Source organism: Acyrthosiphon pisum, chromosome A1, assembly GCF_005508785.2.
Source record: "Acyrthosiphon pisum isolate AL4f chromosome A1, pea_aphid_22Mar2018_4r6ur, whole genome shotgun sequence".
Taxonomy (NCBI): domain Eukaryota; kingdom Metazoa; phylum Arthropoda; class Insecta; order Hemiptera; family Aphididae; genus Acyrthosiphon; species Acyrthosiphon pisum.
In genome coordinates this window covers 80,264,675-80,332,542 of record NC_042494.1, presented here as the reverse complement: position 1 = coordinate 80,332,542, position 67,868 = coordinate 80,264,675, and the positions used below count along the sequence as shown (strand labels likewise).

At 30.3% G+C, this 67,868-nt stretch overlaps 3 protein-coding genes across 7 annotated transcripts; 1 reads left to right on the top strand and 2 right to left on the bottom strand.

The window, feature by feature from the left end:
• The first annotated feature begins 7,477 nt into the window (after positions 1-7,477).
• LOC100167277 lies at positions 7,478-20,357 on the top strand. 2 transcript variants are annotated; one of them, XM_008189976.3, is made up of 5 exons: positions 7,478-7,859; positions 10,064-10,294; positions 10,361-10,437; positions 11,713-13,332; positions 16,543-16,954. In XM_008189976.3, the coding sequence occupies exons 2-5, from the start codon at positions 10,092-10,094 to the stop codon at positions 16,611-16,613; spliced, it is 1,971 nt and encodes a 656-aa protein (XP_008188198.1). In that variant the 5' UTR covers positions 7,478-7,859; positions 10,064-10,091; the 3' UTR covers positions 16,614-16,954. The 2 variants fall into 2 exon arrangements, with proteins under 2 accessions (XP_008188198.1, XP_001943841.2); XM_001943806.5 differs by lacking the exon at positions 16,543-16,954 and adding an exon at positions 19,406-20,357 and having other exon boundaries at positions 7,480-7,859.
• Positions 20,358-21,854: 1,497 nt separating this feature from the next.
• LOC100573725 lies at positions 21,855-24,599 on the bottom strand. The gene is made up of 7 exons (XM_029486269.1): positions 24,372-24,599; positions 24,205-24,294; positions 24,047-24,154; positions 23,718-23,807; positions 23,245-23,508; positions 22,938-23,043; positions 21,855-22,049 (listed from the first exon to the last, which is right to left on the bottom strand). Exons 1-7 carry the CDS (start codon positions 24,409-24,411, stop codon positions 22,040-22,042), a joined length of 708 nt encoding a protein of 235 aa, XP_029342129.1. The 5' UTR covers positions 24,412-24,599; the 3' UTR covers positions 21,855-22,039.
• Positions 24,600-28,863: 4,264 nt separating this feature from the next.
• Positions 28,864-54,070, bottom strand: LOC100163176 (insulin-like growth factor 2 mRNA-binding protein 1). Of its 4 annotated transcripts, none has more exons than XM_003247949.4 (11): positions 53,501-54,070; positions 51,934-52,083; positions 34,308-34,475; positions 33,701-33,946; positions 33,435-33,572; positions 33,214-33,330; positions 33,008-33,143; positions 32,746-32,922; positions 32,437-32,658; positions 31,756-32,004; positions 28,864-31,676 (listed from the first exon to the last, which is right to left on the bottom strand). In XM_003247949.4, the coding sequence occupies exons 2-11, from the start codon at positions 52,056-52,058 to the stop codon at positions 31,575-31,577; spliced, it is 1,680 nt and encodes a 559-aa protein (XP_003247997.1). In that variant the 5' UTR covers positions 52,059-52,083; positions 53,501-54,070; the 3' UTR covers positions 28,864-31,574. The 4 variants fall into 4 exon arrangements, with proteins under 4 accessions (XP_003247997.1, XP_003247998.1, XP_008188195.1 ...); XM_003247950.4 differs by having other exon boundaries at positions 33,008-33,125; positions 53,616-54,070; XM_008189973.3 differs by having other exon boundaries at positions 53,616-54,069.
• Positions 54,071-67,868: the final 13,798 nt, after the last annotated feature.

Here is a 67,868-nt window from a genome sequence, read left to right as displayed (position 1 = left end):
AAAATTGTTATGAATTTCCAACTCGAAATAATTTGCAAATTTTCGTGATTTTTCCCATATTTTGTTATTTTTGACCTTTAAATGCTTATAAAAAAAAACTGTGACTAACGATTTTTAATATTTTTCATCTGCCTTGAAACAATATACTAGACGCCTTCTATTAAATTTTCAAGCTTTTTTATCAAACAAAAAAAATTTTTATTGATATTTTTAGAAAAAAAACTAAAAAAAATGGAAAATGAAAATGTCCGTAAAGAGCTAAAAATAAATCAAAATATTTTGAAAATTTTATGGTGTATAGAAAATGTTAAGATAAACATTCAGTCAAAATTTCATGTATCTACGGTCATTTTTTTTAAAGTTCCACCAAAAACCAAATTCAATTTTGTGAAAAATCGATTTTGCGTAAAAATTCCCGTTTTTCCTTAATTTTTCTTTTGTTTTTCCCGGCGCTTTTGAAAACTACTGGGAAATTTTGCCCTCCCCAATGCCCCAACGATATTCACTTTCTGATCGACCAAGATACTGAAGTTGAAAATGGTAGCATTATTTGGACTACTTTTCGTGTCCCCAGCCCCAAAAAAAAAAAAAAAAAAAAAAAACACACATCATTGTAAAATCAATACATTCATCGTTCCACTCAGAATCTAAAAAAATACAATATATTAATATAGGTAGAAATTGTTAAACTTGAATTAAATTATATAAAACCATCGAAAAACGATTCTGAGCTAAGTACCTACTATACTATACTATACTATACTATACTTTATATAGATACTAAGTACATTTGAAGATGAAGTTGAAAATCGAAGCATTATTTCGACTACTTATCGTGTACACAGACACAAAAAAAAAAAAGAAAAAAAATAAAAGAAAAAACACACATCATTGTAAAATCAATACATTCATCGTTCCACTCAGAATCTAAAATAATAATAATAATCTTTATTAACAGAAATTAATTTCAATTTTCATTCTAAATGTATAACAACAGTGCTTTTGTACAAAAACTAGCGCCTTAATTAAATTAGAATATATATAACAATATAGAGGTAACTTAGCAATAGGTAATATAAAATAAGGTAAATTACATATAATAGTACAAGTAACAATCTTTGAGAGATGATACATTAAACGGGGAATTCTATAATATTGTAAATAAATCGTAGACAATTATTTTGAACTGTAATTAAATTATGTCATACTAGATAAATACCTATAAATATAATTCCGAATTCGTAACTAAACGTGCAATAAAAACCCACACGTGTTTTTGCGATGCCTTTGATTATTCCGTGTAATTTTTCAGGTGACTGACGAGGTATACGAAATATTGAAGCTAAAAGGATACCCGTTAACTTGTCGTGGTGTCATCGAAGTGAAAGGCAAAGGAAATATGGTTACCTATTTTTTGGACAATTATGCTCAGCAAAATTAACCGATGTTGACATATGTATTGTTATTGTTGTTATTACGAATCATATAATTATATATATATTATTATTATTATTGTCATTGTAAATAAAAATTCGATGTATCGATGTGTTAATAATTAATATTTAGTTTACTGTTTGTGTGTTTATTACTGGATTAATACAGTACGCAGCTGCAAGATATCCGCTGAATGATGTCACGCTCACGACTGACATCCTATATACCTAATATTATTATCATTATTATGTGGGTACTAGGCACAATGAAAAAGTTTCTGACTTCGTTAATTGTTTCATTCATGAACTCTTGTCGAACTTTTCTATTACTTTGTTAACGAACTTTCGTATGACCATTGGAAAGGATTCAATATCTTTTCGTTTCATACGAACATGTCATAAACTCAAAAATAGTGTTTCTGTATGAGTGTATGACTGTATATTAAAATTACTTGCAAAATGATTTTATGTTGTATAATACACGATTATTATAACATTATAATATATATATTATTATGTTTGATTGTTACAACGGACATTTATAAATTATTTTTATACATTTTCGTGATAAATCTTTGTTAGAAATCCTAAAAATAAATTACTATAGGTAATCGGTTCACGTTTTTAAAATTGCAATTAATTGGTGGGTACTAGGTCAATATAATATTCAATTATCCAAAATATTATTTCATATGATGCACACAGAAAGAATTGGTAAATTAGTACCTATAATTGGAAAGTGATCTGGTATAATATTTACTATAGGAAAAAATAAAATAGTTTAAATAATAAAAATATAGGTAATTATACTTCTATGGCTGAACTTATTACATGACTTTTTATTATTATCATTAGAATAATAAGTATCGGTATCCCAAATACCGATACTTGGGCCCTTGACTGAAAATGCGAATATTATATATTTATTTAGTCGTGCCAAGTGGCTGGAAATTGGGGCAAGTGCCCTAGGGTGACAAAATTTGTAACATTTTAAATGGTTGCAAATGTTTACATATGTATGTTTAGGCATACTACCAAAAAGTCCTAGGAAAAAAGTCTGAGTAAAAAAGTCCGAAACATAAAAAGACCGGTACATATAATTAGATAAAAGGAAAAATACCATGTGATGCACAATCAAACTTCCAATTAGTATTGAAATAAATTTTATTGTAACTTAACTATTTACCTAACTAACAAAATTATTTTTTTTTTTTGACGACAGTTAGTTAATTAAACCGATGTCATAATACTATATAAATATTATAATTATTGAATTTTTTTTTGTAAATACATTATATTTTGTATGGCGATAGTTAATACTCAATTTAATATATTATTTCAATTTTTTTATATAAGTAATGATACTGAGTACCTACATAATATTACTATAATCATTGATTTTTTTTTTAAAATATATTATATTTTATATGAAGATAGTTAATACTCAATTTAATCAAGAAATCATTGTAATATATTATGTATATTTTATTTGTTTGTAATAATTATTTCAATTTTTTTATACAGGTTATGTTACTAAGTACATCATTATAATAATTAATGGATTTTAAATATGTATATAATATAATATACCGGACTTTTTTGGCTTAGGACTTGTCTACGGCGGACTTTTTATGGCTCGGACTTTTTTACCCGGACTTTTTTACCATGATTCGTATGTTTAATAGTGGTGCCAAATATTATTGCCCTGGTGCGCCAATGAAAGTTAGGCTAACTGTCTAAAAATAATCAATATTACCTATACATTAATTATCTATACATATTATGTTTATAATAGTGACATATTATGTGATATATGACTTGTTTATGTAATATAATGCATACATATATAATAGTATAATACAATTGCTATTCTAGCTCAATAATAAACTTATATTATGTACAAAATATGTACAAATACATATAAGTACAAATGTACAATAGATACTGGGTAAAATAGATGATTTAAAAATTATAATTTATGAATATTGTAATTTCATTATTATATTATTTATTAAATTTTTTATAGACAACTTTTCTTATAGAGAACGAGTTAAGTAATATTAAAATTTTTAAGTGGAAATGATACGAGGATAAAATATTATCGTAATACTACTATACATCGTCGAGAAAATACAATATTTCAATATTTTTGTGAATAAGACTGGTGACCGCAAGCCAATTATAAAATATTACAAAGTATTAGAGTAAAGTTCCAGTAAGAGAATTTAACATTGTACCTACCTACTCAAAAATTAACACGTAATGATAGTTCAACTCACAACGGTCGTTCCTTAGACAAATCATCGGAAAATAATTAACTATAATTAATTTAAGATCGCATTACAAATGTTATAAAGATTTGATATCAGTGACTCAAGTCTCGAAAAATACTGCAAAGACAAAAAATAATTTTATTGTTAAAAATAGAACTATATCCTTATCTCCAACACAAGCTGTAGCTTACAGGATGTTGGTGAATCAAAAACACGTAATCAAGAATAATATCAAATCTGTAATTTATAATTTGTTTGATTTTCTAAGAAAAAAAAGGAAAAATCTAACGAGGTGCTATTTTTGTTTCCAACATTAACACAGTACACCGAAAATACTCGGTGGGGGGGGGGGGAATCGCGATTGTGAGTACGTGGTGTCTGTCTCCCTACTGATACAATCACCGGACGAGTTAAAGATAAACCCAGGTCCCACGGCATCAAAAACTTTTTGTGAGAAGAATCATTTTAGGGATTTAACTTAAATAAAGTCAAAGGGTTTGAGCAAAATATTTTAAAGAATGTGACATTATTAGTACTCGGGAGTCACACTAGCACACTAGTACAGAATAAAATATATAGTTTTTAAAGTTTATTAACATTTTATATTCTGAACGAAGCGATGAGTGTATTAATATTACAATAAATTATGATGGGTATTTAATTTTAATTTTTTATGTATGCTTCGATATTCGACATTCATTTTTCTGGTAAGAAAGTGAATCTAGTTGGTGCATTTGAGAGGTCAACATTTAAAATCCCCAGTACCTAGCTACAAGCAACTTACCTAGTATTTAAAAGCGTTGTGTAAAACAAAAATAAAAACAGTAATTTTTACGCAAAACTAGTATTATATAGGTACTTGCATTGGCGCAAATAGGTGGGGGCTTGGGCGGACTTAGTCCCCCCCATATTTCTGCCAAGTCCCCCCAGTTTGAAAGTAGATATAATTAGTACTGAGCATATATAATTTTTACAAAATATTATAGGGGGCTTTAGTCTCCCCAAAATAATTTGTCTATTTGCGCCTATGGGTACCTGCTAATTTGACAAAATCGATTTTGTTTTTTTTTCGATGTACCCAACTAAAAAACGAATAAGTAGATACTTGAAAATGTCACAAAATATTTATATTAACATTTTTTGTACATGATATAATTTTCAAAATATTTTTAATATTAAGCTAATTTTAGGCACCATTTTTATTAGTTCCTTTAAAATTATTACCGTCGAAAAAATATTGATCACTCGGTCAAAAACTTGAATATTTAATAAAAGGTGCCTCATATTATTATATAAGTCATAAGTTGTTATTAGTGTAATATTTATAAAAAAGAAGATCATAAATTCACAGTCATTTTTTATGAGCGTTTGAAGTTAGAATTATGACAAGATTACAAAAATTTTCGTAATCTTGAATTTTTTTTTGTAAATATATTATTATTTGTATGGCGATAGTTAATACTCAATTTAATATAAATTATTTGTTAGAAAAATTCATAAAAATGTTTATTTTTATATCTAATATTTTGAAATTTAATTCGAGATTTCTTATAAGTTTGTTTACCTTTAACAAAAAAAAAAAAATAATTATAATTTATTATACAATGTAATTTGTCACAATATATTATTAATTATTTGTATTGTATTATATACCTATTATGTTTTGTAATAATGACTAATAGATTTTACAAAGTCTACTCTGTCTAGGTACATTTTTTATTTCGTGTACACTATAATATACTTACAGCAATGTATGTAGGTACTAGGTACCTACTTGTTTGATAGCAAAATTCATCAAAATCCCGAAAATTGGCAAATTATTTTCGGTTAGAAATTCATAAAAGTTTTTCTTTTCATAGCTAACATAAGTAATGTTATAATGGAAGATTTTCAACAAGTTTTTCTGCCTTTATCAAAGAAGTTCACAGGAAAATTACACTATTTATAGCCATGAGATATTTTCGATTTGTATATTTTTTTTTTAAATTTTTAAAATTAATTATTTATACAAAAATTATTTATAAGAAGAAAAACGTCTCCCTTATTTTACGGGTTGGTATTATAATCGTGTACGTAATAACACGTGAGGGCAACTGGTACATTTTTAAAATGCCAAAAACAGCGGTTGAGGGAAACTTAACCTATTACCCATTATTAATAATATGATACGAATAGGGAAATATATTAGTAATAGCTTAAAATTATAATCTAAATATTTTGAAAACTATGTTATTGCGTTCATTTGCGTACAGTAAACTAAAGTTAAATACCTACAAAGAAATTTAAATCGATGATTTAAAACAAAACAACCAAAATCAATATTCTTTGTCGAATATACAATATCATAAAAAAAAAATTATACGTGGTAGGTATTTATTGGTGGTGGTTTATTGGTGGTTTATTCGGTTTATTTATGGTTTATTCGTGGTGGTATGTATTTCTAATATTTAAAAATTAATTACTCTAATAGCAACTTATATTGGTTCTTGTACTAAATGTTCAAGATTTATGATCATTGCATGAACATTTTTAACAAAACTTATAAAACTTAATTGGTCGCAATGGACAGTGCTTAAGCCTTAAGGGTGTCGGTGCCGGTGCGTTTTTTGGTACAAAAACATGTCTTACAGGAAAAACTCTTACGACCTGTAGAATTGTCAGATTTCGTTAATTTTATTTTTTATCTTAAAGTAGAGAACATTTTGTAGGTCGGATCAAAGTCCGATTTTGAAAACTATAATTATAGAAACTGAAATATTATGCATTTTTCAAATGCATAATATTTGTCCTTTTTCAAACGTATTTTTCTACTACTGTTCAAAGTAAAATAAAAAATCGAGCTTTGATCTGACCTGTAGAAACTTCTTATCTTTCAGATAGAAAAAAAATTAACGAAATCCGACAATTCTACAGGGCGTGAGAGTTTTTCCCGTGAAGTCATTTTCGTTGATATAATACACCGTATCGACCCCGTCTAAATAAGTATCGAGCTGTAGATTAGTGGAAAAGTATTATAAATAAGGCAATAACTAAAATATAAAACATAATATTCAAATAGCATAGAAATGTCGAAAATTGGAAATACTGGCACCGACACCCTTAAAGCGAGAAACCAGCGGATGAGAGAGAAGGAACTTTGCGTTTGGGCATAGAAGTATAGAACCATGTGTTCGCCGTTTGGAACATACCACACGGCACACACAACTACAGCCGCGGCGGAGGTAATATTTAATTTCTAATGTCATGGCGGCGTACCGCGTAAATGTTGTTGTTAGAAATATTTGTTGCCAACTCTAACACTGCAGTGGGCCAGACGTGTGGGGGGACCACCTTACAGAGTTTTTCTCTCGCAGTCTATCTCGTCCCTATGTAGTACGTACTGTAGACTACAGTGTAAGCTACACTTACACTTTAAGCACGATTTTTAAAAGAATCGTTCTTTTTAATCGTGACTGTAAGCGAGCCGGTGTTGTTGTCACAGAATAAATTAATGGTGTTTGTCACGTCTGATCATAGATATTGTAATAATAATTAATAATATGTACACATATTTTATAATAATATAATTATAATATAATTTGTATACAATGTTGTATTTTTCTATGGGTGTGGTAAGGGCACACTGTCCAGAATAGATATACATAGTAGACTATAATTTTATAGTTGACGCGGTAACCGAACGCGTTGATTGGTTAGACATGGCGTCGCGTCCCATTATGTTTCCTACACTGTGCGTTTCCCCTTAGTGCGCAGGAACTTGTTAATCCTCTCTCGCCGACAGCCAAAGCAGCCTGCCGTCCCCACTACACACTCCTGTCCTGTAACAGCCATGTTGTTGCGTCTTGCGATTTTGCCGCTTGAAAAGCTCTCATGAGCCTATGCGCTTGTATCGACGACGCTAACCAAAAAGAATATAATATAATCCACACGATGTCGCATGCCCTCCGCGTCATTCGATTGCGGTGATTTGGCGTTCAGCACGCGGATCGACGACGAAACGAGCGAAACTTATCGATTTCCGGTGGAGGATCAGACGACGGATGCGTACACGTTTGATCACCGGCGGTAACGCGTTCGTCGGCCAGACGCCATACTGCACATCCGGACCTAGTCTGTTTTCACCCGTTTCCTCGAAATCGACTCCACGTCCTTGGTAAGTACTGCGACAAGGTCGCCGAGTAGATACATATTATTTTAATTTATCGTTCTCCTTTGACACCGCTGACGTATTTTCTTGGTGGGTAGATGCGCGCCGTCGCCGCACCCTCCGACCGTTTCTGTCGACCGCCGACACATGTCAACAATTGGTGTGTGTGCCAGGGCCAACTAGTGCCCTTGAATGATACGATTAAATACATACTTCTTAGTTCGTATCGCGCACTAACAATTATTGTTGCTCGAAGACGACGCTGGTTCTCATCAACGGACCTGCGTCGTAACACTGACCAATGCTTAAAAGTCAATTTGTCATTTTTTGCTCATAACAATACTTCATTTGGTATTTTGCATTGCTGGGTACCGCAACTAAACTGGGTTTCTAATTTAATTGAAAATGCAGTGGTAATTTAAACTAGAGTACCTGGAGTACTTTCCCTTATATTGAAGCTATTATAATATATTACAGGTGATCGGTAATAATTGACACTGACCATAACGACAAGGTAAAAAACGTCTACCTAATGTGTTTTACTTACAAAATCAAAAATATCGCAAGCTGTTACCCCTGATCAAATAACTGCTATCGTTATATATTCGGCTCGCCTATGATTTTTTTGTGGGGAGGGGGATTAAATAAAATTATTCATAATTACCTTTATGATTATATATTATCTTTATTTTGCCACCAGTTGGATGCATTAGCATTTTCACCAGTGTGTAATTTAGCTGAAGGATGATAGTTTTGAAAAGCATAATGCCTGAAAATGCTTCATACACTTTGGTATATTTCGATAATACTTATGTATCCAACTCACTTTTGGAATGTTCATAATATTACGTTAAATGGGTGGAATCATCGGTTCTTAAAGTTAGCAGGCCTGGGCAATTGCCATCCCTCTATATGGGTATTTATTTAGGTATTACTAATAAAAATCCAATTGGAAGTGGCAAATAACAAATCAAAATTCACTGGGTACATTATAAAAAAAAAATTATAAAAATATATTCAGAATTACAGAATAAACTCAATACATTATGTAAAGAATATTTATGTGAGGAAAGAGATACATCAAATTTTTTAATTGAATATTGTTAATAGCATATACCTAGGTACTATATACCTACATATACGATAGCTGTGATTTATTTTTTATATTATTTACTTACTATCTATAATATATAACTTTTTTTTACAGTTTGATAATTTACTTAATATTAATGTTTGTGATTTTTAAGTTATTTAAATGGGAAAGAAACAAAACAATTTTTTTAACAGCTCTAGCATAACATAAGTAAGTACTATACCTAAAATATTTGTGATTCATTTTTATTATTATTTACCTACCTATTTATAATTTTGGTATTTTAATTTGATAACTTGATAATTGACTTAAAACTAATATTTTTGGTTTTTTTTTAAGTAAAATGCATTTGACGTTTTTTACCTAACGTGGTGTACTGGATCTAGAGCTCATGAACCGAGATTAATTGTCTCATGTGATGCAGATGGCAGACTGAGCTAGCCTATTTTTTATATTCTATTAGGTATAATGGGTACCTACTAGGTATTCAAACATATTTTGCCTAATTTCTATGTGATTCAATAATTTGATTACCTATATCTATTGAATAAATCTGTATTGAATGATGTATATTATATTAGGTACCTAGTTTTATACATTTAGTGGTATTTATTTGATTATGCTTTATCCGTGACTGTACCAGGTACCCGTAGAAGGGAGGAGGAGAAAGGGAAATTCTCCCCTGCTTGGAATTTGGGACTAAACTTTTTTAAATTTAAGAAACAATTAGGTAAAACTAAGAAATTGACAAGTATTTTACTCCTAACGTCTAACTGTTAGGTGGTCAAAATTAGTAGGGCCCCTAAAGTATGTTTTAACCCCGAGCCCAAGTTTCTCTCGCCACAGCCCTGCCTATATACAACCACACTCGCGCTAATCATAATTTACGACCAACACAAATTCCATGGGCGGTGGTGACGAAATTGTATGTTGTCTAAATATTGACTTCATCAAGCGGGGTTTGATCAAGCTTAAATTGGGCTCTTTTTTATTTAAGTTTTCCTATTCCTTTATAATTTTGAATTTGTTTAGCTTTATGGTTTGTTCAACTCAATGATGTCAACCACTAAATATTATTTTACTAGTGAAATAAATTGTTATTTTATACTTTTTATAGGTGATTATTAAATACCAACGTTGCAAAAATGAGTGAACCGAAGTCTAAAATAAATACTAAAAAAAACCCCACTTACCCACTGGGTACTTTACTTTGGGTAAAACTGCTCAACCGTGTTTGGTGGCCCGGTACAGTTGTAGATCCCATTACAATACCCAAAGAATTATTAGAATATGTGAAAAAAGTTGAACCTATTGCTTGTGTGGCTCAATTTAAAGAAGATAAAAAATAGTAAGTCAACATTTTGTTATACATTTTGTAAATTTTTATGACATTAATTTAAAATTCTTTTAATAGTCATATTGTTGGATTATACGAAGAAGTATTTCTATACTCGTGTGATCGCAAAATTGAATTTATTGAAAAAGGGTTTTGTAAGTATTAATTTTTGAATTATTATAATATGTACCTACCAGGGTTGATAATATACGCATAAAAACTATTATACATGTTACATATATAATACACTACGTATAAAACTGTATAATTAAAACATATGTGTACATTTTTATTCTTTGAAATTTATAGTGATTCGATGTTTATTAGGTATTATATTGATTTTAATTTTTAACTCATTGAATGCGTACTGACGCCATTTGGTGACATTAGGATCATTCAGCAACGCGTTTGGCGTCTAATATACATTTAAAATAAATGGTTTAAAATTCCCTATGCATGGCCGAATGTTATTTTATTATTATTTAGCGTGGATTAAACGTGTGTTTTTAAATATGTATACATACGTTGTTATGGGCAGTTTCTTTATTTTATTTTTACTTTTATCATACGCACTGGGTGAAAACTTCAAAAAGGCATACGCAGTCAATGTGTTAACTAATATCTTATTGTAGCTTTTTTATGTAATATGTATCTCTAATATATTATATTTTTAATTCTGTATTAAACTACTATAAGTCTTTACTCTTTGCATATTATATTTCAACATATTACATATATTGTTCAACAATACGCAGTATATACAGTTCAACAAGAAAATACCTAAAAAAAAAAATATAAAACAAATCACTTCACTGTTCAGACAATAACTTTCTCATTTATTTCACTATTGCTATAGTGTATACTATATGCCTATGCTTCTATATTATAATATACTAATATACTATACCTACGTGATGCATATTGCATTTTTAAAATAAATAAATAATTGGGTAATTTTGTATTAAGTACTTCTGTCTACTACCAATTTAAATAAAACTATAATAATAATATAGAAATTCGAGTAGAAATTGGACTGTTAAATAATTATCAATAGAACAAAAATAAATTTGAATTATTATTTAACATAATTAATATAATAAGCTGTTATTACTACAAAAATAATTTAAATAATAACATGTGGTAGGTACCTTTTTTTTTAAGTTTTAAAAGAATTCATAAAAAACATTTTTAAACATTTAACATAAAAAAACATCTTTTAAACACACAATGTTTAATTTCAATTGTTTAAAACTACGAACCCTGAAAAATATAAATACTTTTATACAGTATAAAACAATTCAGTTGTTTTATAGTGTATAAGTAATACGTGTTTTATGCTGAACTGTATTATAATAATTACGTTCCAACTCTGGTACCTACCTACTTATAACAATATTTATTTTCTTATGTTGTTTCCATATATTTTACAGCATTATATAAGAATCAGATGAAAGGTTTACCAGTGATTGGTAAATTTGACATGAACAATTTCAAAAAAGATGTTATCGCGATGGAAGAACTCATTGGAGGGGATAAATGTATCTTTGAACACTTAAAAGAAGAAAAAGAAAAATTTAAGTCCATCGTCAAAGAATTATTCACTCCTACTAACACTAAAAAATCAAAAAAAAAAGAAATTGAAAGAAAATCATTACCAGCACCTAAATTTACAAAGACTCCTAATCAACCAAAACCTAAACCTGTTTCCAAACCAAGAACAACAACTCAATCACGGGTTGATAAGACTGCTTATACTTGTCATGCACAAGTTGGCTGTAACTACACAACTAATCGCTATGATAACTTAAAATGGCATATGGCAACCCATAAAAATGATACAGACGTGGTTACGACTAAGAAATCATCAAATAGTTCTACCTCAAATAAACGTAAGAATTTAAAGACTAAATCGTTAGAGGTTAAAAAACAAAAACTGCAAGAAGAGTTATTGAAAGATTGGGACAATGATGGTGAGGATGAAGATGAAATCATTACAAGTGGAGTACAATCGTCTAGTAATGTTGCACAATCTTCAAATGAAGAAGTCTTAGAAACAATGATTGATGTACCATCATCAAATGAAGAAATCGTACAAATAAAGAGTGAAGTACTATCATCTAATAATGTTGCACAATCTTCAAATGCTGAAATTATACTAACAAAGACTGATGTAGTATCATCTAGTAATGTTGTACAATCTTCAAATGAAGAAGGTATATCAACAAGTAAAGTTTTATCGAGCGAAAATGATACTAAACCAATCATAAGTAAAGATATATCCAGAAATAGTGAAGCTCAAGAAACTAGTACTTGTTCTCCTAATAAAGTTTTTGATTTTAATGAAAATGACAATAATACTCCTGTTGTAGAACTAAGACAAAGTAAATCTGTTTATAGTTCTACTGTGGATGATGATATAAGTGAAACATTGCCAAATGAATTAGTTTTAGTTGAGAAATCTACAGAAAATGTTATCGATAAACCTCATGAAATCCAATCTAATGAGCCTGCAAATGAAATTGATAATCAAACAAAAAGTACTGAACTATTATTAGAAAAAACGGATACTACTTTAGACCATATAAACAATTTTGAAAATTCATTGAGTTGCATTTCGAGTAATATAAATAATTCTGATGCAAATATATTGACTGAAGATAACAACGTTGTTATTGGTGAATCTGAGTTAAGTGAATGTGGATCTCTTAACAAAACTGCTAATATATATAAAGATATTAAAATAGAGACTAATGACGTCGTAGGTATTCCATTAGTTGAAAATATGTCTACTGAAACGGAAGACAGTGCAATTGTTGAGGAGAATACTAATCACAAGGAGATAGTTTCAAATGATGAAGAAGTTAATCAGTTGAATGGCACCACAATTGATAAGAATATGCTTATCGAGAACTTATGTTCTGTAGGTAGTACATCCAATAAAATAAATTGTGAAGATAAAATCATTAAAAAAGAGGAATTCCCGGAAGATATCCCAAAAGATTGGTTAGAAGGTCCTGAATGGGAAAGTGCACGATCTGCAGTTCAAGAAGGTAATAACTAAAACTATATTTATATACATTGACAGCGATATGAACAATTGCAAGGCTGGGCATTAACAAGTTGAAAAGTTTATATCATTTTAACTTTTTAACTTAACTAGTTACTTTCTTTTAACTTACTAAAATTATTTTTTAATTAACGTAAAATTAACGAATTAATTTTTCATTTTAAGAAGTAGTTTACATTTTAAGTTAAGTTAATTTATTTTGTATTTAATTTAGTTATATTTCATTATTTCAGTCTATTTCGTTTTATAGTCAAAATAATTTCACCGTTTAAAGTTAAAAAATAATTTCATTCAAATCTAACTTATATGGAAATACTGTATAAAGTATAAACACTATAGTCAATAATTTAGTTTCGGGTTGGAAAAAAATTAGGTACGCTAGCGTTGTATAAACAAATTTTAATACAAATTTTTTAACTTAATAAAAAGTTAGCAAAAAGTGTGTATTTACTTTTATCTTAACTGAGTTGACCTATAGTTAAATTAACTTTTTACTTGTTATTGGTGCATATTAACTTAACTGATTTTAAAAAAATAATCATTAACTTGCCCAGCCTTGAATAATTGGTCTAATAATTGCTCATTAAAGAAATGAATATGGTCATAAATATATATAGTATTATTGTAGGTTATAGGTATAACTTCCCCTGCTAAATTTTAATTATAATAGATAATACAAACATATAATGTTTTAAAAATTATTCAATAACTTAGCTTTTTTCACACAATAATAGTCATGGTACTATATCTAGAATTCTATCTTTTAATATTGTGTTTAACGTAGTGTAGCTATTAGTCTGTACCTAAACTAAACTCTATTTACACCATTCTAAACTATACACTAGAAAATTTTCTAGAAAGCACCTGCAGTTTTGCAGCAAAATTAAATAATTAGCAATAATAATCAGCTGTTTTGTTAACATAAATTTGATTTATTAATGTCAAAAAACAAATATTTAAAACAGAATTGATAAATATTAATAACATTTCTGTATTCTGATTGGCTACAAATATTTCTATACTGGTAAACAGTGTGATAAATGAGACATGCTCTATTATCAAACATTATATATTTTCACCATGATTCCTTAGACCAGTTTACGTTTTTGTAATTAAAGTCAACCTAAACACCAGTTTACTAGCCAATAGCTATCACACTAGGAATAGCAGAATAACTACTATTATGTGAAATGGGCTTTATTTAAAGTTTAGATGATAGAAAAGTCCTCCCACCAATACACACATTATAAATGTATAGTTAACAAACCATTAATGATGGTTGAAATTAAGTCTTGCAGCAATTTTATTTATTATAGTTCTGTGAAATCACCATAAATAATAATTTAATCAATTTATTGTTAATGGTTAATTAATATTTACATTAGGTTTAATAGTTTTTTTTAAAATAAATTTACCAAATATTTATTACTGCTGTTTGGTAGTATGTTTAAAGTGAGTTATTTCTGCTATGTTTGTATTGTATCCATTATGTTGCATCATAAGTTTCAATATTTTTAAACAATTTGATGAATTGTAGTTAATATATTTATATACTGTAGCCTAAATTTATTTTTAGAATTATTTCAGTTATTAATTGGAAACAAGCCAATTAAAAATAGTATATGACAGTAAAATATTGATTTTTTAATTAAACTTGATTTAATCATAAATTTACTACCTGTAAATTATAATTTAATTCTAAAAAAAAATAATTGCAATGCGTATTATATCCTGTTTTTATTGGCCCTCTTTTATAATATTTGTATTTAGTAATGGAATTAATTTAGATTTTGAATACTGGAATGTACAAATTATCATCAACTCTGTTAGACGAACACTTAGTTAAATTGCAAAATAATGTTTTAACATAATATATTCCCTTGGTTAGAATTAAATACAATTTTAATAAAAGCGTTATAATAAATTAAGGCTTAAATATTGGTAAAGCTATAAATAATTTATCAGAGAAGTAAAAATTATTTTATGCACTGGTATAAAATATGAATTTGAATTTTAATAAAACATTGAAAAGAATAACAGTATTTCGATTTATAGAATTAAACATTGTTTATTTACCTAAGTATTGTTTTATTTTATCTAAAATGTTTATATTTTACCATTTACAATTAATTTATAAGTATGGAATGACACATTTTATTCAACTAAAGTAAATTGTCTCTGAATATTTTATAAAATAGTTTTATCATTTTATATTAAATCATGTTTATTGGTTGGTTTTCATTTTTATAATGTTTAGTCAGGGTGTTATTTTTTTTACTTTCCATGGCCCACCCACTGTAGAATACCGAATTTATGTCTGTATAATGTATAATAAATATTTATACATATTGTATGAAATGATGTGGTGTGTAATTATAAATAATTAATTTTATTGTATTTAAATTCATTGCAGAATATTGTTATATTATATGTCAGTAATTATTCTTACTTCTATTTCACAGTATGTTTATGTAATGATATTCAAATAATGTATGACAATTTTTTAATAATATGCTTTCTTATCTCACAAAACAATTCTAACAACTTGGCGAGGATTATCCTTTATTCCAACAAATTAACTTATAAGCTTTGAAAATAGTAATAGGTACTTGACTGTGTTTTCAAATCCACTCAAATATGTGGCAATAACACAGGGCATTGATATTATTATTCTAATATATCACATAATTTTTTATCGCTATAATCTTGGAAATCATATTTAATAGTAGATGTACAAACATGATAATATGACATTTTTATATTAGATTCATTTGTTATGGGGAGATATTATGTTTCCATTATTGTATTACAATTTGGTTTTTAACATTGTAATGCATAATTAATATTATAAACAAAAATATTTTTTTTTATTTTGTTTATTATTAACATAAGTGGAACGGATGTGTTTCACTGTATTGTTTTAAATAATTGTTCACAACATTTTTTATATAAATAAATTAACATAAATTAAAATGGTTAATTTTTATTAAAAAGAAAATTATTGGCACTTATATTTTTTCTAATTACTCCTAATATGTTTAAATAAAACGATTTCATAGATTTGCTTCCGTGCACAATTTATTTAAATTTTTATCTAGTTTTTACTAATACATTCTACATTTTTATCATTATTTCATTTATATTTAAAAAAAAAAAAAAAATTACTAAACCGATTTTTTTTTATAACACATAGCTAATTCATATTCTGCTGAACTCAAGCTGCCCACTAGCCACAAGTGTACACTGCCTGAGTTTTTGAAGTGAGCTCCTCAAACAATAGAACTGGACATGTGTTCAGGTGGTGGTTTGATTGGTAAAATACCGTCAAATAATACAATTACTGGGGGAATCTGGAGATTGTTCACTGCCAGGTTTATCAAGTTTTCGTGTGTGTTAGATTTTAAAGCTTAAACGTTGTGTGTACCATTTTTTAAAATCTAAATAAGGCCCTTAAGGAGAATATATTAATATATAAGTTGCACTTGATCGAGAAAATGAGTAGCTATGCATTTCTTCTTTATGTATCACTGCCAAACACCATTGTGATATATTAATTTAATTTTGGTACTTGTTTTTTATGCTACATAACAAATATTATTGTGTTATGTGAGCTATTTCTTAAATAATTACCAGTTAATTATAAATTATTGTCATATAAACTTTTTTTCCTTCCTTTCTTTTAAATACATTATAGTAATATTATATTTATTATTTACATTAGGAAAAAATAATGTAAAAAGACTGATAGTTTATTTTGATTTTTATAATTGTTTTAAAAAAAGTATCTGGCAACAGTTTTTAGTAACATTTTTACTTGTAGATATAGTTGTTTACATCGCCAAAATTATTCTGCATACAAGACAAGTACCTTAGGTTTATTTTGTATACTAAATATTTTTATTGTGTTGTTGACTGTTAGTTTATTTATCCATCATTTTTTTTTCATCAGAGGAACAAAATATTTTAACTTTATTGTTAAACAATAATTTGTTGTCATCTTACAAATTAATTTTAATAAACTTAATATTATATTTAGGATCATTGTGGAAATAAATTATATATTATAATAAAAGTGATAACTGTATAGACAACAGTTCAGTTATTAGAATTTTGAATTTTTAACCTTAAATCGAGAAAATATTTAATTATTAAGCCAGTAAAATGTATATTTAGTACTTAATATAATATATATTATAGTAAAACCTGCGTAATATGGGACCAGAATATTATGAAAACCTGACCTTTGTAGACAAATGTTAAGGTCCGGCGAGCCTAATGTATTATTTTACAACATATTGTATTAAATGGAAATCTGTCTAAAATCGAAAAAAAATTTATCGGTCGTAACAGTTTCCATATTACACAGGTTTTACTGTATTAAATTATAGCCACAAATATTGTATGTTCGTGAGCTTATATATTATTGGTAAATTATAAACACTTAACAATTTTTAAATGTATTATATTAGCACATCAAAATATTAATTGGTATAATATACTAAATAATTGTAACATAATATTAAATATAGTAAAGTTAATTATATTTCTAAAATAATCTATTAAAAATCTTAAGTGAAATGTTACCATTCAATGTCTATTTTTTGTATTACAAATGTAGAATGTATCAATGATTAGTTTAGTTTTAATAATTTAGTCAATTTACAAATTACTGATAGTGTTAATCATACGGTAAATAAACTAAAATATATTAAACATTATGTTTATTTGATACTATTAGTTAGTGTGTAATTTTGTACAGTAATTAAATCCTCTATTATAAAAATTGTTAGAGGGATTGACAATTTAAGAATGAACAGTATTTTATTCTATGCCCTTGTATAATATGAACCATTTTATTGCAATATGAATTATTTTAAATTTGTACACTACATATTTTATTATTAAGTATTGATTTCTATAAATTTATTTTTGACATTATTTCAATAAATATATAATAATTAATTCTTAAGAAATTACATTTATATTATATTAGAACATGGATCCAAAAGAAAGTTTAAAAATATTGATTATGATAAATCATTGTAAACATTTTATGCTCTATATAAATATAGATTATATATATATTATTTGTTTTTGTGCAAAAGGACAATTATATATTTACAATGATCAAGTCGATTAACTTTTAACATTGTAAAATTGTACTGTAATTTTTTGGACATAATTCTAATCATTAAAAAACTATTTTTTTCTGTTCAATACCTACGCTTGACAATAGTATAAAACAATTTTTTATACTAATTTGTTGTACCTACTACATAATTGAAAAATTATTGCAATATATATTTATTTTGATAAATTACTACCAATCATTTTTTAAATTCGATTGTGGACTTTTGCATGATATATCTCGCGTTAATTTTTTTACAAATAATAAAAAAAAATTCTGAAATAATTGCATTTCTTTATTTATATAAAGATAGAAAAGGTATCAATGCAAATAAAATCCATAGCCACCTGCTATATATTATCTCCCAGCCATACTATTTTGGTGGTTTCTGTTCACACCACCTTCTTTCTTCACCGGCCGGGCATACCGTATCATTATTAAGTATTATGTTTCTACTTTCTAGTATTTATGTGCATTAATAGATTTATATTCCAATGAATCATACTTAACTGAAGGTGTAGGAAGGATGTTCCGCGAGATGATTGCATCAATATCTTTTAACTATATACGCAGAACTACACCTATGATCTTCATATTATCTTGTATCAACTAGATAGTCGAGTCTGAGATATTATTATTTACAAAATTATTAATCATAATGAATAATGATTACGTATTTTGAAAAGCATATTAAACAAGTAGCATTTAGAATTTTGCCTTATTGAATTCTAATATTATAAGATTAAAAATAGGTAGGCACCTAAAGTTAAAGTAGGCCAAACAAATTGTTTGGGATGATTTAAACGCTTGTGTCCCAAGTACGCGTATAATATATAGTATGTATAATACGCTTGCTTTGGCATAAATGCGTGTTTTTCATTGTGATGTTTGTTTTTTTTCATTTTATTTCGTTTTTGTTTTTCCGCAGCTTACTTTGTCAACTCTGAAGGATCGAAGTATATGCCCCCCATAGATGATGATAAAGATGATGAACTGTTCAACGTTTTTGAACTATTTGAATCAAAGAAATTCGAATCGGAAATCAAAGATACGAAGTCGGAGTCGGGGTCAGAGTACGTCCTTGGCGACGAGTATGAAGTATTTTTACCCGTAGATGTTGAAGGACCCTTTCCCACAATGGAAGAATTGATGCCAGATGTTAACCCTGTTACGGCGGCTTGTCAGAGAGCCGCGATGGAAAATTTATTTTTACATTTAAACATTATTGATAAATGGACATAACATTCTTCCCTCAGTAATGTGTTTAACTATACAATAACTGTTTAAGAGCTATTTTTCCCTCTATCTTCTGTCTGATTCCGTGTGTATAATAATGTTATGATATTTTATTCTGCACCTATATAACGACAAGTATTGTTCACCTCCCATACAACTACGTCTATAATAATAAGAAGCCACCAGGCAGTCACGGGAAAAGCCGGTTTTGCTTCTTGACATGCCTATAAGGATTTTATATTCTTTATTAATTTTGGTCTGATCTACAAATTTGTTATTAATGTTTTTTGTCGATTTCACTAGTGTTTTTTTGTTTTAAAAATGTATGCCAAAATCACATTTTTTTATCATTTTAGCCGTATATTTTGTACCTACTTCAAATTATTGAAAGACTATTAAGATGTCAGAACTTCTCCGACTCTCAACACGAGTTGTTCTCGGTGTTTCCCATTTTGTATCATTGTAATTTTTTTACGCTAATTTAATTACTTTTTTTTATATCACGATTTCCATAATTTATTAAATAACTGCACAAGTATATAATATAATATAATATTTTTTTTATTTCCGTATTACGGCGTTGCTGGAAAATAGAACCAATTGTACCGTAGGTAATTGTTTAATTTTACAAAAAGCCATCGATTTACGCTGCGTATATAATGTTATAAAAAATAATATGTATAAGTACAAAACCTCAACCTGAAATAAATTAAGTTTATCTATAGAATGCGTTTTTCTAGTATATAATAACTATTATAAAAAATTAAACATAGGTATTCTGTATAATGTGTTTTATAGATTTTTAAGCAATTCACTTTAATTAAGTTAGCCCTTTCAAACAATACTTGTTAGTACTCGTAATTTATTATAATGTAATAACGTAGTGTCGGCACCTGAAACTTTGTCCATAAATACTATAATTTCTTTATAATTTATAAATATATTATATATTTTTTTTTTTTGATTCCTTATACATAAGTATTTTTATGTGTTATTACTTATAAGTATAGAAAATATAATAATTAGATGAAGGTTAATATATATTTTTATTTAATTTAAACCTGAGTATCCATGTGTAGACTTATGCACCCGTAGGTATGTGCCCACTTGAACATTTTATGACTGCGCAAAGGAAAGTGCCGCCCGTGACCGAGATTCAAACCAGCGGCGGTGCGCGTTGCAACCGACGCCTTAGTCCGCTCGTTTACTCCGTCCTTTTCTACCCACACAGCACTGTAATACTTATTTAAGTTTTAATCAATATTTAAATTTAAAAGTAAAAAAAATATTATATTTTATCAATGTTTAAACTACAGTTTGTGTAAGATTTTAAATGTTAATTAATCACTATAAAATATTTTTTGAACCAATTTCAATTATTTATTATAATTTTAAAAACAAAGGTTGCTTAAAATTTAATTAATGTTGTATTGATATTTTCTAATAATTAATTAAAATTAATTAAATATTGATTTTTTTTAAATTATATGTTAACCAATGATTAAAATGTAATATGTATTACATTTTAGATTCTGAGTGGAACGATGAATCAATACAGATTTTACAATAATGTGTTTTTTCTTTTTAAAATTTTTTTTTGTGCCTGTGTAACACGATAAGTAGTTAAAATAATGCTTCGATTTTCAACTTCAGTATCTTTTACTGATATAGTCAAAATTAATTCGTAATTTATATAATATTTAAATATAATATAGATCCATTATAGCAGATTTTATAACAATATATAAGTACTAGTATATAATATATAATTTGTAATAGACTTTAAAAATGTATGCTTTTATATATTTTAAGAATCTATGTTTTTAAGCTACTCAACTTGAACTGCAGATTTGATGATGCTTTTTTATAAGATTGTTATACATTAATGTTTTCACACAAAACCTTTTAATAGATAATATGTTAATTATACTCTATATAAATATATACCTACACCTACACTTGAATATAAATTCTAATGGAATAAACAATATTGGATTTGAGAAGATTTTATATGTAATAAATAACTTTTTTTAAGATATCATGAGTAAAAAACACAAACACATATTATATAATATAATCCATTCTCGGATCTCAAATTATTATTGCTTATTAATATTATATTAAATAAAATACATTTTTAATGATTTATGATTTATTCAAGTTATTATACGTGAGATATTATAATATATAGTAATTTTTTTAAATAGAATTAAGTACACTGTTTTTCAAAAGTTGCCTTTTTAAGCTAAACAAAGATTGAGCTAAAATATATTTTATTATGTCTTCAACTTCATTGAGTGGATTACTTTTGAATTTGATTTGCTATTTAATCGAATCTAAAAACATAAAAATACATATTAGTTTATTTTATAAGTGATATTAAAAAGTATATAAGCATGTTGTACTTAGATAATTATATTGTTAAATACAAAAAAGGAGAGAAAGTTACAAGTATCAAATTCACGCGGAAATTAAACAACATGTATATGTGTATACCATAGACATTTAAAATAACTGTAGATAGCCAACTACAGGATAATAATATTAGAGTCGGCAGCCATAATTATAGGCAACAGGGTGATGTTTACAAAATTATTAGTTTGATTAATAATGATAACAATATGATACTAGCGACACTAATATACCTCCATTCATGTTAAGAAAGAACCTATAGCGGCCAATTTGAGCGCATTGGCATTGACTTAGTGAGGGAGGAAAAACGGGTGTTTCCTCACTACTGCCCGATGAAAACCACTTTAGGCCTGTTTTACAATCATAGTTTAAACCTAGGTTAAGCCTAATTCACTGATTTTACCAGCCGAATTCGGTGGTTTAACCTTAGTTTAACGATTGTAATACAGGAACTTAGGGTTAGGTTCTTTCTTAGTGTGAATGGAGTGTAGATATAACATTTCATAAGAAACAATTTCATATTACAACAAATATTATTTATATTATAATAATCTAAGACCGTGTTATATAGTATCTTTACTAAAAAATACTAGCATTGATATTATAATATATATTTGAAAAAAAAATAATTTAATATAATTAAATAGACTATATTATGTCTTCCAATGCAATTATGCCGAAAGTTAGTTTCTAAAAAAAAAAAAATTATAATTTATATTATAATCAATGATCACAAATATTAATTATTGCATCCTTATCAAAAATAACAGAACATATAAATAAACTTGGAAAATTTTTTTTCCCTTTTTTACCTGTATAAGAGTACTCTGATAGTAAACTGTCGGGAAAAAGTTTTGACATAGGTCTTTTCACAACTGATTTCACATTTTTTCCTCCTATATGACAAAGTTCTGTGATCTGAAAATATTAAATAATATTGTGCTGATATTATAAACGTTATTTTAAATGCATAATGCCCATGATGTACTAATCTTTACTATAATCAGCTTAAAAAAATTCTCTTATCTGGCATATTATGTATAATGTAAGCAACTTTAAAAAATATAGTCCCCCTTTATCATTAACACATAGTTTAATGAACTAAGTTGATTAACTTACCAAATACCAATTGATTTTTATAACTTTGATCGCCCGATATTTTGTCTTCAAATGTTTGTAAGTCATAAATGTTATTAATTGGCAGAGGACAATCACTAAAGTCAACACCATTAACTTCCATCACAGGCTTATTAAATGAATTTTGTTCTAAACACTTTTCCATCTGGTCCAGTTTATCAAGCATTACTGTCTGATTGCTTAATACTTGTTTCAACTCATATTTTAAGAATGTTATATTTCTCAATAGTTGGTTTCTCAATAGATCTGAAAACAACAAAACTTAAATAATAATATTGAAAATATGTAACAATCATTTAGTTTAAATTATGTTCCCATTTATATTATGATCAAACTGTCAAGTTATTATAAATCGCCAAACTATTTTTCTTTGTGGTACCATTACTAACTGTAATAATATAGTTGTATATTATAATATTGAAAAACAATGAAAATTAAACGATAAAACTTCTTACTGTTTATATTTCTTGACTTATCGTCCGCAACAACTTGTTCATTGGAATCATTTTCAAAACTAATATTCCTGTATCCTGGACTATTAACAACTAAATATACATGATATTCAAAATTATATTTAATAATTTATCGTTAAGCTATATGTATGTTTGTGTTCTGCAAAATTACCAAAAATAAACTTAACAGTATTTTACTTACCATCATTTAACATGCTTATCATCTGATTTATTGCCAAATAACTTTTTTCTGGATACTGGATTTTTTATACCTATACATATATAAAAAATTACAAATTATGCCAATATTATTTTTCATAATGCGGTACTACATTTAAAATAAAAATTACCACTATTTTTTCGTTTCAGTTCACTGACTGATGCTTGTTCGTCCTCATCTTGGTTAAATTGAAGTCGTTTATTGCTTGAACCTTTAAAAGCTTTTAAAATTTAATATATTGAATGACTATATTATATTCAAAATTCTTACTATTGTGTCCTGCTGGTCTACTAAACAATTGTTCATCAAGATCATCTCTTTTTGCAATTGAAATATTATGTGTGTTTTGCCTTTTGCTGTCTGTAAACACAAATTATTTATTTATTTATTTATTTATTTTTATAAAATCAACGGACCAAAGCGGATCACGAAAACACCTGACAGTGCATTCTCTTGCTCATGGTTTCGTTTGCCCATGTGGCGTCCTCATAACAAAGAAAGAAAAACATTACATATGAATTGGCACAATATGAAAACTAATAGACAACTGATAATAATTCAAGTAATAATAGTAAGAAATACAGAGACAACATTTGAGTCTATAAAATAAAAAACTATAAAATAAATATTTAGGCACTATGATTTAAAAATAACAAAGTTTTAGCTTTAAATACTTTTTTTTTTTTTTTTTTCTATATTTGTTCATTGTAACGACCTCAAGGTCTTTGACAATGCTTATCACAAGTGGGTAGTAGGGAGATCATGTGATCTATTTATCTATGTATATATCACTATATGCATGATACTACCCCCCTTCTCCAAGAGGAGACATGTGCGGTCTTCACTCCCAGTGGAGTGGGACCTAGTTGGAAACCGGATGACGCAATCGGACGACAGCACGGGAAAATGGTCACTGCGTAGAATCACACACATTTTTTTCACTTTGCTATGAATCGAACCGATGACTGTGTGAGTCGTAAGTCAACTGTGTGACCACTGCGCCACTCCGGCCCCTAAATACTTGACGAGACAAAACGAAAAAATCCAAGAATATGGAGATTCTATTGGCGTTAAAAACAGCTCTTGAAAAAAATGACTATTTGTATTAAAATTTGGTGCATGGAACAAATCAGAGTTTCATAATTTGTTAAATTATGATTTATGAGACATTTAATAGGCATTACCATTATTTAATTTTTTCATAGAGGTTAGGTTAGGTACATCAAAAAATAATATTTTAAATTTTACTGCAATTAACCAAAAAGCTACATACACGCCTCATATAAAATGTTTACGAATTGCTCAAACTGGTAAGCCTCACACAATTGGTGTGTCTATAATTTTACATGCAATCAAAGACGCAGTCTCAATCAAAAATGTTTAAAAGAACTTAATAAGTTTCTGGTTATCAGTTCAAGAAATTTATCCAACTGTTTCCAACGAAGCTGTAAAGATGCTACTCCCATTCATTTCATAATATAATTGTGAGGTGGAATTTTCGGCAATGGTTCCTCAGGGGCGCCATTTGGGGGGGGGGGGTAATTTTGTTGTCCACAATTGGCCTAGGCCTAATTAATACTATGGCCAGATGGCCTTCAGTTTGCCAATCTTTAATTGTGCATGCACGCAGCTATTCACTGATAATCATAAATAATATTATAATATTGTGTTCTTTAATTTATAATGATAAATTGATATTGGTATCACTTTATCCACTGGCACACACAAATATGTGTGAATGGTAAGTGGCTACTGACAGAGGTGGACTGGCTATTTTTGGCCCGGGGTGCAAAATTAATTAGGGGCCCGTAATTTTTTTTCAAACCTACCTAAATTTGGAAAGAGCCCTTAGTTTTATAAGTAAATATAAAAAAAAAATTAAGAATAACATGTTGTTTATTTGTAGAGATGTTGAAATATGTTATTTTATTTTGTATAATACCGTATTATACCAGTATTATACCGTATACCGACTTTGGTAATCGGGGGCCCGGGGTGCTACTTGGTGTATAGCACCCTGGGCCAGTCCGCCCCTGGTTACTGATAGACAAAAGACATAATAATAATAATATGCATCTATTCTATCTATAAATATCTTTACTATACACTATACAGAATGTATGAACGGTAAAATGTAATGTGTTAACTATAAAAATATGTTTTTATTAAGTATGTTTTTGATACTGTAATGAAAAACTGAAAACACTAGAAACGTTTTTTTAACGATTGGCCTGGAGGTGGGAAAAAATTGGCCTTTTTAATTGTTTGCACACCTTAAAAAAAAACTGAAATGGCGCCCCTGAAAACTTCAAGTTATCAACGAAGGTATTTATTGTCATCGCCATAGTCAATTACGGAGTTAATAACAGTGATATTGTGACTCGCATTTAGTCTATCATGCTAGTATACCGAAATACTTATTTGTAGGGCTCGGAAGTTGTAGGAATTGCATATTGTTCTGTATGATCTCAATTTATAGCAGACCTAGCTAATTAGATAGAAATAGAAATTTGAAGTAGGTATACAATTGCGAGTTAAAAAAATTGAAAATTGAAAATGCATATTTCACCAATTTTAGCTAAAAAAGTGCATATTTCATTGATTTTATACGCATATTTTTCGCATATTTAACATTTTTAATGCATATATTGCAATTTTTTCGTGCATATTTTCCATTTTTTAGCACCTACAACTTCCGAGCCCTAGTTATTACCCACCTTTACTATTATAGTAATTATATGGGTATAATGTTATATATTATATAAAAAAAATAGATACATATATACCACATATATACATATATACATATATAGTATATATAATAATACATTTTTAAAGTAACAAAATATTAATATATACTAAAAGGAATTTTATTTTTATTTTATGAAAATTTAGAATTTGTAAGACTTATAAAAATGTTGATGTTTAAAGTTTAAATATCATCATCTCTGACGCTGAATAAAAAGTTTTTTTTTTTATAGGTACTAGTAATTATAAATTTATATCATAAATATACGTTACATGAAAGCAAAACATTCAAAATGAATATTGTCAAATTGGTTTCATACGATTTCCTTGAATGTTCGGTACATTTCAAATGCGTAGGTAGGTACCTACCAACAACCAGCTCTGAAACACACAGTACACGAAAACGATTTGAAATTATTTTCTAAACTGTAGTTTATCAATAGGTACCTACATAATTTCTATAAAATATATTTTTAGTTAAAAGTTTAAAACCTCTAGGGTCAAATAATATTATATAATATAACGTTTCTCAGAATAATTGTGCAATGCACTAGTATTATAATGTATGCTACCTACCTTAATTTTCCTCAATACAAAAATAAAATAATAGTTGTTTATAATTAGATACACCATCCAGTTTAACAAAAAAAAAAACTAACAAATTAATCTATACTAAACAAACTTATTATACTACCTAATTCAATTAGTTCTGAGCGTATTTAATCATTTTTAACGAATTATGTTGGCAGCGCTGGGGTATGACGAAACACCTATAATATCTAACTTCTTAGTTCATATTGAATTTCTTAATAAAAATGTATTTAAATGTATGTACTTATGGCATTAAAAAAATTAAAATATTTATGCCGGGTTGCAATGACAATCAATTTCAAACCAATAGTGAGCTAATGGTCCCGTAACTATGATTTAGTGGCCCATGATTCGTCCACTAAATAATATTAAGCCATTAAATTATTTTATTTTTCATGCAACCCGGCATTACTGCATTATGAAATTAACCTTGTGTTAAAATAATACACTATAAAATAACATAACATAGATATAGATGTTTTATACAATACAAACAGATTTAGAGCACGGTAATATATTTACAATAAGGTTGATTTTTTGTACAACATGATAATAATGGTGATGATATATAAGTATAATAATATAACCTTTTTTTTTATTTTTTTACATCTTTGCTCTTAAATTTTTATTAATATATTTGGTGGCTTGCGAGTCTCTTCTTGCTGGCCACCCCTGTATTATATCATTGAATTCAAATTTAACACCATCCATTACAGCGACCCACTTGTAACCTACTGTATAGCAGGGCGACACCCACTTGCCCATCTTTTTTTTCTTTACAAATGTGCCTACAGGGAGAGGTCATGTCACCCCTCTCCCTAGGCTTATTTTTATCATATAAAATATATAATATAACAAAAAAAGTATATTTATCTCTATATACCGTACTCTGTGAGACTGTGCCCTCTTTTTAAAAGCTAAGCACGCCAATGAACAATCAATACTATATAAGATAATGATAGGAATGACACAATGAGAGAAAGAGATATGGGTCTAGGAACTTTGGAGAGCAAAAAGGTATAATAATTAGACAAACAAATATATATAATATATATATTATACATATACATACATACATACATATATACGATTATTTTATTTTTAAAATTTTTTATAACTAGAATAATTTAATTTTTTTCCCATGGTAGAAAAAGGAGACTGTAACACAGCGTTCACAAACACTGGACACTTATACACATATTAATAAAATGCACGTTTGTATACAAAACTAATTAACAGCGCGCGGAACGTCGTCAAAATTAAACAAGAACAAGATAACCGAATACATAATAATATCTCCGACACATATATATATAATAATAATAATTCATACAAAATGCAACGTACGTAAATAATTATCTTAGTCCTGACTGCATGCATACACAGATATTATAATTCTATTACAAACGATACATTGGATTCATTGGAAAAAAATGCACTCAACGGCTGATGGACAGATTGTAGAAAAAAAAACTGCATATCTTAGCGCCTAACATCCCCCCCCAAAAATAAAAATATCAAAATAATATATACTCCTGTTGTGTCCGGGTGAGGCTGTCGTGGTTTTTTTCCCTGCGTTTTACTTAGCTCTTTCTCGGTCTTAATTTATTTTTTACTTTTAATTATATATATTTGTTATTTTTATTTAAATTTTTTTACAGTCGGCTTACCTACCAGTGGTGTTATGGAAATATAGTTTATAAATCATTATTTATATTTTAATTATTATTATTCGTTTATTTAATTTTTTTTACTAACCCTTTCACCAAACTATTCTATGATAAGTTTTGAAATAAAAAATTTACTTTTTTTTAAGAAAAAAAATATAAAGCGTACAATAATTCTATAAATATTATAATGCTAATTTTTGTGTTATTTTATTTACGGCTTATGGGTGATCTAAATACATTACATAAACATATTATATTTTTTATTTAAGTTTTGTTTTTATCTAATGTCTTGAACGCCTGAAAATGTGTTAGATATGAAGTTTATTCAGAACTTTATGCAACAACCAACATGTAATTTAAATTATACACTTTGTTGTTTTAAAAAGAAACAATTATGATATTATTCTGTGTAAAAAGTACTACTTCTTCTTTAAATTAAAAATAAAATCGACAAGTAAATGGGTAAATTATTATTAACCAATTGGGTATTCTTGTCATAAGCTTGTACTGTTTTTTTTTTAATATAATTTATAATTCTAATAAAACAACAATTACAAGCTTTAAAATATAAATAGTAGACATAAATAAAAAAAATTGTATATGCGTTCATGTCATAAATACAGTGATTATTTTGTCAAAGAAAAAAAATTAAAGCCCAAAAATGAGATTAACTATAAAAATGAAGCACTCAAAGATATAATAATAAGAATAAATAATAAGAATAAAAACTAAAGACGAGCACAATAAAGTTATTTCATTATTATCTTGTAATATTGATTTTTGGTTAAATGTAAAATAAATGACGTAATTTTCACAATTTCAAATTGAAAAAAAAAATTAAATAATAAATGGTTTATAATATAGTTCTAAAATACACATAAATATTGAATAATCCAATTTTTTTTTTGGTTTTTTCTTTTTTCTTTAAGTTGTAAAACATGTATAATTATTGTAAATAGGGATTGGTGGATATCCAGCAGAAGTAAATAAAAACCCCATTTACGTTTTTTTGTACAATTAATATAAAATGTGTTATCATATCAATCAGCCGTTTTAATTTCAACTATAACTAATATAAATTTGTTGATATCATAAAATATAACAACATCGGTAATGGTTCAAGATACAAACGGCCGTCTGTACAGATTTAACTACTATTTCAAGTACAAAATGAATGTATAATTATAAATTTAAAACGAAAAAAATAGATACGGGAGGAAATGTGCCCACGAATCTACTAATACCTATCCTATAATAGTAATAATAATAATTAATTAACTTTCAATTATTCTGTATATTTAATTTTTTTTTGTTACATATTCAAATGCCCATGAAGTTTCGTTAATAATAATAATAATTAGTGTTTCACGACATTTTTATAACCGAAAAAAATGTAAAGTCAATAATTGTTTATAATTTCCCCAGTAACCGAGCTATGTATAATGAATCTTTGGTTAAGCGCTTCGTAAAGCTTGGGGTTGCTTGGTCAGAGCGTTCTTGTTCTAAATATATATTATTAAATTTAAATATAACAATAAAACTGTATATAAACTATTGTGTAGTGTATAAATTACAAAAAAATATTCTATTGATGTGAATCACAATGTTTTAAGTCACAGACAGTTATTTTGAATTATAATTTTATAATTATATAATGCCCATAATAAATTGAGTATGTGTTGATTATTCAGTAAGTAAGTCTAGAACAAGATGCTGGAGACAAAATTGTTAAATGTCAACAATATATATTTTTATATTATTATTTATAATTAAATATAGTATAACAATTATTTTATGGACTAGACCTCCTACTAGTCCATTTAGAAATGCTACTGTGGCATTGTTTAATTTTTGTAAGTGGGGGATGGATGGATTATCGCTAAATTTGTAGCCAGGTCAATGTGTTAACCTAGTAAAAGAGCAAAAAAAAAAAGTAATAATAGATTGCGTTTTATTTAAGTTGTTTTTATGGGAGAAGATGTTGATTAGAAATATCAAAAAAAAAAATGTTTAACTTTAGTTTTTAATTTTGAGAGGTGTTGTAACTTAGTTTGAAATTTTGTATCTCCATTTTCTATGCAACCCTCCTGGGAAGGGAGAGCTACATCCTACCATAGTTATTTTTTTTTTTTTATAAAATTTTTATAAATATATAAATATATATATAATATATACTTTTTAAATATAAAAAAAAATTAACAAAAAAAAATTAATAAATTAAAAATTAAATAACTTTTAACAATTTATCAAAAATAAATTTAAGGAAAAAAAAGGTATTTTTTTCAAAATTTTGTCTCCCTCTTTTTTTTAATTAAAAAAAAAAAATCCCTAACTTAAATCATGTATAAAAAGAGCCGATTGTCAAAGGAAGATAGAGGCAAAAATCGTCTCCATCTATACCCCAACAATCGTTTGTACTCTTGGTCACGCAATCAGTCACATCCCCTCCTTTGACCTATTAGGTCAACAGTAGCTCTTAATTTGTTGTGAGGAAAGACAGCCATTAGTTCCTGTAGCAAATAAACCGACAACAATAATGTATCATGCACATATCATTATTTGTAATGTAGAAATCTTAAACGTCGGTGGAGGAGATATATTTGCCAGGAACTAATGGTAACTGTCATCGACTCACTGTTGTGGTGTTTCTGTGGGTCTGCTGTTGCGTTGTTGTGGACGTGGCACTGGATTTGCTCCAGATGCAACCATCGAACGGATTCTTCTTTGAGCCGACTAAGAATTCAAACATAAGCATATTAATTTTATTATCATTTTTATTAAAAAGCATTCAAGATAATTATAAGTGACTTACTTGCGTAGCCAAAAAGTGACCAATAATGTGTACTGTGGTAGTATCTTCAGTGCCATCAGTTGATCCTTGTGTTGGCAGTTTAATTATGGATCCAGTTACTCTTTGCAATTCTCTAACATTAGATCCACCGCGACCAATTATGCGACCAACTTGGCTACTAGGCACCAATATTTCTACTGTCAATCTCACTTCTTCATTGTTTGGGACAAAACCTTCATCCCGTAACTTGTCAAATATCATACCTTGAGCCTGTATAAGAGCAACAATTAATTATTTAAATTTAAACGTAATAACTAGGTTATGACTAAGGAATGGAAATTGATGACCCAAAATTAATTTAATTTTTACGTCATGAAAAAAGCAAATATAACCTCAAAATGTTGATAAATGTCCATAAAAATAAGTTTTATAAAAAATTGTATAAATGTAGTTTTTATGTTAAAAAATACAAATATTATGTTGATTGAATAGTTTTAAAATTTAGGTAATTAAAATTAATTTTATTTGTAAAACTCAACATAAATAATAAACAATAAAAAAAGTCGTAATTTTTTTTCCATTAGTGAAAATTAGTTAAATGACCCACAATTAAAAAAAAAGACCTCAAAATGTCTTAAAATGAATAAAAAAACATCAACTTCCAAGATATAGTAATTATGATAAAATCTATTTGTATTATACCTTCCACTGGGAATCAGCTGTACCAACAATTGTCACTTTTCGGCTAGCTTGTTGTGCACTGTTCGCGTCACCTGCATTACCTACTACTCCTTGTTTTTCATTTTCTGTGGATGCAACTTTGACTGATGCACCACTAAATCTTATCATACTACGGATATTAGAACCCTTAGTACCAATTATAGCACCAACGGCACTATTTGGTATGAACAAAAATGCTGTTTCCTAAAATTAAATAATATTTACAAGCGTTAAACGAAGATAAATCATTGTTATAAAATGTAATGTATTTATATAAATTTGTATGTGCACCTGTACATCTGCAGCTAGAGCTGGGTTAATTGGCGGAATGGTAGAAGGGTACATGGGAGGATATGGTGCTGGTGCAAATTGTTGATAACTAGTTGGACCACCGCGGCCTGGATAAGTTATACCTGTTGCTGACATCATTGCCATTGGATGAAGTCCAGGGAACATAACAGTTTGAGGCTAAACAAAAGTACACAAATATAAGGTCAGTAAATTCAACTATATTAAGTACCATTTAAATAATAATTGTAGAGTAAATACTTACAGCCATCGATTGTAGATCATTTTCAAAACTCTGTCTGAGCTTTGCGCTAATTTGAGCCTCTGCTTTAGACATATTCTCTATTGAGCCTTTGACAGTAATTATCCTTTCGTAGTTGAAGCTGTTGATGTCATTTATGCTATAATTATTTTAATTATTGATTACTATCTAATTTTTACAAACATGTTCATGTTTGTATTTTTACTTACCTAGATACAGTAATTTTCGTCTCAGTCTCAGACATAATTCTCTTGATCGTATTACCCTCCTTTCCGATTATTCTACCGATCAGATTATTATGAGCTAAGATCTTCAGTATCACATCGCTAAAAATATATAATTAAGAAATCAATAGTAATTTTATGTAACACCACATTATTTCTCAAACTTAATACAAAGAATTAGTTTAATTTAATTTTAAAATGATTACCTTTTATTCGTGTTAGTAGCTTCTTGTTGCATGACCTCCAAAATTTTACGACATGCGTTAGTACAATTTTCTGGATTACCATAGATTGTTATAGCTTTTTCCAAGGACCCAACATTATCTTTTCTATGAACATCAACCCTATAACATAATTTATTATTTAGTATTGCAATTACTTAATTGAAAACAACAGATTAACTTAAGCAAAACTTTAATTTTTTAATTGATAAAATAATAGGTACTATAATTAATAAAATATATTATTTTACCGGGCTCTGGTCTGTTGTGTTATTTGTCTGATTGTAGAACCACCTCGGCCAATAATTGCACCAACCATATCGCTGTGCACTAGTATACGTAACGGGAATTCTGTTTGTCTGTTGCCAATAGTAGGAGTAGCGCCAGGAGCTCCATAGGTCCTTTGTCTTATAGCACTACGATTCCTCCTTTCCATAGCTGGTTCAACTTTTATCTGGCAACCCTCAAGCTCTAAGCCTGGCAAATTGGCTAATGCACTATAAAAATAAGATACATTTAATTAGTAAATGGCAAAGGCAAATGTATGTTTACTATGCATTGTACCAGATATGAATTTTACATTAGAAATTAGACTACCCGGTGTTTAATTGTGCTATTCTATACAATTTCACAACTACCTCATAGCGATTATGACATTGTATGGAACAATATATCATCAATACGGATATCAAAAATATCATAGCATCGAATAAAAAATTCAAAAATTAAGTCGGTAGCTAATGATTTTACACAGTCATGAAGCGTAACATTGGAGAAACTAATCTTAGATGGTCCTAAACTCCAGAGTGTCTAGTTTGTGCATGGTGGGACGGGATGGGTGGTCATTTGTATGCTCACTTATGTGCTTGTTCGGTGGATTCGAACGTAATCTGTATGACCTGTGTCGGTCCATCGCGTTGGCTGAGCTTCTCGATGTCTTTGACCTGGCCAAACTGCAACAGTATCTGATCTAACTGTTCGAATCGAACGCCGCTGGGCACGTTGCTGATCACGATCTTGTTGGCGCTGTAATGAGAACGAAAACGAGACTGAAGATTATTGAGTGCCGGCGGGAGAAAATCGGAAGGTGGTGGACCACGTGTGTCCGCTGAGGCAAATATCACGAGGTGTTGTGCCATCGCGTCGAGGGTGCGGGAGGTTGACGGATAGCGGTGATGCGAAGAACATCGAACGTGTACCGAAAATAATGGTCAACATTGTTGCGAAACGACGTCCTCCTCCGCCGCCGCCGCTACCACGACGACTTGCCGCAGTACTGTAATACACAGTACACCTCCCTAATCAGTAATTCATCTGTCCGTCCCTACACCACAACGGTTTCTTTATCTACTACCGCCGTCCCGCATGACTCTGGGTCGCTGTGCATCCGTGTTACGCTTTTATTATTGTTTATTAATTACCATTGTTATTATTATCGTAACATCGTTCGTTAATCGTTATTCTTACAATATAGTACTACGTACAACTGTACTATACTACAGTTCACTGTAGTAGTACTACAACTACTACTAGTACACTATTATATAATATTATTATTATACACACTACACACGGTTATCGTTGACGAGTGTATGATAATATTATTGATATTGTTATTATTTATTATGTACAAAAATATCGTACAACGACAGCGTGTGCATGCATTCGATCGTGTTTTTTTGTGTAGGTGTGCGTTACTGGCTTACTGCGTTAGCGTTATCGTCATTGGGTTTTCGATTTCGCAAACGTCGGCGCCCGGCGGTCCGAGGGAAGAGACGAAATACGATTTACAGGGCGGAGGGAGTGTAGGTGGCGGCGCCGCGAACGCCGTCCGACAGTGTTGCCACGTCGTCGTCGTCGCAGGCACCCGGCGTTTGCGGCTAGTTATAGTGTACACGTTGCCGGTGTTTTTTGTTTTTTTTTTATTTTCACATAGTCAGCGCCGCGTCGGACCCGGATCCGCCGCGCCCGACAGTGTGACCGCCAAATGCCGATTCCGGAACGCTCCGTTATCAATAAATTGACTAAATTGTAAATTTTATTAAAATGATGTAAGCCGTTTCGTACGTCTTTCATTGTAATGACATTAACGTGAATTCATGAGGTATAGGAAATACGGTCAAATAAGTATATTAACAAGATTAACGAAACGAAAACCAACTGTCAAAGTGTATTTAATAGCCCCCTCCGAGTGGCGGACCGAATCGATCGACGAACGAAATAATATTATAATGTGGTTGTAGTAGTAGACAGCTGCTGCTGCCAGGACAGAGTACGATTTTGTTTGTACGGCGGCGGTGGAGTGTACCATGTTAGCGGTATACTCAGTTTGCGGCAGCCCCGGTATGGCGGTATCGGATGTCGAATACCCTACCCCCGATGACAACCACCGTCCTTCCTACCGTAGTAATGTCGGTTTACACACATTAGTGTGTGACGAGCGAGAGAAATATTGTACAATTTTGGCCTGACCAAATCGAGAGAGATTCGAACGGTCACCGCGAAAGACGATCCCCGGGTTTCATATTCGCACGTAATAATGCAGTCATAGGGAGAATTTGACGATATCAACGAATTCACTATTTCAGCGAGACGGTATAAACTACCAACAAATCTAAAAAAAAACTTGTTGGGCGATATTCTTTCTCCGGTACGCGACATAAATAATGTAACGACAACGGACACATACACACACACACACTCGAGCGGGGCGTGGGTGGAACGACATTATTTTTAAACAACTGTGTTTCATAATTAATTGAACACCTTTCGACGATGACGCAGACGGTTCACTGCTCTAATACTTGACGAGACAGACCGGTGGATAGAGAAAGAGAATCCTTGATGACGCAACGAGTAAATAAAAAATTACAATTTGTCGCGGCGCTGATGTCATACGAAGACTCTTCATCCTGGTCATTATCCTTAATAAAAGTAGATAGGTTATATATATTACATATTAGTATATTACGGACTTCAGATGCCTTCGCGGCCCAAGTCTGATGAGAGTGTATAGGTAGGTACATTATTACAATAAAGTCAGACTATCTATAACAACCCCGGTAGAAATTATTACAGTCGGATATAATGTGTGGGTGTAGTGTTTAAAGTGTTTTACACACCACGCATGCAAAAACAAATACGAGACCGATAGTATAGAGCAAAACTGGAACGGAAGCAAAAATGTTCAAGCACCGGCTTCCCCCATCCGCCTCTCTTAAACGTTGCATACATAATATTATTTAAGATCAAATAGAAAATCTGATCAAAGCCATCGAAATTGTTTCTTAAACGACCAACGAATATAACAATGTCAACAATATGAGTGTCGCGTGGTTAAGTTTTTTTATATATGAATTCCCTCGATCATTGAGGAAACGTGAGTGCGTTTAATTCAATCAACAAGAAATAATACAATCATTCTATACGATGTCCGATGATTACATTGACCTTACATTGAAACATAATATATTTAAGTTTCTCGAAAGAATTCCACGTAAGTACGCGACTCATTCGCCAACCTATCTATAGTTTAAACGACCGAACACGGACACTAGGTTAGGTGTATTTAGATACATTGAACCTGTTAGATCAACCTAACCATTTTGCATTTAATGAAAACAGTTATAGATTTTTAATAATGTAATTAATGTTAGCCCCCACGTAAAAATAAAGTTATCAGCTCGAAATAAATATAATTCTAGTGACATATAAATCTGCACTAAATGGATCGACTTACTATAGCATCTAAGGGCTAAGGTATATAATATAAATTACATAATATTATACAGATAATCAAATTAAAACAACTATTGGCCCCATACCAAAACATTTAAATAATTGCATCCCAAATCCCAATACACACCAACCAATATGTAATTATATAGGTGCCTAATTATAATAATATACTAATAACATTTAATTTTTAATTGAAAAATACCTCAATGATATCTAAAGATAAAAATTAACAATGAATTATTGTAACAGAAAAGTGAAACGCGAAGTGACAATAATTTTTACCGTTTCATTTAGCGAAAGAGCACATATACCTTGTCAATACTCAATAAGAGAAAAAATTAAAATTATAATACGCGCTCAATTATTTTTAAATGTATGGCGTAGGTATTCATGGCGAACGCACGTACATGGTATACGTATTAAAACATAATATATATGTATCAATATATCATCGTGAATGTTTTTAAAGTCCGTATTTTTATATATACCTACTTTTGCTATTACTTTTTAATTATTACTTCCGGCTGCCATCTTTATAGTGTATTATTTTTAACTCATAATTGTATGTGAAGTTGTCATAAATAATTGCCGCACCGGTCGTAATTAAGCAGATATAATATTATTTAAATACGAAAAAAAGGCGACAAAAATATTATCGTTGTTTAGACGTTTTAACTTTTAAGGCATCGTTTGAAAAAATTCGAAGATACCTATAACCGAAATGGTGATGAATAATAGATTAATAATCTGTCGGTAAATACAAAGAATTTACAAATTTGCTTAGACGATTTACTATAAATATATATTGTAGGGGTGGCCACTAATCTCAATTTTAGGTGCTGCAAATTTATGAAGTTAATTCGAAGCGAGTCACAATGATAAGAGATGTTTATGAAATTAATTTATAAAATGGTTTATAAAATGAAGACACCATTTTCATTTTATAACAAATGAAAGAACTTTTTATTTAACAATACAATTATTTAACGTTATTTTTATATATTTATTTACAGAAATAATTTAGAGCCACACGAAACTGACTCAAGAGCCATATGCGGCTCGTGAGCCTCGTTGTGGCTACCCCTGCTATATTGTATATTTTTATGCAATTATAAGCTAAATACCACTCACTCTCTCATTCATCACTACATTTCAAAAATGACTAAACGTACGAACTTGAAAATTGGAATAATGATTCATCTAATGATCTAGATTTGCTACTTATGAGAAAGGATTTTCCGATATTCGCATTTTAAGGGGGTGGTCAAAGAGGGATTATACTTCACGTCTCCGTTCAGCACTTGCCATCATCCCTTTAACTAAGGAATCCGGCACTATCCATCCACCCAATGGTATTATAAATTACAATATCATCATATATTAATGCCCGTGAACAAAATGTCCCCCCGATACCACTCGAGTCGAGTTTATATCTTAAAATACTAAAAAATAATCAAAATCCCGGTATCACAAAATCTATTATCTTGATCGAAAAATTCTAAATATATAGGTATACGCTATATTTTAATATGTTTATTGGTATATATGATTCTCATAACGTAATTATTGTATCATTATTTATTAATTATTATACAATATTTTCGCGGTTATCTAGAGGCGTGATATAATGCACACCGCTGTACTGCACACGCCTACTCATGACGGTTTGATACGAGGTTTTATATTTTATAAGTACCTATACGATATAAACGAATTTCACTGCAGGACGCCGAGACCAGCAGTTTTTTATTTTTATAATTATTCTCAAAACACAAATCGGCACGCCGCTTTCGACACACGTTCATATTATTTCGTCAACAACAATAATAAAGTCCGGACGAATGTTACCCACTCCCCTTACTAACACAGAAGCTGTCACTACGAGCTGTATATTCTTACAAAATTGTTTCCGATTCTCCGATGATAACCGGTAACGTCTGACAATTGGACCAGTTTACGCAGGTATCTTATACACGTAGATCAAGAAGTGGCAGTAAGACAGGGCGCTGCCGTGTCGACGAAATCAAATTTTTAATTGAAATTGAAAATTGAGGGACGTACTAGGAAGCAGGCTATACTCAGGGAACTCGTACTCTCTCATTTTGGGACAAATTTGATAACTACTAATAAATAATTATATAATAATCAGTCATTATTTTAGTCACGTTCTTAAAAAGGTACCTAATAATGTAATACCTTCGTTTTAGTGTTTTACCCGATCAACAAATTTTAACTTTTACAGTGATATAGTCTCTCTACGATTTAAAAGTTGGTAAATACATACTATACAACATTTTTTAACCACTCGTTTACTGTATTATACAAGTTTAATAATTTATATACATTTTTGCTCCACCGGAAAAATTTACTCTGATACACGCAGAGCCGGATCTAAAACCTAAGGCACCAAGGGTAATACAGTCAACTCGCGATATAACGAATTTCAAGGGACCGAGAAAAAAATTCGTTATATCGAAAGTTCGTTACATCGAAATTATATTATACCGCGATATTTTCAAGGGACCGGTAGTTTTATTCGTTATATCAAGATTTTCGTTATATCGATATTCGTTATATCGCGAGTTGACTGTAGTTACTTTATAAATTAACAAAACCATTCACTTTCAATTGGTCAATTGTTTAGACATTTTCTAGTTATAAATTATAATAAGTATTATATTCAATATTGACATTATATAAATACATAATAATATAATGTATATCATGTTATGGAAATGTTTATTTTCAATGATAAGTATATGATATAAAATCTGTTTTCATATAATTTTAAATTGGCGCCTTTCTATGATTAGCACCCGTTGCTCCATCACCACATGTACGTTATCCAATCGTGGAAGATTTGACGCCCGCAATAAACAATAATATGAAACAAGTCGGCGTCGTATATTGGCAAACCACGTGAAATTAGTTAGGACCTATCACCTGGGGTAAATATAACATTATAACTTTATTATATTCGTATAACTATACATAATATCTAATAAGTAACGTGTAGTGTCAGAGTGTAATATTAAATTAACAATATTGAATAATAATTCACAACCCATTCATCCCATTCCACGCACGACACACCTGAGAATACGCGTACCTACCATAGCACCTAAATGGTACCTATACATTTGTGAGTACGTTTAATATGTTTTGCCTAGGTAGCAAGGTACATTATTTTATTCTGATACATTATTCATTTGTCCGTTATGAAACTTATTTTGCAGGAAACTGTCAAAATATAGATACCACGAATGTGCAAACGCGTTTTTACGAAATATAATATAAACGGCGGACGGTCTGTCGTATGTGATATATTTATTGTGTTTTATGTTTGAACGCGTTAGGAATAAAACTTAAATGATTCAAATTTTATCTGAGCTGAGTATGAAAAAAAAAATTCCAAATAATATTTATGCGATTTTTGCTGTGTAATAAATACAAATCAAGTCCCCTGCATCCACTTAAACTATATTTATAACGAAAACCACCACATAGACTATAAATAAATTATGATTGTAAATGTATGCTCGATTTATATACATAATTGTTAATAATTTAAAAAATAACTGAATATATTACGCTAAAATCTTTCTTTTTGTTTTTACTGCTTACAAACAAATATTATTCTTTTTTTTTAAATATGAATACGAATTTCGTTAACTTAATTTTATGATATAGTATACTAAAGTCAAAGATAATGCGGCGAACCCGAAAACATTTTGGAATAAGAATTATGATTTGAAATGTTTGTCATTGCCTTTATAGCTGTATACAATGTACGGGAGGAAGCGTACTTATATACGCGCCGGTGAGTTCATAAGCCCATCGTAATATCGAATTTCAATAGCTCTTTAACTGTGTATATAGCTTATTTATAAAAACCCTCGAAAGCTCTATTCAATAATAAACGCGCATGCCATATGCATATTGTTATGTAATTCAAGTATCCGTGCGTTTCTAACCAAAACGCAGTCATTAAAAACTTACAGAAGTTACGCCCATAATGATTTAAGGCCAATAATATTTTTTTTTTTTAACTACGACAAAAATTAATATTTATAAATTTATTACCAAGATGCATAATGTAGGTAGTCACGAGTACCATAACGTTATATTATATATACCAATAATACATTTTCAGATGAGATGGATTTCGTTTAATCATAGTATCACTTTATAAATATTGTCATCTTGCAGAAAGTGACATAAAAACTATAAAGTTGCATACATTTAAATAAAAAATATATAATTATAAAAACACAACCACTTTTTGCATGATATAAATGGTATACCTATATTCATATATTTTTTTATGAATAGAAAATATAAATAACAATAGGTATATAATTATTATACGATAACACAATAATAGGGAAATTTAAGTGCAAATATCGTAAGTACCGACCTATTATAAAATATCCTTATAGGTAGGTATATTTAATATATATTTATTATAATAGTACGGAAAGGCCTCAAGACCCTATAAAGTAGTACCTAAAATATAAAGACCGAATGTTTTCAAAACATAATATAGTATGACCGTTAATTACAAAAATTACAATTGTAGGGACGGGTTTATTTGGATTTTGATATTTTTGTTAAATGAAATGCCAAGTATAAAGTTGGGCTATGGTATTATTATATTTAGAAACAAGGCTAACTAATAAGACATAAATGGGCGGGTCAAAATATGGGGGATATTGTAAGTCGACCTTGAAATCTAATAGGCGCTGGAAAGAATTTGTTTTGTAGTTTTGTACACATACCGCCAAGGGTCATTGCCTAGCATTCGGAATAAATATTGCCTGCTCACACACGCACAGGATATACATATAAAAAAAACATTGTACTGGATAACGTCAGAAAATTCGAAATCCGCATGATTCAAAATAAAGTTTTGTGTTAATTTCGTATATAAATACATATTATAATATGTATTAATAATACAGCGACCGCGGATGTGAAGAATTCTTATAATAATATACATCTTATCAAACCAAATAACTAATTGAAACGAGCAAAATTAAACAAGCTAAAGATGAGGGTAGCATTTTTAAAACATCGCCGTGAAGGTTAACGATATAAAAAAATGGTATTATGTAGGTAAATAGTTTTTCATAAAAACGGTAACTTGATAGTTGTTAAATATATTACTACGAACAAATATAATGCATGTATATTGTATACATCAGACATCATACATCGTTTTTTACGAAAGTCTATTATTTAACATAATATCAACACAAAGATTTTTAATTTTTTTACTTGTTTAAATTACATAACCAAATCCATAAAACTAGCAATCAATAATAAATAAATAAAAATGGAAATTTTCAATTAAGGCCGTTTTATTGCAGGCAGTTTTTTACATATTAACTCTATACAATGTACTTAATTGACACGTTCAGCGATAATAGTTCAATCTACATACACAATGGTATACTTAAAACGATTGTAAAACAACTCGAGATATGAGTCACAAGTCTAGACATTTGGGTACTAATATGGCAATATTGTTTAATAGGAAATAAATTGTTTCAAAATGGTTTTAGAACTATTTAAAAAGGATTTGTTTGATTTGTTTTCTTTCGAACAATCTACATTATGTTATCTACCTACCTGTGCACCGCTTTTCATACGCTGCATAATATCACGTCATGTTTGAATAAGTTGCATCCCAGCTAATAATAGTATAGTTTTACAGCAATCTTAGGTCAAAGTCATTGATATAATGATTCTAATATTTTATGTTATTTAGGTACACTATCTTAAAGTGTGTATGCATACATATATGTGTGTGCGTGTGTGCGTAACTTAACACAGACAGACTATTTGGATTTTATAAATCTACACAATATTTCAATTATTTTAAAAATCCTTTATATACAAAACTACCTTCAGCAGTTCTAATCCACGCAGGACAAAATATATATTTACGTCTTATATATTATATTACCTATGATTAAATTAGAAGTTATAACAATTGACATTAATGAGAAAATAGTTTGATTACAATGGTGGTTAAAAAAAAGTATGTTGAAAAAGTTATTTATTATTTACTCAACATTTATATAAGTAGTAGAATTAAAGTATAAAGTATATTATTATATTATATTTTTATAACAAGAATACTAAATACAATTAATTCAAATTCAAAATTTAAATGTACCTAGAACGATTTGAACTATTTTAATCAAAAATGTTCACAAAAATAAATATTTAATCAACATTATACAGTCTTATTCTGTACATTCAGTATACCTACTTAATTATTAATTAGACTTAGGTCACAACACTATTTTTTTATTATTTATTTTTTAATAAATATAAAAAATGAATGAGAAATACCATATTTACGATGAATTATGATTTATTATTTATTAATTATTATAAACGGAAACTTCCAGAAAAAAATCAGGAAATAATTCAAATAACATTAGTAAAAATGTAATGAACATTGTGACATTTTGGTTACATGCAAATGTAATGGGTAATCCGAACTTAATTTATTAAACTATCTATTCATAATTTATCACATTATTATTGAATTATTTAACTATTGTCTAGTAGCATTGAGATATCGGGTGTACCATGTTTTGTGAGTGCATTATTTTTAATTTTTAATTGAATAACAGTACACTATAAATAATTTATCCAAACATTATGAAATTTTCTATTATTTCATTTTTTTTTTAAATAGTATACAAAAAACATTTCTCGAAAATCGACGAGATATCACTAAATAATATTATAATAATAAACTGATGCTTTGTTAGTTATCAATTGTACGTTGTAAGTATACTTGTCAACATGGGAGTTCTGTTGGACGAGCCAAAAGTTGGAGCTGTAGGTAACTATAATATTGTTTCTGAACAGACTACGACATGATAGGATTATAATTCATAAGTTTTCTCCAAGATATAATTACAATTTTAAATAGTAATGCGTCATAATCGAAGAAATAATGAACGACGATATCTGCCATATACTTGTACATCATACTTATATCATATTTTAGAGGATTTCAACTTTATAGCAGACGAGACAATATGAAAATGTATTGTAATAATGCAAGCTGAGAAGAGAATTTCTGCAATTAAAACCGTAACCAGACAAGACTGTTGACGAAAAAAAGAACTGTTTTTACAACTAGCAGTAAATTCGACAAGACCCACCACCCACACCACGTTGATGTTTGCGAAACGCGGTGCATGAAAAATGTCTCCTGCATTCCGAACTCCCACGAACATAGTATAGTCACAACTCACAATCATTAAAACCATGCGTAAAACTCTGAATAATACTATTGGAAGTACCTATAACTTAATTTATATACCGGAATATCTAACTAGTACGGCTATACATAAAATATTCTATTGTTGTGCGTGGAACAAACAATAATAATAATATAATTAAAAAAGTGGGTAAGTGGATGCACTCTGCTGTACAGTAGGTTACAAGTGGGTAACTCTATACTGCTGTACTTTCAGTGGTGGATGATTGTCCATCGTCCCTTCGGTCTTCGGACAGGATAGTGTAATTTTACTGTATTCAATTTGAATGCAATGATAGCATTCGATAAAAAACAATTCTGAGCGGACAAGGGAATTTTTTTTATTTAGTTTTATTCGTCTCTATGGTGACAATCAAAGCGTTATAAGAACAGCTTAAGAACGATTATATAAATAGGTAATTTATAATTAGAAAATATCATAAAATTGAAAAATAAATTAAAATAAAAAGCTCTAAAGTCGCTCAAATATTTGAAAATTTTACCATGTTTAGGTAAGGTTAATATAAGTAAACAACACAAATTTAAAGTTTTTACTACTATTTTTAACCGAATTACAACAAAAATAACTCCCAAATTAAAATCTCTATAAATAGCTAAAAAATTGCTAACATATTCCTACCTTTAAACCGTAAGGAACAAAATCCAAAATACAAATAAAAAAGGTCTCTTGTCATTTTTCATTTGAAGCAATATTTCTGGTAGAAAACGTGGTCCGTAATTATTTAATATTATAAAATCGTGAAACCGTACGTTTTTCTCCTTTAATCGCTATTTTGAGTACCGTTTCGAAAATCGAAAAATGACCTCTCTAAAGTACCAGCTCAAGATCATTGCCTTTTAGAAAAGATGCTTGATACTTTTGAGCAAGTTTAGGGGGAGAAAAAGTGTTTACAGAATAAAAAAGAAATAAACATCATTGTAAAACCAATACATTCCTCTAAAAAATAATGAAACGCTTCAAGATTGAAAAAAATTTAAGAACAAATTCTGTTGCGACGTGATCGTTGTACGTAAGTCATACGTATACAACTTAGAAAACTAGATTGCGACAAAACATCGCAGTATACAATATACAATATACATACATAATATATGGTTATCATAAATTAAAAAACTGACACACAAAGCACGCAGCTACGCAGTACCTATATAACAAGCATATTTGTTTTTTAATTAGCATAGGTAGGTATATATATATACTTTCTTATGTTCAAATGTCTACGTTTTTGGGTTTTTAAAAAAGAAATGCCGTTTTATTATAATCATAAAAATAAAACTAATAAAGGGATTATTCATCGATAAGACAACATAGTATTGTAAAACCATAATAATATAAAAGAAAAAAAGGTGGGTAAGTGGATGTCACTCTGCTGTACAGTAGGTTACAAGCGGGTCACTGTATAATGGATAGTATTAAATTTGAATTCAATGATATAATATCACTGTATAAGAAAAACGATTCTGAGCGGAGACGGTTTGTCAGTCTAGGTATTAGACATACCTATTATAGGTAGGTATACTTATCTATAGTATTAAAAAAAAATTGACCTATAATAGGTATTAATAATAAATTCCAAATTAATCATATTACAATATCCATCAGGTAACGCGTTATACATCAACAACAAACCGTGGTAGTAATTTCGTCCAAATTTGAACTTAAAATGACTATAAAAATAAACTGTGCTTATGTATTTCTTAGAATTTTTGGCAACAGAATTAAATATTTACGTGGAATCTTGTTTTAAATTTTCAATCCTTAGATATAAAAGTTGAACATTTTATAAATTTTTAACTACAAAATAATTATTCAATTTTAAATTTGATAAATTTTGTCAACATTTTAACTACAAATGCTTATAAAAAAAAATTGTGCCTATGTATTTTTAATATTTTTCAACTGATATTGTAACAATATATCAGGAGCTGACAATATATCAAAATTTCATGTATCCACGGTCATTTTTTTTAAAGTTACACCAAAAACCAAATTCAATTTTGCGTAAAAATTCCAGTTTTTCCTTAATTTTTCTTTGGTTTTTCTTGGCGCTTTTGAAAATTACTGGGAATTTTTAATTTTGACCTCCCCAATGCACCAACGATATTCACTTTCCAATCGAACAAGATACTGAAGTTGAAAATCGAAGCATTATTTCGACTACTTATCGTGTACACAGACACAAAAAAAAATAAAAAATAAAAACCAACATCATTGTAAAATCAATACATTCATCGTTCCACTCAGAATCTAAAATATATATGATGTTAATACATTTTATTTGACAAATTGTACAGTGAATCCAAGAGAATAAAAAATAACATTAATATTACAAACAATATTCAAGTAAAAGTTTAACAAAAAAATCAAATCTATGAGTAGTGCAACATATCTTTAACACACGGTTTAATCTTGAAATGTATTAAACTGTTTATAACACTTTGGTTATCGTACATAAATCGATTAAATTTGCTGGCCCAATTGCAAGTTTGACGTTAATGGGACTGTCAAATATCTGAAACGTGTTAAACTCTATTGGATGTTTATGGAACCCACCTCAAAGATGTTTAAAATAAATAGGTCATATATTTAGATAATATTATAATAATATGTACCTACTATTCGCTATTGCTTTTGTAACTTAAGACGTCGGGACTGAAAAATAACGCAATGTCAAAATATGTAAAACGTAGTACATTTATAATATAGGCCAACAAAACAAACGACGACAACGACAATAAAAAGTGATCTACATAAAAAAAAAAACAACAAAGCTGGTTAAAATGTGGTATAGGTAAATATAAGTGACGAACGTGTATCACAGATAATATAGGTAGTATATATATAGACACTAGACAGAATAAGTTTGGCGTATTATTACACGCATCGAAATATGTTATACTCAACAATATAATAAAAACTAGAAAAAATATTAAGCCTCAACAAATATATTATTATTATACAATTTGGTGCGGAGGCGGTTGTTAGTATATAATAATATTATAATAATTAATCATAAATCACAAATACGGTAAACGCGCGCGCGATGACTATTTTGTAGCAGCTATTGCTTGCGTGCCCGCGTGTAACGTACATACGAAATTAATAATATTATATAATATACGATCTATCCCCTCGCGACGGCGACCACCATATCGAAAACACCGGGCCACGGCAGCGGCGACGTCGTCCCACGCGAAAAATTACCTCCTCCCCGCGTCATATTATTCGCTTACCCCTTTCACCGTACGCCCCCGCATTCACGCACACGCGCTGTCGACGCACACGAGCTATATGTACGCATATATAGTAGGCGGCGCGGGCACGTGATTGTCCAGCCGCCGGTCCATCCCGTACGCAGGATCCACACCCCCGCGCTGTACGGGTTATTATGGATAGAACGCGCGTGCCCCATTGTGCGCGGTTCGCATGCACACGCGAGTTGAAATTATAGACGGAGAGATGATAAAAAACGCAAAACACGCGGGGGCCACCCGCACTACGTATATAATTATATTATATAGGTATATGATGCGCGATAATGAAATGTAATATGCGAATCCGACCTCCTATCGACTCTTCTGCTACTGCAGTCGGTGTTTTTTTTTAAATTCCTATTTTTTCCCCACGCGCTCGTCCTCGCGATTTTTTTTGTTATTTCATCTTTTACCCTTTTTTACTGTTTTACTGCGCGAAAGCGGGGTGTACCTATATACGTACGATTCGTGAATATTTTTATATACAGCATTAATATGCACGATATATGCACGATTCACCATAATATATATATATATATATATAGTTATCTAGATTCCTCCTGGTTCGCGCGGAGAGGTGGTTAAAAGTTGATGAAGGGGTGTGCCACCACCATTACAATGCTATCGATTAACGTTATGTATATATGATACATATAAAATATATTATATTATATATATATACCTATATATACAGCTTGACGCACCTCCCCCCTAAACATCACTGTGTGTGTACATGACGCCAACTAGGTCGTTATATTAAACCAGCCACCCCGATGATAATGTATTTTCTTGTTATTACTCGGGGTATCGTAAAATCATATTTTTATCACGCACCTGGGCACTGTGCTTGGTATTGCTAAATCCAAATGTGTGCGATAAACGAACTAGAAAATAAGCTCGGACTTGAGCAGGTTGTCGAGGCTAAGAGCAGGATGGAGAGTTACATACTGGCAGGATTCTTCTGTCGACTATTATCTAAAACCACTACGATTATCAATCGGAAATTATGCGTCGAGGGGTACCTACATGGTAGTTACTATATGCGTTTGCATAAAAACCAAGTTAGACGCGGTAAGTGGCTATAATATGGCATGAGGTTTGATATCAACACAACTCACAAATATAATAAATAATTATAATATAACGACCAGCGTTCGTAATGCAATTAAAAAATCCATAATAATGATGTTTAGAATGCAGGTTTCGTTTCGTTTTTACGAGACACCATCAGTGGCGTAATGAACGGGGTTTTATGATACCTATATAGGCGTCATGGTGGAATTTTTTTTTTGGTGGTGAGGTATTTGGATACATTATATTTTACCAATAACTAATTTTAACCAAAAATAAGTACAAATATTTAAATTATTTACAGTCACATAATAATTAGATATATTATATTATATTATATTAAGGGGATAAAGAGTGGGTAGGTACTGAAATGTATGTTGTGCACCTCGGCTTATATAATATGTTCATCACGCCACTGGACACTATCATGGTTCCTGTATATGAAATACATATATTATCAATTGTTCAAAGGCAGTGTATTGTATTTCCACCGATATATTCGTTTATCATTAATGAATCAAGTTATACAGACAAAATTTTTATTCGAAACAGTAAGTAATATTATATAGCATGGGTATTTAGTAGGAACATTTGTAAAAAAAAAAATAAAATAAAATAAACAAAGTTGAAATAATTTAACTTCTATATTATACTAAAATGATTAATAGTGTTATGAATGATTGAAATACAGTTGGTTGAAGAAAATTACTAAGTTCACTATAATTTTAGTGTACCCACCTATAAGTTAACAATAGTCAACACTCAACCATATTATAGTACATCGAGTAGTACATTATCTTCTTGAATTTATGGATCGAATTAAACAATAATAAATCACCTAAATTAAAACATCTTTTACTCGACGACAACAACAATTTACTTTATATAATATACTCATTAGTCATTACTATTTTGGATCAAATTGTATTGGACTGTGATCACTATTATAAGCAACTGTGCAAATTATTAATTGCATTTTCAGATCATGAAATTATTATCATATTAAAATAAATACATTAAGTTAAGCATTAAAACAAAATTACGAAAAATAAGAAATGATTAGTATGGTAAATATTAATTACCGATTATATAGTTTTGAGAAATAATAATCGTTAAATATGAATCTATTGTATTTTGTATATAAATAGCGCTACAGACAAATATCTATATAATATGATATGATATTTTAAGAGTTCTCTAAACTTTAGTAGTTATATTTTAGAGTCTAAAGTATAATGTGTGTTTTTTTTGTTTGTGTACACGATAAGTAGTCAAAATAATGCTTCGATTTTCAACTTCAGTATCTTGTTTGATGGGAAAGTAAATTTAGTTGGTGCATTGAGGAGGTCAAAATTTAAAAATCCCAGTAATTTTACAAATCACAGAGAAAAACAAAAAAAAATTAAGAAAACCGTGAATTTTTACGCAAAATTGGTTTTTGACAAAATCGATTTTGGTTTTTGGCGTAACTCTAAAACAAATGACATTTTGCATTTTCTATATTTCTATACACGATAAATAAATAAACCACCTATATGAAAATCAATAATAATTGTAAAATGGTAAAATGTATTTATTATATATGAGGCTTGAACAAAATATAGAGAAAAAAAGCGTTAAAAACCAAAATACAGCCGAAAAAAATATAACAAACAATTCTGGAATCGTTTCTAAAAACGTGTATTGTTCGACATGCGGTACAAGGACGAACGCGAACAACAACAATATACGGATGATATTGTTTAGAAATAAACGGCCAAAAAAATCGAAGATGAAAATTAAAAAAAAAAAAAACGATTTCTAAGAACCTACCAAGAATAAAAATAAATACACCCCGCACAATCGCGTAACAGCACGGGCGGACTACCTACGGAGCTATGGTAGGTATACCGCATTCCTTGAAAAATCACCAAAAAACAAACAGGTCACCACCACTCCGGAAACAAGTACTACAAACGACAGGGATACACGAGGGCTTGGTGCGGCAACGACACGATGCGTCCAGCGCACGCACAGTATCGAACGCGGGGTTAAGTTAGGTACCTATATTAATATAATGTACATTTAGTTTTCACGCACAACTTTGAAATAAACGTAAATAAGGGCCATTAAATGAGAACGGTCGGGCAGAAGACTATATAATTTTATATTTTTTACTGCCCACACTATTATAGTAGTGTGCATCATATCGCGTACACACGCAAACGAATAATATATAATGTATGCATAAAAAAAACTAAGAAAGTACAGCTGCAGCATTCCACCGCGTTTCATATATTACCCGCGTGTTATACATTATATATTATACCCGTTTCGAGCGCGTCAATTACGGTCGCGTTTCGAAAACGACTTCCGGTCATTGACCACCGCCGAAACGCGTATACCGCGTGCGAGTACGGTCAGCGCGGTACGCTCGGAGAAACAGGTTGCCGAGAATCCTGCAATTCAGTTATCCGCGCGGCGGAAATTTGCTGACACGCAATTTTTTCATCTCGAGCAGTTTGTGGTATGTATAGCGATCCAGAAAGGACTTGGTGGACGCTCGGAATTTTTAAGTACTCCACACCTGTCAGGCCGGCGTTGGTTGCAGGAGAAACGAAGTAAAGTCACGGCGCATTGAATTGTCCGAGCTCGCTAGTCGCTGGATCTTACTCCCCGTGTTTTGTCTGCACCCCAATTTCACATACAATTATTTCCGAGGAGGAAAAAAACCGACGTGCCGCCGCCATGTTACGCGGGGCGAGGAGAACCCTAGCTGCGAGTAAAAGCCTCATTCATTTGTCCATCACGAGCCACGCACACGCAGCGGCAGTCCCCCTCGTCGACTACTGTTGTTGCCGCCACCGGCAGGCCGCCATTGGTTTTGCCACGATAACGTCACGCGTGATAACCGCGGAGCGATTCCCGCTGCGGCGGCGACGAAATTATTTAAAAAATAAAACCGTATACTACTCGACATTTGAGGACGCGCGACTGGTTCCATAGCACCTTATTACCTGTATAATATACAGCGATTTGCCGCGCAAAGCTCACGCGAAGTTGCATAATATGCGAAAAAGATATAATCAAAACTACAGTAGCAAAGGTTCAGATGCTTATAATATAATAGTTTACCTTTGGACGGCCGGCTGTCTCGGTTGGAATTGAGAGCTCGGTTGGCCGAACGCGTAACCGTTGTAATCTTGAGTGTTACCCTGGTTTGCCTGCTGTTGACTCTGGTCCATGTCGTTCGGGGTCATAACTACGCAGTGCACCGGGTTCGAACTAAATACATATACAATGTTACACACAACGCAGCCAACAGTAAATTATCATAATATTTTATTACATGTTCTACTAAACGTTACTACAGTATATTATTATCACTTATCACACACAACCTGCTGTACTAGTATGTATACCACGATATATTATAATATTACAGTGCATTAGTCCACGTGTCGCAGCGGCAATCGTCGTCACCGCCTCATCACATCATGTGAATTCGTTCGAGATCTCAGCGACCGAAGACGTAGCAAGAGATGTATTACCATAGACACGAGTTTGGGCCGGTATAATAGAGGTGTACCGCTGCAACCGTCTATAGTATAACCGTATAAGACAACCTATGATATCCTACGTATGTATCGCATCGTTCTGGAAGAGATCGATAGTCGATTTTTACACGACTCTTCCGGGCCCGCTGACGATACTTGTTGGCTATGTAGACGTATCGTCGTAGGAGGATTTTACCGCGAGCGTACTCCACGTACTTATATCGATCCCCGTTCGAACACGGCGGCGACGACTAATATAAACGCCCGACCGCCCGCGCGCCTCGCCCTGCCGCCGACACATTACACGCGTACGATAAACTCGGAACGCCGCACACGCAGCCGGTCGTCGTCGTCGTCGTCGCGCGTTTGCCCTTCTCCTCCGACGCGACGCGTCCTCTACACGCACGCACACACGAGGAATGTGCGGCGACGGCTCTCCTCTGTTATAGCCGGTTAGAGTGTGTGTGTGTGCATCGCGCATATTATAGTGTACAAGAGGTGTACAAAATCGCATAGTATTATTATATTTACGCCATAGTGTCATCCAATATGCACGAGACGTTTGAAACGAGCGCGTAAAAGTGAATAATATTTTTACCTTACACGAGAGCCATAATAATAATAATGATATAGTATCGCGCGGCAGGTACGACGACGAGTCAGGGGTACGTTTTTTTTCTTCCCCCAACTTCACCTGCGAGCGAAGCGCGCCGTTCGTGAGGGGGTGGAGACGATCGGAATGTCTCGGCGGCGGTGAACGTCGTAAGCCACGTGTGGCAAATGTGACTTGTCGCGTGCGTAACGCGATAGAAAACCGCCACCGAGGGTATGATACAATATTACCAAATATTATTATATCGAACGGGAGAAAAACGGACGACGACCTATAATATTTATTTTTGTTTTGTCATTTTCCTCCTATAATCCCAAAATATATGTTTAAAAAAAAAACGTTCGAGTGCGATGAAGGAAGAAATAATTCTATAGTAATCTAGTACCGGACGGTCGCAGTAATATAAGAATATATCAAGTATGTACCGCAGCGGCGGCGGAGTAAACGTTTTCGGAATCGATCAAAAGCGTTTACGCCGTCGACGCCAGCAAGCAAACAAAATATTAATAATAAAGATTAAAAAACTACGTACTGTTGGCCGTGCAATATTTATACACCAAGTTAGTAACTTTACATACACACAGTCGAAGACGACGTCAACTATACGGTAGAGCAAAATAAAAATAATTAATCAGCTTTGTTTTTACTTTTTATTTGGTGAAAATATACGTTGTTTTTATTCCAACTACGACGGCGACGGAGTTTTACTGCTCGAAACACTAACTATCACAAAACGCACACAACGTCACTTAAATTAACGACGAAAAAACACTTATTTTCGAAATTTACTAATAGAAAAAATAATATTTAATACGTAGTTCAGATATTATATTATTATACAATTAAATTATTACTACACTACTATTATTGTTGTTATTTTTAAGTTACGTTACTATATTATCGGGTAGTGAACGAAAACCACTACAACAGCTGACGGTACACAATAAATGTCAAAAATTTTGTTTCATTAAATAATTTATATTAATTATATTAAAATATAATAAATAAATGTACTTTTAATTTTATGATGTGATGGATTTTGGTCGGAGCGCACGGCGCAAAAACAACGTTACGGACGGACGGGCCGCGGTAGACAGAGAGGGAGAGAAAAAAAATACTTAAAACTCGTCCGAACTACTACATAATATATATATATAAAACGCAGTGTGGCCAACTACGGCGGTGTGTAGTCAGCCGCCGCGCCGCCGCCACCACCGTCGACGTCGTATGATGTCCCGACCATAAACGTGTTTTTTTCCTTCCTCTCTTCCTTCCAATGTAATTTTTTTTCTATTTCATTTATTTTTTACTATGAAACTCACGCCATTCATTATCGGCGTATACTTTGAACGGGATAACATCGGACCATTTCGGGCACGTCGCATAAACCGTGGCCCGATTACAAAGGCGGCGGGGGGGTTTGATCAGCACAGATGCAATAATATGTAGTATACCTATAATTATGGTATATTATTCTCGTAATAATATTATTATAATAATATGCACTTGTGTATTATAGTGTATACATAATAATAATAATAATAATAATAATATGCGTGTACGACGTGTGTACATATTATATAATATTTGTATATTTAATAGCTTCATGGTGTGTACTGTGTAGGTATACAATGTTTCCGAATAATTACTGTCGTTGATTTATTTTTAGGGGAGAGGGGGTTCTTAAAAATTTGAAAATCAGGTGAGATAAGTAATTGTTTTCGTTCGATCGTCGGATATAAGAACAACGCAATAAATGTAATAATATAGTACGGTATTAATTTATTATAATACGATATCGTGTGTCGGTGAACGCCACGGCGAGGCAACGGGTTTCGCGTGCAGTATGTATGTATTTGCAGAGCAAAACATTGCAGTTAAGTACTAGAGTTATACAATCGTCTATAAAACGGTGTTCCTCCACCGTGACATTTCTTTGACCTTCCACGCGCGCATTTGTTATTTATTTTTTTACGACACTGGTTTCTCGCAAAACGTCGGCGACAACGCTTTCCCTCTGAACATTTCTCTCGGAGAGTACTATTCAAGGCGATAAAATGAACGGACGTGAATTTACGCATATAAATAATAAATGGTTACTAAATATATAGCCGTATAGGCCAATAGACCATAATTGTGTATGTTTGTCGATAAATATAAGCGAATCGCCGCCGCCAGTCACGTCCTATACGAACATAATATTGTAAAATCCGAAGAGTGCGTCAGCGATAGAAGTTGCAGGGCGTCGCGCCGGGCCGCAGGGACGGGTTATATTTAGAAACAGCGAATGATACGATTTTTTTAACGGTAAATATTACACTATATTATTACTTAAGAATAGTCTCAAAGCTGGATTTACCTGAGCTCTCCCTCCTCCTAAACAAAATAATAATAAATAAATAAAAACTCCATTAATCAGGTCAGAAGGCGCACAAAGCAGGACGATTTAATGTATAATGTATTATATTATTGTATGGGTTTACAGAATGCGATATTCTCCACGGACGCAATATATAATCGATACATATTATATATGTATATACATACTATAAGAATACGAAAATACGAAATAACCTACCTATAATATTGTATACTGGTGTACAGGACAAGGGCAAACGGGTAACGACAACGTTTGATATACATTATACATATAATATATAGTGATCTGGTGGGGATAGTGGTGGTGGTGGTGTTTGTGCACGGAGAGTTTAAAATATTTTGTATATTTTGCAGGTCAGGATTTTCAAACTACCTGCAGGCTGCAGCAGAACGAGGCAAAAGACCTTGCGCCCGAATTACATCAACAGCCATATCAAAAATCAGACATCCCGTCAAACTTAGCGTTTTTATATTTTCTACCATAAAATAACACTATAGTATGCTATATATACTATTATAATAAATAATAATAGTATATAATATGTGTTGTAGTTGTTGTTACACATTACAGAGGAAGTGGATTACATGTAGATAAATTCTCATTTTATCGTCGGAAATCTCGATAAATGGGTCGTGTTGAGTACAAATATTTATAGCTCTTCAGCATATGGACATGACCTTATTTGAAAAAGTATGAAAATAAATTCGAAACGAAGGCGGTAGAGTGTTGTTAGTTGTTACTCAATTAGGTAATTAATACAATTTATTAATTACCAATATTACATTGTACCTAATATGCCGATAATATACGTACATTTGCAGAGTTGTATATTATTTAGAGGAAAACAAATATTTTGAAAGCGGCGTTCCTTGCCTAAATGTTTTAAATTGAACAGGAATGCCATCTGTTTCCGGTGGAAAATTGTACATGTTTATGAGTAGGTTTACAAAACACAAGAATAATGTACATTTCATACACAGTTCAACGTACTAAATTATTATGCCAATTAATCGCCAAACATAAGAATTAAAATAAGTACCTATATTGTATAATATACATAATATATTAACTACACTTATAACGATAAACGATATATATGTGTATGTAGAAAATATTCGTAAAAAGGACAAATTAATTAAGCTAAACACAATCACAAACAACATAAAAAAATTACATAACGTATTTAGAGCGTATATTAGACATTTTTGGAGATACGGAAATTACCAACTAAGATTCTAATAACTTATCATTACGGCAGCATACGACCTATTGAAAAAAAACGTTATGTTGTATAGTATATTATATTTATGAAGGTGCTAGTATGGTATACGCGTGCGCGTACACACACAAACACACATGTACATATTATTTTGTGGTAAAGATGGGATGACACACGAGTCAAGTATTTTAATGAATATTCGTCATGTGTAGTGTATATATGTGTGCATATCATACATATAGATATTCGTTATGTACAAACGTCAAATAAACATGTACATTATATAGAAACGAGAATAGCCACTGTATCACTTTATAACATCGATACACGTTACATATTATATGCAGGGTTATTACTATTAGTGTAGACGCCACCGCCAGTCAGTATTATTTATTTATTAGATTTTCATGGAAAATTATAAATTAAAAAACACTAAATTCGTTATAAATGCATATAAGTCACATTCAAATCACAAGGGGTAAAACATGAATGAAGTTAAGTTAGTTTTAGGCTGTTTTAAAAATTATTTTTGAGGTATAATATAAAAAGTATATATATAAGGTATATTACACTCTTTTAACTTTTGTAGCCTTTTAGTGTAAAAAATATGCTTTATTATATTATACGCAAATTTTAAAAGCACGGGTTAATAAAATTTACCTTATTGGGAACAAATGTCTTATAACAATATACCTACCTAAGTTGTTTTCGAAAAAAACAGAATACATTTTTATCTGGTTATTATCAAATCATTTTTATTGAAAAGTTGTTTTTGAGTTAAATAAGACGTCCTAAGTCCTTATTAACATATATTATTATATTAAACTTAACATATTAGCAGTAATTTTGTAATTATTATGTTACAAAAGGTTTAATAGAAATTATGAGCTAGGTATACTTTAAAAATCTACAAGTCGACGCATTTTTAGGCACTCAGTATCTTTAGAGCAAGAGAGGAAGTGAAAATATTCGAACTTGTGACAAAATATAAAGTCTTTTATAAACATATAAACTATTTTGATAAAACAATCTAAATAATCATATAAATGTTTAGTGATGCACGTTAAAATAATGACTCTGTATAACAAATAATATGCGCGTAAGTACCTACTGTATACGTAATATAAATATATAATATGTGTACCTATATTATGTATATATTATATGAGCACGCGGAAAGTTGCAATGAATTAATAATATAATGGTATAAATAATATACGTAAAACCAACGTAAATACAAAATGAAACTGCCATCGATTTCTGTTTAAAAAAAAAATAAAAACCGAATTGAAATTAAAATAAATTTATTCCCATTAAGTTTTAAATCGTTTATCATACGCACGCGCGCCATTGCGTGCACCCTGCTCGAATCAACCCTCATGGAATATACTAAAGTCATATATATATTTATATTTATTTATCTATATATCATATGCAAAGCACTCGTCATCGTAACCCATCCGACGGATATGCACGGGGAATATAATATATATATATATATATTGTGTATGATTGTGTGTGTGCGCGCGTGTGAGTGTATACAGACGCGAAAAAAATGCCATATAATATAATGCGGCCGGTAATGAAATCCGTTCCGTTCGCCATTTTGAGTGCGTATAATAATTGATGTTTTTTTCTTTCTTTTTATACGCGCAATGTACATTTCCACCGCGGGTACATTATATGCGAACCACATAATATATAGAAAATGGCGAATCTCAAATTAATTTTTTATTAAAATCAGTATACTGCAGTAAATACAGTATACTGCATAAACACACTCAAAACAGTGCGACTGCCTACATCATCATATACAGTCATATAAAGATATATTATACTTATGTACCCAATAATATATTGTACTTATACTTTGTAGCGAATTAATACATAATAATATATACAGGGTGATTATCATATCAATGCTCAGAGTGCTCGTCTCTATTTTATTCAATTAATAATTAATAAATTAAAATTCTTATTTTTATAATTTGTATAAGTACCTACCTAGGTATATTATACTATTAATAAGGACTATATTTTAAAATAATTAGATTTTCATGCAAATTGGAGTATTCTGTGGCGATAGAACTTTCTTATTAATAAATAAGAAGCTCCTCTTTTGTATTGTTGATATGATTTTTTATTAAATGTGGATGTATATAACCTCGAAGAACCTTATTGAACCTCGAAGAAGTACAGTTTCTGGGTTACTGTTAGTACTAGGTAACACTTCATAATAAGTTTAGAAAATATGCATAGATTCTAGGGCTATATTATGATGATTTCCAAACTAATGTATTGAATTTACATTTTATAAATTTTGTAAATCCATTATTATAAGTACCTATATTATTATCCTTAGTAAGTACATGGTTTCTATCGCAGATGCGTCATGTTCGAATTTAAATTTAAATGCATCAAAATTTAGAAACTTATCATCAAAATAACATCAAAGGATGTTCCCTTTTGAAAAAAAAAATTTAAAAAAATTTGAATTGTCACAGGATACTCCTGAATGGTATAACAATATTTGAAAATACGGACTTTTATAGTGAGTTTAAAAATTTCAAATAACAGGAAATTATTATTAAAGAATAAAATGAATGAGTATTATCGGTAAATCATCACGTATAGGTATATCGAGTATAATTAAGTTTATTTCCGATTATTGTAATTTATCTTTTAATTAAACAACTGTAAAATAACAGCGATTAAATAAAAACATATTTATCACACTGTTTACAGAACTGTTTTTAAAAACCACGAATCATAGTATTTCAATCGTTAGTAATTATGGTACTATTATTTGTAATCATTGTAATTATTATTAAAATATTTTATCGCACATTCCCTCATTGCAACTTGCAATAACCATATATAAAGAATACTATTTAATTGGCTCATTACGACAATTTAGAATCTGGTATACGATATATTTTTTTATACAAACAAGCAGGTAAATGCAACGAAAAATATGGTTAAGCAAATCTCCAAATTCAGAAAATTGCTGTCAAGTGTAATCAATAATGGATATTATAAATATAATTCACAATTTCACAATTATTTTATCTTTAAATTTGTATGAAATACAAAAGTATAAGTACACATTATTAATAAAAGAAAATAAAAAATGATATTGTCAGTAAATAAAACCTAATTTAAAATTATTTATTGCAGCAAATAATTGAATCGTGGCATTAATAGTTTCAGAATTAAAAAAAAATATATTTTTTAATCCCTAATTAGGATATGATGGTGTCACCCAGCTTTCAAATTCAGCATTAGGTATTTATTTGTAATTTACATAATAAAATAGTTGTTTTTGGCACAAATACAGCATGAGAAATAACTAAAAATATATAATATAATAAACATAAACATAAACAAGTATAAATTAATACATAAAAAAAGTATATACGAGAATATAGTATAATATACATTCTGATTACCTATACAGGCGTTTCCAATCGGCCTTAAATCAATTTAGACCTAAGGTTTTTTACGGTTGAATGTGAAAAATTGAATCGACTAAATATTTGTTCCCTGGAATTCCTAGGAGTTCCATCCCTATATGCTATAAGTGCAACGAAAATAGCATAAAACAATTCACTATGTTCCTATTATACCTGAATTTCAAATCAAAATACACTTCAAAAATAACCATAAACCAAGCGAGGACAAACATTTTGTAGTTAGGTATATAATATATTATAGTGGTTGGATATCAAATTATTTTTGTTACGTTGTTATGATTCACGGTTATCAACTAAATTACAGAATACAGATCGTCGACTAATTTATCGAACATTAATATAGGTACCTATACCTATTATATACTTATTTAAGCAGCTTGTAAATATTTTAATGTTTCGTTTACGTTATTGGCATTAAACCGAATAAATTGTAGACAAACGTGCCTCGTGCACGCAAAATACGCATACCTACCTAATTATAATAATATTTTCATCGATATAAAAAGTCGATCGTTATTCGTTAATATTAATATATAATCAAAATGTCAAATTTTCAGTTGTGCTTATTTTGTAGTGCGTATTGTATATTATAATTTATAATATTCATCCACGCATGTATACGTATATAGGTACTATATTATTTCGATAACAATAACAATAACAAAAATAGTAAATGTAACATCGAACGAGAAATAATATATACATTATATAGGCAATAGGCATATATATAATATAAAATAATATTATATTATATTTATAAACATCTGCAGGTCGGGCCCGCGTGAGAATATAAAAGACGAGATCGCTCAGGAGTTAGTTATATGCGTAAACGAACGGTTATACACAATATAATATTTTATGTAAGCTATATAGGTTAGGTTAGCTATACACACAAACATTCATACACGATAAGGCACATAATATTATATTATTGTTGTATAGGTACATAATAATCGCAGCGGATATAATGTGTAAAAAAAAACCGTTAAAAAACTATATACCTACACACGCGTCAAAACACTGGATAGGTACCGCGGTCGTCTTCTTGGCGGGCGAAATGGCCGTTTGAAACGGAAAAAACCGGGAAAGACTCGTGCGTTTCGTCACACGTGGAAAGATACCTACCTACATAATAATAATATCGTCGCACTATATTACCGTCCGGCGTCCGCGCACGTACCCCTAATATTATTATTATTATTATGTACCCACGACGTTCACTGCTGCGATGCACGTGCAAAGAAAAAGAGCATGCGCTACATATTTTATTTTAAAAGGAAGTGGGTGCCCCCCACACGATATCATCCCCGAGCCGAGCGTCCGGTACCGGTTCAGTATATTTATTTTACCGAAATCCAACCACCAGTTTTGTCATGTCCGTCGTGCGCTATATTATAATATTATTGCCACCCCCGCGATTGTCCTGCACCCCTATATGAAACCCCACGCACACGTCATATTATACATCGTCGTACAATATATAATGGCCAGGGATTTCCGCACGCCCGCGGTCCCCTCGAGTATACGCGGCTGGCACGTTCTCGGCCACCCCCGCCACGTCCCGTCCATCAAGAGCCCGACCGGTCGGCTCGTACGTATACGTACGCCGACGCCGCCGCCGCCGCCCACGCACGTACCCGAGTGACAGGGACGGCGTGCGCGAACAATGCGGCAAAAATATAAAACACATTCGCGCCGGGACACAATGGCCGCACTGACTGCACACGCACATATTATTATTACTATTATAATACAAACGAGGACGGTGTTAAAATATAATAATAAATAATAATAATAATAATAATAATAATATATGCATAATATATAATATAATATTATTGTAATGATTAACCGCGAATTGGTGTATATATATATCACATATACATCGTATAAATGGCGGCGAGCGCGGCCCAGAAAGGGTAAACCGGGGGCCAACAGTTTTTCGCGCTACAGAATATAAAATAAAATGGCGATCTCACGGCGCCACAGTATACGGGTGAATGCGAATTATTTTACCGGAAAAAAGTGAAGGCGACCCATATGGGTACAAATGTGCAGTGTAGGTATATTAAACATTTATGCCTACAGCTGCTGCAGGAGATCATATTATTATTGTAAGCAATCGCGTGCAAACCTCACCGCTTAAACACAATGTATTGCATTGAATCAGGTATATATTGCCGTGGATCATCATAATACATATCAAACTGGGTTAGGTTCGAATGGAATCGAAGTGGTTTTCTCGACCGCCAAACTTTTTGAACGCCTGCGCTACACCAAACCGTAATCTACACAACACGGTCGAGCCTTTAATAATAATATAATAATAAAATAATATGATTGGACGATTATTTTATGTTATGCGTGACTGTGTCAGTTTTGGTGCGTGCGATCGACTGCTACAACGGCGACACAACAGCCCATGGTCCCCCGCGATATTGTCAAGTCGACGTCCCCCACTGGTGGGAACGTTAAGCATTCTAAAAAGGTCGAAATTCACTTCTGTACCATCTATGTATAAATAATATATTAATATCGTGTCGAGTGTACATTTTAACTAGGTTTGCCCATCTTTGCACATAGATCACGAGCTATAATATGTAAATTTATGACGCTATTTTTTTCTCAACGATACGGACGACTATGCAACTTACATTTGAATGATATACTGGTTACTATATACGCTATAAATATCATAATTTATGCCTTATAGGATTGCGTCTAGCGGTCGCACGCATAAATATCGAAGGAAATCGCGCGTGAAAATTGCGATGGACGTATGAACGACGACGAATGTTTTATTATGAGCGTTGCGGCTGTATATTATATTATTAAACACGATAGTGAATATTATAATAATAATATCCGTTGCAAGGACCGAATGTTTTGGCGCGGTGGTCCTGTCATGGCTTTGCACCAGGAGCGGCTGAAACGAATCGACAAGGCCGGGGATGTTCTTTTATAATAAATAATAATAATGTACCAATATAGTATAGATGGTTTGCAATTTAATTCCGCGGGAACAACCACATCGGCGAACGGTTATCGTCATCACGTGTGTGTAAATATTGTTCGAATTATCAATTTTTTTATGCATATAATATATACTATATAGTACCTATATTATTTTACATGGCTTCTAAGACCACATATACACACACATTTGACGGATACTTAGCTATAATATCTAATCAAACGAGTATAATATAATGTATACAAGGCATTATCCAACGCACCCCACTTCACATTAATAGGGAACATTAAGCTATACCTAGAAATTCTTGATTAGGTACTTAAATCACGATTACGTTTGAACACTATTAATATACCTAAACACCCATAAAACGATCGATAGAAAATAATTTCAATACGAGTCTTATATACTACCTATAAATACCACCGATAAGTATGCATATTGAAACCAATTTAAGTCAGTAGCGAACTTACTGAAAGTTTCTGAATTACGAACGCAATATTTAATTGAAAAAAAGCCGGAAATAACTTAGGTATTGAATATATTATAGTATACCTAATGTAAAACTACAGGTCCCACAATGCATGGTGGGTAATAGTCCCAACAATAACCTAGATATTGCACTTCACATATTATTATATTCTAATTTCTATACGAGATAGTTGATGTAACTTGTAGCAAAACAACTTCTGATAAAAATACCAGTCTTTTTCCATTTTCATTTGTTTCACGCGTGCAACAAGTCAATAAAACATTACCAGTCCTGTGTGCAACAAATATAACAAAGAAGAAAATAACTTTTGAAAGTCACTTGCATATTGGCTTAACTTATTTGATTTATTTTTCGAGAATATTGGCACTAGGAACACTAACAGATAAAATATAAAATATCATCTTACATGCAGGAAAAGACTACAGAGAATAAAAGATTACCTAATAGAATATCCACTGTAGACACACTGCACTACTGCGGTATAGATATAATATACCTATCAGGGACGGATCCAGGAGGGGCCTAGGAGACCACCCCCCCCCCCCCAGATATATTTTTTATAATATATAAATATTATATATTAAATAATCAATAATTTATTTATCACATTGATTACATATATCTACCTATTATTATGACAACATTTTTAAATTATAAGAATAAAGTATAATATTTTATTATAATTATATTTGTGTTGTAAAGAAATTGTTGGGCCCCCCTTCCAGATCTTTACTCGTGATCCGTGCCTGTATGATATTATGTGCATTACTTAAATAAAGCCGCAAATTAAACAATACCTATGTATGAATATGATAATAGATATTACAGCGAGTTATTATAGCCGCAACTATATCTGATAGGCTTTTTATTATATTTTAATATTAAAGCGAATAATGAGTATTTTAAACTTGTAAATTGTTTATACATCTTAAAATACTCATAAATCACTTTAAAATTAAAATATATAACAAAAAACCTATAAGATGCCCTAGATAATAATCTTAGCTTTAAATTTAATGAGACATTTAATTCACTCTAATTTTGAAACTAAAGGAGATAAACGTGATGTGCTGAACGTAAAATGCGTTATGCCGTACGCATGTAAGACATAAGATGGGTATAATATGATATAAGCGGCAAAAAGTACAAAAATGACACATCATTTGCGCTAAAATTTGTAGGACATAATCGCCAATCTAATATTATATACCTGTTTATATCCAACATATGACAGAAACGCCAAAGGTGCAAAAATTACATTTTATTAATGCGCCAAAATTAATATTTATATTAATATATTAATATTAATATTTTATATAAGTAGTTATTTAAAAATGTCGATCTTATTAAAATTTTCGTTAAATATAATATAAATTAATAAATTATAATTTTAAAAAACAATTGATTTTTTCGATCTTATAAAAACTAAAAACAGTAAAAAGTGTCAATAATAAATTATTAAAATATAATATTATAGTTCTAAATTGACACAACTTTTTTTTCCTATCTCATTTTGGAGCTTATGTCTGCCACCGACGGAGACAACATATTATGCGGGTGCGACGTCCTCTTAAGAGGACGCTACGCATACCCACATTAGTTGTCTTCGTTTTACACACGCACGACATAGCAAATTGTCGTTCACTAGTCTCAATAGTATGCTGATAGTTTTGATACTAGAGTGAATTGACATATTATAACATGTTTAGATAATAACATTATCTGTGCTTAAGCGTTGGCTTTTATTCTATATTTTAATTTTCAAGCGAGATATGAGCATTTTCAATTTTTGATATTTCACATACGCATATCTTACTTGAAAATAAAAATATTGAAAAATCGCCAACGCTTAAAAACAGATAATATTTTTACTTAAAAGTATGATAATAGGTCAATTCACACACACTATTAAAACTAACAACACACTATTTAAACTAACTAAAGGACATTTTCTATCTCGTGCGTGTGTAAGACGGAGACAAAAAATGCATGGATAGCGTCCTCTTAACCCTAATCTAAAGAAATTATATCATAGCTAAAGAAAACTAAATTAGAGAAAAAATATATATAATAATATTATATAAATTTTAATACCTGGCACTCGATTTGTTCTTAAAATGTTTTTATGGTTCAATTAGCATGCGCTATACAGCGGTATATTTAATATTATTTCATACAAAAATAGCATAGGTTCCGTTAAAATAATAATTTGTTACCTATCTAATATAATCTGATAAATTGTTTTTCTTAATACTAAGGATTATGACAAAAAACTTATCAATATAATATGTAGTTTAATAGTTTATTTCAAAAGCCACATTACGATTACACATTGCTTAAAATTAAGTTCCAAGACACCTTAACTACTTGTAGTTAAATTTCTTAAAATTGTAACCGTAAATTGTTTAAACAGTATTATTTTTGTGGACCCGTTCTTAGAACTTTCCTCAAAATACTACATAGCATGTCAAAAAGATAATTCAACCCCTAGAGTATCTGTCACTATACATAATAGCACGTTTCACTTTAACACAATTCCTCGAACAAAATTCAATTGAAATGGAGTTATACCACTTGTGCACATGACTACACGAGTCAGCATTATGTAATTGCACACAACAAAATTAAATATGTATAATGACTAATGTCTAATACAATATGACAGCAATAAAATACTGGAAAATATGAATTAAAACAATATTACGATATTCTATCATATAAAGTATAAACGAATGAAGCCTAATTAGATTTTGAATTAGGTACAATAAAATAAGGAAATCGTTCTTTGGGAAATTGGGTTAATATTCAAAAATTTCGTAAAAATTTGAACATCAACCGCTTATAAAAACTAACTTGACTTTCCGGTAAACTTTTTTTTTGTTTAAAGTAGAAAAGCTTATAAGGAATCTTGTAGGAAATTTTCAAATCCTACATTTAAATAAAAAGTGTTTATGCATTTCTAACTCAAAATATTTTTCAAGCTTTCGTGATTTTGGCAAGTTTTGTCAAAATTCCAACGTCTGGCACTCGTAATAAATTATTTTGGATCTACGCTCAACATTTTCATTTGATTTCCACTAACATTAACTTATACGAAACCTTGTGTTCAATTTTCAATTTTTTTGACGAAAATTGTTTATTGAAATTAGCTAAATAAAAACTTATGAAAATCGAAATTCCTTATGCATATAAATAGCTCAAATACAAAATGCTAATATAAACATATTCCGTGGAAATATCATGTATATATGGGTTTTTTTTATAGAGTTACACCAAAAATAAAAATCGTCGATTTCGTCAAAAACTGGCTTTGCGTAAAAATCCCCGTTTTTCCTTAAATTTTTTTTTATGTTTTTCCTGACGCTTTTGAAATTCTTGGGAATTATTCACTTTTGACCCAAAAAGGTACTAACTAGATTCCTACCAGAAAAAATGCTGAAGTAGAAAATCGAAGCATTTTTACTCCCCAAAAGATGATGAAAGACACAAAACTTTAAATTAAATTAATAAATTATTAACTGTAAAATCAAAACATTCATCGCTCCACTCAGAATCTGAAACTCGTAGCAAGAAATCATAAAAGTATGAGAATCAATGATTCGATCATATTAACCAATACGTGAGATTTGGTATGTTTTTTTTTTCAGGTATATTTTCAATATAGAATATACATTCTACATAATACATATATGAATATCCCCTTTACAATATAGGATTTTGATTCTGAGAACCGCTTGCAGGAATAAAGAAAAGGAAATGATCATATATAAGGGTGGCCGTGTACCTAAAATGTATTGACGACTGTGCTTCCTATATAGAATTATATACGAGCTGCAGAGTACCAAATAATAATAAAACATACCTAAAGCGTATAAACTCAATATAGGTAGGTAGTAAACCATAAATGGCAATGAAACGTTCGTGATTTATTCGATGGAAGAAAATAACTGAATTTTTTTCAATCAAATCGTTAACCTTTGATATCTTATATCCACATATACCAGTCTTGTAAAGAATACTTTTATTTTGTATTCGGAATACATATTCAAATAAATGAGAATTAAAGTATTCAGAATACGTATTCGAATAGTTCTTAAAAAATATATTCAGAATACATATTCGAATATTTTAAAAAGTATTCGAATACTATTAGAATACTTTTTTTCACGACTAGTTTTTGACAGTTTTTGAATGATTGGTATTTAACATTTATTAATTAATAATTAAACATATAACGTAATCATAAGTTATTTATACATTTTAACCACATATGAATTGGCCGATACGGGCCATACGGGATACAACACATTGGTGTTTATAATATGTCTTGTCACAAATTTAAAACTAATTTTCTGGATCGG

Excerpts from the sequence above, each read along its gene's own strand:
- LOC100163176 (XM_003247949.4), bottom strand. The coding sequence starts at position 52,058 with ATGACCCCGAACGACATGGACCAGAGTCAACAGCAGGCAAACCAGGGT. Across the intron at positions 33,947-34,307 it reads TCCACCGAACAAGCACATAA|TGCATTAGCCAATTTGCCAG; the intron begins GTGAGCATACAA and ends TTATTTTTATAG. Across the intron at positions 31,677-31,755 it reads GTCACTTTTTGGCTACGCAA|TCGGCTCAAAGAAGAATCCG; the intron begins GTAAGTCACTTA and ends TTGAATTCTTAG.
- LOC100573725 (XM_029486269.1), bottom strand. The coding sequence starts at position 24,411 with ATGGGCAAACGAAACCATGAGCAAGAGAATGCACTGTCAG. Across the intron at positions 24,295-24,371 it reads GCAAGAGAATGCACTGTCAG|ACAGCAAAAGGCAAAACACA; the intron begins GTGTTTTCGTGA and ends TTGTGTTTACAG. Across the intron at positions 23,509-23,717 it reads TAAGTCAAGAAATATAAACA|ATCTATTGAGAAACCAACTA; the intron begins GTAAGAAGTTTT and ends TGTTGTTTTCAG.
- LOC100167277 (XM_001943806.5), top strand. The coding sequence starts at position 10,092 with ATGAGTGAACCGAAGTCTAAAATAAATACTAAAAAAAACCCCACTTAC. Across the intron at positions 10,438-11,712 it reads ATTTATTGAAAAAGGGTTTT|CATTATATAAGAATCAGATG; the intron begins GTAAGTATTAAT and ends TATATTTTACAG. Across the intron at positions 13,333-19,405 it reads ACGATCTGCAGTTCAAGAAG|CTTACTTTGTCAACTCTGAA; the intron begins GTAATAACTAAA and ends GTTTTTCCGCAG.